At 33.5% G+C, this 72,089-nt stretch overlaps 1 protein-coding gene and 1 pseudogene across 1 annotated transcript; both read left to right on the top strand.

Moving 5' to 3' along the window:
- The first annotated feature begins 35,077 nt into the window (after window positions 1-35,077).
- Window positions 35,078-35,775, top strand: LOC149540499 (uncharacterized; annotated as a pseudogene).
- A 16,898-nt stretch (window positions 35,776-52,673) lies between these two features.
- Window positions 52,674-57,210, top strand: LOC149540498 (uncharacterized). Its single transcript, XM_089802692.1, has 5 exons — window positions 52,674-52,832; window positions 53,098-53,308; window positions 53,425-53,433; window positions 53,622-57,051; window positions 57,150-57,210. Exons 1-5 carry the CDS (start codon window positions 52,674-52,676, stop codon window positions 57,208-57,210), a joined length of 3,870 nt encoding a protein of 1,289 aa, XP_089658818.1.
- Window positions 57,211-72,089: the final 14,879 nt, after the last annotated feature.

Raw genomic sequence — 72,089 nt, 5'->3', positions numbered from 1 at the left:
TTGTTGGGTTGGGTATCTTTTGTGTTAGAGAAGATTTTGGGGAATCTTAACAACTTCGTGGTAGGGTGGTAAAGCACTCTTACAATATTCTCACCCTTATATTTCTTGAGCAGGTTTTGGAGCTCTTGACAATTTGGTCATCCTGTTAAAACCATCTTGATATTCTGGTAACTGGTATATGTATTTCTTTTAATTTTAGTGATAATTGAAAATTAATTTTGATTGGTCAATACTCAAATGGCTCGGATCATTGAATTTTTTGTATTTCATGGAGATTGTTGATGTGGCATTGGTCTTGGAGGGACAATATTTCCATATGGTATTAGAGCTTTTGATTCTAAACTAGGGCCTTGAGTTCACTATGCTTGACACACAACTGTATGTCATCTAGCTTAATTTATGTTGCATGAGTTGATGACATGGGTTGGATATTGTGTCTCTTAGTTATCTTTACTTTTGACATAGAAGGATAGGATGCTCCTTATGTATGTCATGATTTGCATTCTTTTAAAGATTGTCAAAATGGAAAATTTCTTGAATGACTGGTAATCTATGTTCCTTAAATGGTTATGATTATATTTTGACTAAAATTATGTGATTATATAATATTCATACTATTGAATTATACTTGAAGTACTTATTTCTTGCATGTGTGATGCAAGAAGGATGTTAATTTCTATTATCTATTGAGATAGTCAAATGATGGTTGACTTTTTAACTAGGTTATGAGTGCCCACAAATTCAAGACTTGGCTTGTGATAACAATGAAAATATCTTTTATTGTGTAAATGACATGTGATGCATATGTGGTGCAAGAATTTTGAAGCTAGATTTGTGAGATTCCTTGAATAATCTAGCAAGGTATGAAGGAAGAATAAGGATTTCTGTTTGTAAAGGTATTACTTGTTGTATTTTACATTTAGGAATGCATGAAATTTTAAAAGAAAATACATTATTAACAAGATGTAATTCAAGTGATGTATATTTTTGAAGTTTGGTCATGTTCTTAATGCTCCTTAGACACAAGATGCTATCTAAAATCTACTCCCTCTTGGTGACTAGTGAGAGTCACTGTGTTTTATGTGAATTGGTTTTCATTTGATTATGTGATCATTTAGTTTTTATGAAATTTGAAGTGATGAAGGGCTATCTTGAGAAATTTATATGTTCCTTGTGATCACCTAGCCACCTATTTTTCTCGATGGAGTCTCGTTTAGTTTTATATTTATTGATTTTGTACCTCCCTTTTTGGACTTTAATTTTGAGGATTGTGAATCTTGATTTCAAGACTTTTATGTTCTTGAGGTGGCTGTGGTGTGTGTATTTTTGTGATTCTAGTCCTATGATTTGAAAGTGATGTCATCTACCATGTTTAGTGTGGAACATTGATAGGATGTCTAAGAGAGTAGGTTGTGAAGAGCATGCCATTCTTCCTCTATTTTCCTTTTATCTATTAGATTAGAAAGCTTTCCTTTTGGTGTGGGTGTAATGTGGCAATTTGGGAAGGATAGAAATGGATATGGTGTGTTTCGTTTCTTTCTATCCCCCAATTTTGATTCAAATGTATACAATATGTTTTGTTTCTTCTATCAACTAAACTTGGCTCTTAAAGTGCTTTGGCCAAAGCTATTTTATAGTGCTGTATATTTGTAGATATGTTGTTATTCATTTTACTGCATATGAGTAGATATATTTTTATTTCATTTTACTACATATAAGTAAAAATGCTGTTATTTATTTTACTACATATGAGTAGATATGTAGTTATTTATTTCATTGCATATGTATAGATATGTTGTTGTATTATGTTTTCCTGGCACATTATGTGATTAGGCTACTTAGACATGTAGAAAGTAGTATATTTCATGGATGAACTAGATACCTTATGATTGGGCTACTTAAACATATGTGGAAAGGAGTATTTTTTAGGGTTGAGAATTCTAGTGTTAGGCAGGATCCCAAGGAAGTGTAAGGCTTCATAGTTGGGTAGAAAAACATTCCAATTATATTTTATGTGATGATTGAATGGCGAGAAGGTCATACATCACAAATTGTGTTTATATGTTGGTTAAGCACACTTACATAAAGGAAACTATGAATGCCTATTAATGTTAAGATACAACATATTCTATTTCCTTGAAATATTGTGGTGATGAGATAGGCTTGAGGGCCTAGATCATGGAAATGAGAAAAGTGAGGATCTACTCATCCTTATAGGTGTTTGGTGAGCATACCTAGATGTTTCCTTAAATTATATACATCACATGATATTGATATTGTACTTGAACTATGTACTTATTGATCCATGTTTGAGGTTTAGTTTGATATTTATACGATTCTCATTGATCAGATATGACACTTAAGATTTATATTTGATACAAACATATGATGAAATGAAGCTTGACATGTTAGTTGACTTCTTGAATATATTCATTTATGGCATATTCATGGATTGACATGTTGTGCTCAATAGTTTGGTCAATACTTGTCTTATGAAATACAATTATTATCGTACCTATCATTTTGACATGTAGGCCAAAAACCAAAATGAAGTTGCATAATTAATTAAAAGATATTTTATTTACATGTTGATTCAACTATGTGTAGTCAACTTTTGACCTTGACTTGACTTGAATTTTTAGCCTATGTGGCAAGTGTATGGAAATGTGGTCTTTCTTTGAGAATGCAAAAGGGTATGTATGTAGTGCCTACCCTCGTTCACATCTTTTTTGGACATATTATTGCTATTATTATCAGACTTTGATAGACTAGCTTTATGTTAATGGATTAGTGGTATTGTTTTGACACTATCAGACATTATGTTATGGATTTAGTTGTTATATGATGAGATCATTTGGACTTTACATTTCATGTATGTATGATGATCATTATATTGTTTTCAGTTATTTTTGATGATTAGTTAGATGGTTTATTATCTCATGTGTTTTATTATGGATACTTACCCCATACTTGCATGTGTATGGTGTGCGTGTTTTCTTATTGTATGGCATTTCTGATGTGGTTAAGGAAGGGAGTCATAGTCACCTACTTAGTCGGGATCTACATGATGCACCACTTCCTGCCATTGCCTTTTTAACTTAGCACTATATATATTGTATGTACATGCATGGTTTTTCTGCAGGTTGCAGGTGCCGGGTATCGACTTCTCTGAATTGCCAGGATGAGCATACCCTATTATACTATCTCAATGATAAGAGAGGGGAGATAAATTCTCAAGTCCAAATCCCAAACTCTAAAACCATTTGTCCTAGTGAGTTAGGACAAGTATCAGAGTTGAGTACCCACTGAATGTGTCGGATGACATATTTTGTGATTTTTAATCCTTTAGAATGATTTTGTATGAATTGTCCTATGATGGGTTTTCATATTTTATCTTGGAGGTCTATGGTGAATTTTCTATTAATTAAGTCTCAACAAATAGATTTAATTAATAAATTAATTATTTGAGAAAATTAAATATCATGATCTTTGATATTTTGATTATAATTAATTAAAGGAGAATTAATTGAGAGAAAAGAATTAAATAAAAGAAAATTAGAAATTAAAATAAATAATAATTATAAAATAATAATAAATTAATAAACAAATAATAATAATAAAATTATAAAAATTAAAATAAAAGTTATAAAAATTAAAATGGAAGTTATAAATATTTAAATAGAAATTATTTAAAAAGTAAATTGGAGTTATAAGCTTGCATGGGAATTAATGCATTTCTCTATTTCTCATGTGTCAACAACACGGGGGTTAGTGCATCAATTAAGCACATGGTGTCTACAACCCTATGGCTCATCAAAAAGGTTGGAAAAGACCCATGCTTAGTTGGTGACACCTTCCAGCTGTTTCTAGAAGCATTCTAGAGGTTTCCTGAGAGCTCTTTATATATTCAGACATTCCTAGAAGCTTAGACATAGCGTGGATAGCATGGAGAACAATTGGAGCATTGGAGGAATCGAGAATTCTGAAGTAGGGAGCTTGCTCTGCGGGTTTTCTGAGGAAGAGTGAATTAGCATCAGAATTCGGGTAGATTCTTGTGATTTTACTTATGCTATTTCCACATCATGCATTCCTGTCTTCTTCGTGTCTTCCATATGTCTTCTGAGGAATTTCATATTTTTATTGTATGCATTTTCAATTTGGGCAATTAAATTTATTTGAGAAGTTGATATGCATAGATAAACAAAAAAAAAAAAATGAGTCTAGGGTTTAAATTCATAGCGAAACCCATTAGATTATTTATTGAATAAATTTGAAGTTTATAAGAAACTTATAAAACTGTGTGTGTGTGTGTGTGTGTGTGTATATATATATATATATATATATATATATATAAAATCCAGACCTGCATTTTCGCGTATTAATATATACTATAATATAGTTCTCTATGTATATAAATATGTATATATATACATATATATATATATACACATATTAAAATTCGTAGTCGTAACTATAAAAATCCGAGTCGTGTTTTCAATTTGAAGAAAAGCGATTTTAAAAATGTTTTAGTAAAAATGTTTTATCGAAGCCGGTTTTTAAATATAAATAAAAATTCATATACTTTTGGGGAGGGACGAATTTCGTACCCCCCCGTCAGTCTGTGAGATTATTGCTGCAGGGTACTTGCGAATGCAACGTACCCGCGATCGACGGTGACTGCACCAGTCCGTCGCCTCCAGCTTGCGCAGGGTTGTGTGTACTGCAGGTACCGTGGCCAAAGTACGGTCTGCAACTCGCAGATGGCAGTATTCTTAAATATATGATGCGATTCATTTCATATTCAAAGTTCGATTTTATATTTCATTTTTTTATATAAAAAGAGATAATAATAAATATCAATGTTATTCGATTTTTTATAAAATGCGTTAATAATAAATATTTATACATTATATATGTATGTATACATATATTTAAATATAAATATATATATATATATATATATATATATATATATGTATATATGTAATATGTAAATATGTTATTAAAAAGATTTAAAATTATTTGATAAAAGACTTAAGAATTCATCTTTTATAATGATGAATAATTTTATAATTTTATAATTTAACTTTTAAGATTTAATTAATAGTTTTAAATTATAAAATATATTAAGTATATGAAATTTAATTAAGAGTTGGTGGGAAATGATTTCAATAAAATTGGAAATTGGATTTTAGACTTATAAAGGAAAACTTTTATCCATCCAAAAACAATACATGGAAAAACGTACAAATGTTCCTCCATTTATTCTTTTAACTTGGAAATGTAAACCAAGATTTTTGTATTTAAATTCAAATTTGAAAACTTAGCAAAACCAAAACATGTGTTTACATTGTGTATTCTTTATGCTAATGTTTTGAGTTTTGGGTTGACTAGTGTTGACCAGTATAGGATGTCTACCAGAGGCTTGGGGGTTATGTGATTGTGATGTCATGATGATGTTTTATCTCGATCTTTATAAACCCAACCATGATTATGTGATGGAATGCTCTATGTATTGGTTGTGATTATTGATTTTTAAAGTTGAGATTTTTATGTTTGAGACCCTTGACTTAACCATTATTTTTGGTCATCGATCAATTATCCTTGGTTATATTCTAGTCGCCATGATGGGACTGATATGTGGATTTATTCTTAATGATGTCATGATGTGACATGTTTGACTCAACCATTTTTGGAGTCTTCGATCAGTATGATTGAGACATATTTTGGTTATTGAGAACCAATGGATACATTGATTATCAGTGATACTTCAGTTGCCAATAGAGAGCTATTGTGGTCATGATTTTCTATGGATGTTGCTCATGGAGATTTGATGCTTTTATGCATATTTGATGATTTTATCATGGATATTTGATGATTCTTATTGTGGATATTTGATGATTTATGATACCATGAGCATTAGGGTAGGATATCTGCATGTAGTGTCGGGAAGTGGCTTGCAATGGGGGCCGGGGCCCTAAGAGGCTGCCAGGGTAACTCATTGTAAGTTGGATTAATAAGTGATAACATTCACACTTAATACTAACTGAATGAACCTAAAAAGATAAGAGTTTTGGTTCTCGCCCATGCCTTGAGTGCTTATATAGGCTAGGATGGGAGTAGTGAGAATGCATGGTTGCGACCTTGCATTCCATAGTATGCCTTGTCAGTATGAGAGGATACTAGTGGCCACATGAGATCTATATGGACCCGTGGAGTTTAGCTAACTGCCAAGGTAACTTGTACGAGATAAATGCGATGACACTTTCCCGCTTGCATAGTAGGTTCCTACATGTCATTGTGTGCCTCTGGGAAGTAGATGTCTGTTTTGTGGTTGGAACTTTTGAGTTAGTATACTTTTAGGATTCTTGGACTTTAGAGACTTGTGCTATGTGATTTTGATAGCCTGTTTGGGACTTGAGATTATCTCCTCAGCACGGTAAGAGTGGACCACTTAGGTACCACGCGGTCGGGTGGTAGTGTATTTTCCACTCTTATCATTTGAGATTCATTGAGACATCGTGGCTGAAGCATCCTACGTGATGGTGGATATGTATCCTTTCATTGATGATTAGCATATGTTAGATGATGTTATCTTATGCTTATATTTTCATGTTAGATTACTTTCTACATATGATGTTGTATTTATTAGGAGTGACATTCCTCCTATGTTAATACCGATGATCTCTTCAGTGATTTGGGATGTTACGCACGGAGGGATGGCTAGGGCCCACGATGGTCTAATAATGCTATTAACGGTTGGGAGGAATCATGCACTTAGTTTATTTTGTTTGATCTCTATGATGGATGTATCATGTGATTATCTTTACTTTGATGTGTCATGGATTAGAATAGGATGATGTACCTTATTCTACATATGTATATTCTTTTAAGCCTTCATACCCTGTGACATGTACAGTGGATGATTGAGCATTCTGTAATGTGATTTAGAAAGGACATTTGTACAATGGACTTATCATTATTATTTCATGTGGATGTTGTACTAGATGGATTCATGTATGTAATTCAACGTTAAGGGATCTTTAAAGAATGTAATCTATTAAGTATGTTATGTTTATTTTTAGATGGACATTGCTATTGCTTCCGTTATTGTGAACAAGTTATATGTGGCATTTAATTTCATGTAATTAAAAAAAAAAAATGTTACCAAATTTAGTGAATTTCTAGGTTAATTCTTTGGATCCCTTGGCGGGGCATTACATTTGGTATCAGAGCCCGAGTTTCTACATTGGGAGCTCTAGGTATTTTGGAACAACTAGAACTTGAACTATTAAGTGTATCTCTTCAACTAGAAACTTGGGGAACTAAAAACAGAACTTGAACTGTTACTTGTATATTTTGTCAAAACTAAAATTTTACTTAGACCTAAACATAGAACTGAACTTAGTCTATTACAAACATGTGTCTTTCAATTATAATAGCACTTTTTACTGTTGTAGGATGGTATCTGGGACTAGGTCTTCTGTTAGAGGCCGTGGTAGAGGCCATGGAAGAGGCCGTGGTCGTGGCAGAGCCGTCAGTGCCCATGAGTCTGCCCATGAGGGATCCGCTCGTATAGAGAGTAGGGAAGAGCACTCTAATAGGCAGTAGGAAGAGAGCCGTAGAGAGGACCAAGTTGAGTCTGAAGAGGTTGGTCTGAGATAGATGATGCAGACTATTCTAGAACGTCTACCTCCTATTCAAGAACAGCCTAAAGTGTATCAGACAGAACAAGAGCATAGACCCAGATCTAGAAGTCCTCGAAAGGATCGTCAGAGGACCATTGTGTCCACTCAGATGAAGGATCTTTCAAGATCCAAGTTTAAGCCTTTCAATGGGCAAGGTTCTGGTTATGTGGCTGAGCAGTGGCTTATTTCTCTCGATAGGATTTTTGCTATGCAGGACTTTGACAACAATGTTAAGGCAAGATTTGCGATCACCAATTTAGAGAATTTTGGGGCCACTCGGTGGACAATTGAGGAGAAGAAGCTGGGGATCGATATGAGCAGTGTCAGTTGGGAACTTTTCTTTGAGAGTTTTCATGAATGATTCCTACCAGATGAATGGAAACAACAAAGGGCAGATGAATTTCATAATCTCAAGCAGTACACTATGTCAGTGATCGAGTATGAGCGTAAGTTTTATGAGCTCATGTCTTTTTCAGGGTTCAGTGAAAATTTAGCTCAGTTGACACAACACATCATAAGAAAGGGGGAATATTTTCGGAGAGAGGTAGTCCAACTTTATAAAACTGTAGAATGGTAATGAAATTCACACACATACACACATAGAAAATGTTCTTGATATGATTACTTATACGTGTGCTTATTTTAAATGTCCATTAATGTGTTTACTTCAAATATGTCTTATCTTTGAAAAATATTGCTTCCCTAAGTGTGTGTATTAGGATGCACTCAAATGAAATATAGGTTCCTTTAAGGAAATGAAAGTCAATAATGTGATGGAATTGATTCAGTTGTATGCATTAATGATATGATTGTGATTTCTTACATATCTACACTAGGATGATGCCTTTTCTAAGTGGGGGGGAGAGGTGTGTCACAACCCACTTCATATGATGCCCAATAAATTGGAATTTTTTTGATACAAAGATTTATTTCCTTAACATGTTGGATTATTTAATTATATATTAATTAAAAACAATTGTAAACTTACTTCTTCTTATCTTAATGGTTTACTTATGAATTGGAGAAAAATAACTATCTGCCATTTTTAGTATTGGGGGATTGTGTCAGTTACCATTAAATAGGTAGTTAAAAGAGTTGAACAATGTTCTTGGGAGGGTGTGTGGACAAAAGAGGGCACTTGCAACTAGAAGGAGGAAAAGATCTTTGGGAAGCAACTTAGGAAGAGATTTGACAACATCAAATTTTACAAGTTTCTTATTATTGATACATCATTAGACCATTCCTCTAATTAATTGAATTGATTAACATTGTGTCTTGTATACTTCTGTATTGTTTTGAAGCATTGTGCTAATGCATTGAAATTTATCAAATTATATCTTCTTATCAGGAAGAAGATGGTGTTGACATTAACATCAATTTGTGTATCAGTGACTTAACACTTAGTCAAATGGCTACATTGCTACCAAGCTCTATAGTTGATACCGTGCCCATCATTCAATTTGTAGTGTTAAAAAGGTGATTAAGTTATTCCTAAGCCAAGTGGTTAGAATACTATATCTACTGAGAAGTTGAGTCAATTTGCAATGTTTTCGAGCTACACAATATTTACCGAGCTTCATAAATAATGTACAATGTGAACTGAGTATAGTAGAGGCTACCAAGCTATTCAGTGGAAGTAAAGAAGATCATAGTGCTTACCAAGCTATGGTATGTTAAACAAGTTATAAAGTATCTACCAAGCTCATAGCGTTAACAACTATGGCATGTTAACCAAGTTATACAGTATCTATCGAGCTCACAGTGTTAACAATTGAATCTAGTGTTGACCAAGTCATGCAATGTCAACTAAGTGATTGAACAACTATCGAGTTTCTTAGTCTTCACCGAGTCACATATTGATGACTGAGTTCGAGCAACTTGAAAGTGATTAGTATGAACTGAGCTTCAAGTTCAACTAAGTGCCAAAGATTATCGAGGGTGGATCATATTTTCTAAGTATTCAAACATCACTGAGTTTGTCTTCAGGACTCAAGTTACAATACTTGGGACAACTTTGTGAATTATGATGAAATTGGTATTGTAACTGACTCAATAACTTGTGATTTGGATTGGTATAAATGTAATGCATTATATCATAATCCAAGTAAGAGTGTGAAGAAGAATATGATGAGAAGGAGTGTGAATTGAAGAAGGCTACAAGTAGTATAAGGGACAACAAAGATTTATCTATCACAGTTAGGTGATCATTGTAATTCAAGTAATCTCATTTACCAAATCAGAGTTGCAAATTAGAGATCAACCACTGGTTCATCCTAACAGGTGCATTAGTCAAATCCTTTAATAGGGTAGACTTAATAGTATTTTGCTAAATCTCTTAACCAAGTGCATGCTTCATTGTATGTTTGTAAATCCTTTAACAAGGTGGACCTCATAGTCCTTACTTCTTCTAATAGAGAAGATCACCAGAAGTGGTCAATTGTAAGCCTTAACATGTTAACTTTATACTGCAAGACTAAAGCTTGTGGGTATCATCCCCACCCCAATTTTACTTTATATTTGGAAGGTTTCTAGGTCAATATATCTTGTGCCAAAGTGTTATGAATATTTTATTGCTTTTATTCTTTCATGCATGTAATTAGATCAGAATATTATATGATAGATTAATTGGTGAAGTAAGATAAAAGTTTGATTAGTACCTGATTCACCCCTCCCCTCTTAGTAACCTTGCCCGCCTTATATTTGCAATAATTGGTATTAGAACTCTTTTTTAGTTCTCACATTAGAAGTTTAACAAATTGAGAAAAGATCAAAGGCAATGGAGGTATACAAGCTAGATAAGGCTATTGGCAATGAAAAGTTGGATATGAAATTGGCCATTGGACAACTCAAGAAAGAAAAGGAGAAACTCTCTCAGTCATTGAAAACAAGGAAAGATCTTGTAGTACAAATGAATGACAATCTCTACATTGAAGAAATAATTGAAGATATATGTCCATAAATAAATTCAGAAGAAGTTGATGAAGCAATCAAATACTGATTAGAGAAGAATTCCAATCTTCAAGAAAAAGTTAGAAAGTAGAAAAGAGAGCAAGAAATCCAATCAGTCATAATATGTGAAATCATGGAAGAAAAAGACAAAGCCAAAGAGGAGATAGAAGAAAAGAGCAATGGAATTCAATAACTATCCCTTCAACAAGAATAATTTATTGATCAACTCACTAATGCAAATGAAGAGCTTATGAATCTAAGATAAAAGAATGAAAGACTTTAGAGTGAACTCAATATTGAAAAGAAAACCTATGAAAGAATGATGAAATATCATGAAAGCATGAATCAATTGAATGAGCAAAGTCACTATAGACACAAAGGCAAAGCTGTAATAAAAGACCTACTTGCAATCATTGTGGTAACATAGGTCATACATCAAATAAATATTGGAGTAATGGTAAGAAAAATTAAATGGAAAGTGTTATAGTTGCATAAGCATGGTCATAGAGAAAGTGAATGTAAAGAGAAACCAAAATTTGAAGTTAAATGCCACAATTTCAAGAAACAAAGACACAAATCTTCAAAGTGCAAAACCAAGAAGTGGAATCCAGTAGAACAAATTGTGAAAGCAATATTTGGATGGGATTATAGCACATGGTGTAGATGTCACTACTATGGTGGATTTGGACACATTGGAGAAAGCTATGTGAAACATCATATGAGGAAAAGAGATACTACAAAAAGATGTTTTATTTGTACAGAACTTGGACACTTTTCCAAGAACTATATGAACATAGGTAGAATTGAAGATGAAAAGAATGTTAAAGCTGAAAATATCATAAAGAAAATGAGGTAGTAATGGATACCTCAATCTCCAAAGAATGAAAATAAAATTCATGAAGTAGATGACACCCAAGTCAATGAGTTGGGTGGCTCAATCATTTCAACTTAGTTTCCTATGGAGGTCACTGGAACTATGATTCAGAAGAAGTCATCTAACACCAGTTCCAACTAGAAAATAGAAGGATCTAAATCAAAATTCAAGATGCACAAGGATCATTAACAAATGATGAAAAATCAAGACCTTATTGGGCTAGGTCAGGTCACAAGACCTTACCGAGCAAGGTTGGAATACTCCAAAAGCATTGGATGCAAATACTGAGTGATGATGACTCTATTGAGCTATAAATATCTCTTGAGCATTAAAAGTGAAACTAACTAGAGGATAGTTTGTCATTGAGCATATTTGATAATGTAGCATTAATGGTGATTAGAGAGAGGAAATTCATTAAAAAGAAGAAATCAAATGCATTATTTCTCAGCAAATATCCATAGCTATTTGTGAAGAGAACATAGAGCCCACCAAGTGATTTGACCATTTATTGTTGAAGATTTATCATATTTTCACAAACCCTACTAAGCGTGGCAACTTTTAGTAGCAAAACAAAGAAAGGTTTTGAAATGTTGGTCCGTGGAGTCGATTGCAAGACACCTAATTTCAAGTTGAGCCTAGCAATTGTAGAGATGAACCCAACTGGTGCACAGTCTCAAGTTTTGCCTAAGGTGTTACTCATACACAATATTTGTTCATTTTACCAGTGTTCTACTCAAGAACTTGGAACCCTAGAGATGAATGAGGAATTGAAGGAATTATGTGCGGATGGTGTACAAAAACTTGAGCATCAACATTTGGAAATCAAGGGTTTGACGCATATTATGCATATGCCAAGGGATTTTCAAGTCAAATGGATAAGACTTATTCTTAGCTATATAGACAATGGGAAATTATGGTTGGATCAACCCATTCAGATTACAAATAAAATGATTCACAGAATCACTGGGCTACCAATGCTAAACAAATCCAAGACAACCAAAACCCTAGGTCAGGTAAAACTAACCAAGAAGACTCTTTCTTACTTGGGTGGAAGAGGCATAAATATTAATGGAATAATAAACATGAAGTTGAAGTTTAGCATACATGTAATTACACACAAAATCTACAACTCTAGTTGGTTAAACAACATGTCTTGTGAAGCTCTCAATCTTGCATAAAAGGTAATGAAGAATAATCTATCCTTTGACCTTGCTAAGTTGTTGTTGAATTAGTTCAAAAGAAGATGTAGATCATCAGAGGATCAAAGAATAACCCCATACATTCAGATTTCTTTTGACATGTTTATTCTTCTTTGTTTAGGTTGAGTTTTCATTTTGCACAATGCTTAATGGCAGGAATCCTTTCAAACTCCTCTCTTGAAAAGTTGATCTAGGATCTACTCCAAGGTTCCAGGTGATCTTGTGACCTACTAGAATCTACTCAGTTGGAGATAAATGTGTTTGTTCATAGGGAGGCCTTTTCTAGTTCTAAAAAATTTAGATAAGATTTTGAATCTGCTTACTATCTCAAAAGAATAACCACACAAAAAGGAAATATATTTGTGTATTTTTGTATTTTTTAATGAATGCAATCTAACAATGTAAATATATGAATTCCTAATTTAACCAAGGGATTAGTAAAGAAAATTAAAAAAATATGGGTAAGAATAAATTTAAACAAATAACATGAAAAGTAAAGTCCTAATGAACATAAGCCACAGAAACAACATGTATGTGAGTTAGGCCTTTGAAAAGATTAGTAGGTAACCAATGAAAATAAGAGTAGTGCTTCTTTAATTCCACTAATGAAATTTTTGATGGGAATTTAGTAATTGTAAGATGTTTCACTTTTCATCAAATCGCAAGGCCATGGAAAGTGCACTCATGTGAGACGAGAAGCTATGCAAGAACAATATGGTGATCTCTTCTTGAACTAAGTATGTCAGTAGAATTTGTAGACCCATAGAAAACATTAGAATTAAAAGATCGCATGACCAAAATAAAACAATAAAACTATCAAGGCTCAATTACATTCCATGATCATACATTCACAAAATATAACACACTTAGGCAAGAATCACTACACTCCAAATGCGAGCATCAAAAGCCTATATTATTGTATCAAAATAATGATGGCCTTAACTATATATCACTTTCTCAAATTTATAAGAAATCTTCTCCTCAATTTGTGTTGAGAGTGAGATATATCTTTATGCAAACATATGATTCTAAACTAATAAAACAAATCTATTTATGTACAAACTAACTCTCTCACTCATGCCTAGTAGGACTCCATCCATATTTATATCATTAAATGGATGCATGAGCCTTTACATGTCTTAAATAAAAGAAAGCATGAGAAAATAAGAAGAAGAAGGCCTTTAGATGATGTAGGAGTGTCTAAAAGTGCCAAAAATAGAAGCTCCATGTTCACTAGATGTCTATATGAGTTAAATTATCGTCATAATGTTTTTCTGATGCATGGGAAGCTCTAAACTTAGAACTGGAAATTAACTATCAACACACCTCTAAATTCTTCAAAACTTTTAGCACACCTCTAAAAAATTGCACCTGCACACTTGGCGCACCTGCACACCTCAGAAGTAGGTTCAAAAAATGTAAAATTTCACCAAGTGTCAAAATTGAAATTCTAGCTTCTTGGTTTTGTTCCCCTTTATACTAGAGCTATGTCTGGGTATTTGACCTTGAATTTTTCAATAATCTTGGTGACTTGAGCTACATCTGGAAAATCTAAGGCTTCACATTTTTCCTTCACTTTCTGCCTATAAGTTCCCAATTCAATGTGAGTCTCCACAAAATCTCCTAGTTTCACATCCAAGTCTAGGAATTCTTCTTCAGTTCTGAATGCTTACCTAATATCATCATCATAAGAAGCTTCTTTGAAAGTTTTCCCAGAATTTCTCAACTACTACCTCTATAGGTATTGATTTGTCCCTTGAATCATCTTCAAAAATGTCTAAACACACATCACTATAATGTTTCTCTACCTCCAAAATTTACTCTCAGGTTTGATCCTTGAGCTTATGAATCTCCCCATGTAATGTTTCCATTACTTTATTTCCATCTACAATCTTCTCTATCCAATCATCAATCTTATCTAACTCTTCTAATATATACCTCCATTAATATTTGATACCTTTGACCCTTAATCAATTGTAGTGCTTGCAAGTCCTTGCCCCAGGTACATACTTCATCCATCAAACCAAATTAATGATTCAAAATGACTATTAACTTATTCAAATTATCCTACATATGATGCAGCAGCTTAATATTTCCCTATATAATCTACACACCTTTCTCTTCAACACTTTCTCGCCATTATTGACAAGCTTTCAAAAATAGGTCTAGATGTATTGTCCCCTTATCCCTTCTCTCTAGTGCTACATTCAAAGTTTCCTCAGGATTTGCAAGATCTAAAGGACCAACAACTTCATTCAGATATCCTTTAAGGATCTCATTCTATTTTTGAAGTGTTATCAATTTTGCCCCATCTTATTCTAAGTGCCTAAACACTTCTTTAATCCTTGTTGTCACCATCAATTTAGCTATGTCCAACGTAGGTTTCCCAAGCATGACCTCCTTAATCTGATAATCTCTTGGAGTCAATTCTTCAACATCTGCATGTTGAGGAGGGATAGCCACATGGACAAATAAGTCTTGGTTCTGATCACTCATAATGAAGGCTATGCCTGTGCATCCTTTGGTGGTGACTTAGATTTCCTAAGAACTTCAATCAATTCCATCCTATCCTCTTGCTCAATAATGAATTGCTGCCTTTTGTTTCTAATGACTTCTTTCCTCAACCATCTTAGAACATGCTCCATTAGAGAATTTCCTTTTAAAGATGAAGGAGTTTTCTTTGCTATGCTCTTCCCCTTATCACTCATCTCTAGATTCTTCTCCTTCTATGAGAGATCCACACCAGGAGTCTCTATATCTGTGGAGTCCACAGTTCTCACCTCTTTGTCTTGGAAAGTTTGCTGAGGATATTCACTTATTTCCCCTTCCTCTAAAACTTCATTGGTGGATACCTGTTGTGGTTTTTCCTCTTGTTCTTCTTCATTGTTTAGAGGAAGTGGAGTAGTTGATCCTTTATCTACACAAAATGTGACTTGAAGGGGTGAAGGTAGAGCTACTTTGAGTTCTTGTGGCTTAGGTCGTAACTAACTCCAATCCTCCTTTTGAGGTTGGTTAGTTGGAGTATCTCTTATTTTTCTCCCACTAATTTAGTGCCAACTTGCATGAAATCAAAATCTGACATCTCGAAGACATCAATCCCCTCAACATCTTTCTCATCAATCCATTGTTGTAGTTCATCTTATGATGTAGTGGACTAAATAGATTGATTAGGAATGGATAGTAGTGTAATTGTAGAGCTTCTTCTCCATTGAAACTCTGTGGCTCTTTTGAGATGAGTCCTCCAATTCAAAGGAAGGTTATCCTCTTCATCCTCATCATCCTCTTCTTTTTCCTCTTTTGGGATAACTTTAGAGACTGATGGGAAAGGAATATCTTGTCTCCAGACCACATTGAATGGTCCTATAGTAATAGGCCACACCCAAGTTATTTTATGTTGCTTCCATACTCTATTGTATGTAGGCAAGAGTTGTCGAGCGATCTCCAGTAGTATAAGTTTGTTAGTTAGATACCTAGGGAGCTTCTTGGGATTAAGAGTGGTACCCACTACCCTTAAACAGGTGTATGTTCAATACTGGATGGAAAACTCCAACTTCTAAAATCTTAGCTGCTACTTCCTCTAACATTCTCTTTGTATAGTCCCCTTCAATGAACCGGATTATTACAAATATAAATGCATCATTTATTATCCTATATTGCTTACTGTGCTCTAGAAACCTTTATTTCACCAACTAGGGATAAACTAAATATGGCCAAGTGTTTACATCTTGCATACTGCCCTTTTTAAAGAGTCCCAGATAATATATTGCCCTTGTAGCTAACAAGTATACCAAATATGATGTCATGTAAAACTTATGGTTATTCTTAACCACCGCCAGTTTCTCATCCTAGTTATCACTAAGAATCAAAGCCTAATCAATTGGCATCTTCACTATCTTGATAGTCTCAATGAAATGCACCATCCATATATTGAGATGTCCCAATGCTGGAAACTCCATGACTCTACTCAAGAGTATTATAGAATATCCAATATCTTCTTTCATGTAGCCTCTTGTCATGTCCACTTTACTTTCTTTACACCCTAGAGGACTCTTCTCAATGAGGTACAAGGACTGGATAATTTTAGATGCTTCCTCTACATGTTCCTTGTACCATCTTTTCGCTTGGTGATAGGTCAATTTGATGAATTGATTTGCTCTTGGAAGATGGAACACCTTCTCTATGTTCTTAGGTTAGAGATCTAGGATGATTTCTCTAGTTATACTCTTCACAACCCTTTCTTTAGAAACATAGTTTTCTACCAGTGCCATGATCAATTCTAAAGATTACACTAATACTGGATGTGATGCCATATTAACAAGTCTTGATCAGATTAGAGTAGATATCATCAGAGATCTTTTAGTGGGTTTGTTGCACAATGCCAAGAATGTGCTCAAATCTATATGACCCAATTTAGTGTCCTGGATCTCTGAATAAGTGTCTTGAAAGGGTGACTTGGCCGGAACACCTTAAAACTTGAACACCACAGGTTTTGGGACCATCTTTTTAGAAAGGGAGGATGATGAAGAAGCCATTGAATCTACACAAAAGCAACATTTATTAGCCAGGATTCAAAGAAAAATCAATAAAAACTAACCCTAAGATTGACACGAATGGAACCCAAAAACCCTAAGTGGCAAAAATACCTAAAAACCTAACTTTTTAATCCCTTATGTGCAAAAAAGGGCACACTTGTGGCACCTCAGAGGTGTGCTAGATTTTCCTATCCTTAGACAACTTTAATACATGAGGGTTTGCACCAGTGCACGTCATGGGGTGTGCTTGGTGTGTACCTCATGTATAATTTTTAATGCACTTAGGAGTATATGAAGGTGTATAGCTATGAACCTAAATAGGTGAATAACTACACACCTTGACTTTAGGTATTTTAATTTTGCTTGTCTTTGTGTGTAGGTGAAGGCAAGGAGTGGAGTTATGCACTTGATGAGGTGCGGTGGTGCAGAAGATGAGCTCAACGAGGAGACAATGAAGTGAAGGGGGTGGGGGGTTCCAGGTTTTTATAGAGCCGGGGACCCATCACACCCCTTGGTACTATGTAGTTACACTACTACACATCACCAAGGATAAATGCTTCCTTTGGATGTTTTTAGTGCACTAGTGCACTTGAGGAGGTGTGCTAGGTGTACATTTTCTTTGCAAAAAAAAACTTTTTCCCTTTGCATACTGCTTCTAGAATTTGGGTTTTCAAACCAAGACCTAGATCTGACCAAAAACACTAGACAAAACCTTAGAAAAGACTCAAACCCTAGACTATGGATCTAAAAGCTAAAAAATAAAGTAGGGGGTCCCCATTTCTATGAAAAATGGGGTGTGCATTGTGAAAACACAACAAATAGCCCCAACAAAAGGAAGAAATGACAAAGGCATTTCTTCATCAGAAAACATTCCTCTAATATGTATGAAACACCAACTAAATCCCAAACACTCCAAGCATATCTTAAGTCACTTTTCAGTCAAAAATCTTAGAATCTTGAATCTCCAAGTTCAGTGTGTGTTCAGTGTATTCATTTTCTTCGATATCTCTAAATGTAGTCTTTCAAAAATTTCCAACAACTTGGAAACAATCTTCCACCCTTTCCACTCCATTCGTTGGGAATCTTCACGAAAGTTGTCTATCAATCTTTCATTTGACTAGATAATAGAATCAGTTATGTAGGCGCTTAATGGGTTGTCACTTTCATTTAAAGTCCTAGGTTATCTTTGGAATACTTTTTTTACGTAGCTCATAATGTCACCATTTGATTCTTTGATCAAGAAATGGTTTTGATACTGGATAGCTTATTTAGAGTGCATATCCCTATAATCGAATCACCTTTCTTAGACTTTTTAGAATCCTTCATTCTTAACACCTTTCTTTCTTTTTTACCTTCTTTCTATATCTTGACCATGCTTAGATTGTGTGGCCAAGACATTGGTGTCATTTCTCAAATTCAATTTTTTGTGAACATCCCTTGTATTCCTCTTTTAAGAAATTTTTAGAAACTCTGATGCCATACAATGATCTTAGAAATTCCTTCGAGAAGACCCTTCCATTTGAACTAGTGGGGTTTGGACTATCCCTTGATATCTTCAACCTTGGTTCAAAAACGACTACGATAATTGATCTTTAAATTTGCAAAGTTTTGAGAAATTGTTGATCTGCAATCCTAGATCCAAGATTGAAAGTCCCCCATTACTGCAAGTAACATCCATTCCTCAGTTGGTATAAGAAACAAAATCATAAAAAATATTTTGACAAAGAAATAAATCTTCCCAAAAATCAGAACCAAAAGAATGGTTAGTAAGATACATCAAGATAAAATCTTGAGTGCACCTACCCCCTAGGTTGACGCAACTTTGAAAACAAACACACGACCAAAAACAAACATAGAACTAAAAAGAAACACACTTGCAGAAATGATTTTTTTAAAAAACTATTTATCTTTTAGGCTTCAAAGTAATACTTTAGAAATTTCCCATTGACTAGCAATGAAACCAATTCCCTTTGTAAGGAACTTAGCCTAAAAGTGTTTTCTCCCAGAATTTTTGTGATTTGATAAGGACCAATCTACAAGCATTGAAACTTAGTGTGGCTGCCCAACTTTTCTTTTGCCTTGTTCGAGAGTAGAACAAGGTTAGATATTCTGAAAGACTTTATTATGGCCCTCTTGACAAACCACCTCTTGATGATAGCTTGATGTTTTTCCATATGCTCCAAAGTAGTTGTTCACTTTTCATCCATCTCTAAAAGATTCATCAATCTGATTTGTACTCTATCAACATCTTTAGCATACCCACTCATGAATTTCAAAATAGGAACCCTAAGGTTAAGTGGGAATACTAGCTCTTGTCCATAGACAAGTAGACATGGAGATGTCCCTAAAGCATTCTTGACCCTGACTCGGTCTGTCCATAGCACATATTTGAGTTGTGTATGCTAATCTTTAGGATTCTCCTTCAACAAATGTCTTATTACCATGATCAAGTTCTTATTGGTAGATTTAGCTACATCATTTCCTTGTGGATAATAATTTGAAGAAAATTTGATAATAATTTGACTTTCCAGTGTCCATTGAGTTAGGAATATCGATGCAAAAGATGATCCATTATTGCACACTAGGGAGAGTGGCATCCTAAATCTAGTAACAATGTGTTCTTCCAAGAAATTTGTAACCACGTTAGTAGTGTAATTTTTGAATGTCTCTACTTCTTTATAGCACATATAGTAATCAATAGCTATGAGAATAAAAGTGTGCCCAGTTGACAATGGTGGATTGACTAGACCGATGAAATCTAGCTCCCACTTTGCAAAGGGGCATATCTAAAACACTAGTTTTAATGGCATTACAGGATGTCTTTCTCTATTAGCATTGGTTTGAAAAATATGACAATACACACATGCTCAAAAGCACATTTGAATATTGTGGGCTAGAAATAACTCGATCTTAAAATCATATGAGTAGTTGCTTCTACCAAACAATGCCCTATACCATACTTATCATGAAACTATCCCAAAACCTTTTTTACTTCCTTACGTCCCAAATAATTTAAGTAAATTCCTTCATAGTTCCTTTTGTATAATTTTCTATCATACAACTTGTAGGATTCACACTTCATTTTGAGTCCCCTACACTATGAATTGTTCATCCAATTGGGGTACTAATTTTGTAAAAGATAGTAAACAATATCCTGGTACTAGACATCTAGTATTATACCCTGGTCAATATCAACTTGAGATACTACAATATTTTTATGATTTTCTACATTTGTTTCATCGTCAAGTTTGAACTTCTTTTCATCCTCAATTTGGTTATCTGCTATCATTTTTGATAATCCTTGGCCTCTTACTAACTTCATGGGTTGAATTTCTAAATCAAATTCTTTAAGGATTGCCATCCACTTCCCTCATCTTTCACCAAGTTCATTTTGCATCAAAAATGTCTTAACCATTGGATCAGGCATAATGGCATATACCTTGCTTCTCAGTATATAATAGTGGATTTTCTTTATCGCCTTGATTAAAGAAAAAGATTGTTTGTAGAGGTTAGAATAGTTTAACTCAGGATTCTTCTGAGGGAAACTCATAAAGGTAATGTGCCTTTCATCTTCTTTTTCCTTCTTCTGCGTAAGAATCCCAACACATGAATGTTCCAAAGAAAAAGAGCATATTTTGAAAGGTAGTCCATAGTCTGGACTCACTAGTATTGGGGCTATAGAAAAGGCCACTTTGATATCCTCAAACAATTTCTTAATCTTCCGAACCCATTTTGTTTTTGCTCCCTTTTTGAGTAAATCATTAAGAGGATGAACTATCTCTACAAAGCCACTTATGAATTTTTGCACATATTTTATCTTCCCAAAGAAAGACTTAAGTTCTTTTCGGCTATGAGGAGATGATAACTTTAGAATAGCTTCAATTCTACCAAGATCAATGGATATTCTAGCATTAGAGATGATATGACCTAGGAGCTTTCCTTTAGTAACCCCAAACAAACATTTCTTGGGATTGAGGGATATGTCATATTTATGACATCTATTGAATACCTATCTTAAATCAGCAATATGAGTGCTTCAATCCTTTGGAAAGATAGTTAAATCATCCATGTAGATGACTATACACTTGTTTATCAATCCTTTAAAAGCTTTATCCATGGCTCGTTGAAATGTAGCTCCTGCATAATCAACTCAAAAGGCATTCTTTTGTAAGAAAAAGTTCCCCATTTAGTCGTGAAGGCCGTTTTAAATCCATCCTCTTCATCAACTATTACTTGACCATATCTTGAATATCCATCCAAGAAAGGCATTCTTTGAACCATTAAAATTTTGTAGAACTTCATCCATTGAGGGAAAAGGGTAATTGTCCTTTTGAGATGCAAGGTTCAAATTATGAAAATGTATGCAAAGATGAATCTCTCTAGCCTTTTTTCATACAGGAACCAAGTTAGCCACCCACATAGAATGGTGAATGAGGAAGATGATCTTGGCATCAAGAAACTTCTTAACTTCCTTCATTATCAGTGGTTCAATGATAGGATTGACATGCCTTTGCCTTTGACAAAAAGGTTTTGCATCTGGTTTCAATGGAATGTCATGTGTAATAATCTTGGGATCATATGTTTTCAGCTCTTCATAGCTCCAAGCAATGCCATCCTTATACTCTGTAAGTAATTTGAGCATATCTTCCATTTCTTGTACATTTTACGCCTTTCTAATCCTTACAATTCTAGGATCTTCATCAATACCCAAATTATACAAATCACATTCCTCGATCCCTTTTTCTTTGACCGTTCTTTTGTTAAGTGTTGATTCATCATGATAAAAAATGGGCTCCAACTCAACCATTCCCTTAGGAATAGTGTTGGTTTTCAAGTTCAAGATCCCATCTTCATCTTCAAGTTTTTATTCTTGAGTGTCATCAATCTCCTACCTTTTAAATGACCATTGCAAATGATAAATTCAAGTATTTGTTGATCATCCTAAAAAAATTGGAAGTTTGTAATATTGTCTGGGATAGATGGGGCAACAACCAATTCTACTAAAAATCTTTTAGATTTTTTTCTCTCAACTGGTTGTAATGCACTAGGTAAAATAGTGAGAGTATTTTCTACCATAATTTTTCTCCTCAGAATTGACTTTATATTCAAAGCTTCAAAATCATCCATTAAATCCCATACTCTTTTCCTGTAAGCAAGAAACCTTTTACCATTGTAAGAATATATTGATTTTACTTGTCTTATAACCAATTGAGAATCTCCCTTGACTATGAGAGTTGTGATTCCTTTCTCCAATGCAAAAAGAAGTCCTCAGATCAATGCTTCGTACTCTGCAACATTATTAGTACACCTAAACTATAATTGATATGCTGCATAGAAATACTTACCTTTTGGGTTGACTAACTCAATACCTATGCCAACTCCTAATATGCATTTGGATCCATGAAAGTGGTGTGTCCAAATTGAATCTTCTTTGGGATTTCTAACCTTATGTTGATTCATCCTTAGCTTCTATTTCACTTGAGCCTGAAAGGATTATTTCTTGGGGATCCATTGTAATCTTTTGTGGGGTGGACTTGGTGATTTTCCACTATTACTCCTTGATACTAGAATTGTATTTTTTTCATATTTTTCCTAAATTTCCCCTATCAATTCTATAATTTCATCTACTTTGGGTTTAGGATGGATGACTATTGAAGTCCATCCTTGAACTTTTATGTAATGTCTCCTTCTCTGAACTTTGATCATTCCTAGTGGAGGAGAAGAAAAACCTCCACTTTCTAAAGAGGTACCACTATATGATGCATTTAGATCTGCAATCTCCTCTTCAACTTTTTCCATAGAGTCAGATATGTTTATAGGATTTTGATTTTCTACGGGTTCATCTTTTGGAATGTTATCACTCTTCACTTCCATCATCTAAGTCAACACCTTAGCAACTAGTTCTTGGCAAGATGAACATTCAAACCCTGAATGGCTAACTTTGTGTAATCATCAAAATCCTAGGAGAAGGAGGATACTAGGGTCATCTTCTTCTCTTAAAGATTATAAGTTAACCACCATGTTGTCTATGAACTATGTTATGATCTCATCCTTTAGGATTGAAATCCTAAATTATTCATCTTGATCATATGATATTTTGGTTGAAGTTGTATCAAAAGTCATCACTTTGTAAGATCCCAAATCTATTTGTAAGAATGTCATCTCATTCAAAGCATTATTCTATAATCATTATTTTTAGTTTTGACTCTGTGTCTATCTTGATTTGATTGTTCAAACCTTTCCGCAGTAACCATAACTAAGTGGCATTTTGTCCATTCTTTTCTTAGTAGTAGTCTGTATGTTTCCAAAATATCAACCATCAATGATGTCTAGAATTTGAGGATCATCTGTCAATTGTATCTGAACATCTTTCAATACACCAATGACTTTTAGCTTTGTTTTATCCAATTGTACCACTATTTGGTTGGAGGGATGAGGAGTGACTCCTAACCTTTGTGTTGTCAATAGTGAAATAATATTACAAGAGGATCTTGAATCAATTAGGTAATTATGAATATTCTTCCCAAATATCCTAATGCTAAGTAGAAATGGGGGCACCTCAACCTTGTCTTTAAGCATAGTTGAAATTGCCTCCAAAGAATTGACTTGTTGAGATATTGTCTTTTGAGGAACAATACTCATATTATGGGGTGCCTTTGTATGATCAAGAATTTTCATTAGTGCCTCTTTTTGATGGGGAAAATTCTGCAACATGTCAAACATAGACATATTGGCCCTTGTTCACTTTAAATCTTCCACTGTAATATACTTTTTAGTAGACCAAGCAAGATTTGTCAAGCTTTTTGATACATTTCTTTGATTTTGATTGTTTTGTCCTCTGTATGGTGGCCTAATTGGTACCAGGTTGTTACTCACTCTTAGTTCAGGAGGAGTTGGTTGTAATGCTGGGGGTATTCCATCTATAATAGGTTCTTTTCTACTTCGCAGATTGTAAGTATTTCAATTTTCATTGTGAAAAGTAAGCATTTCTTTAGGCTGAATGTCTGGTTCCTGACTAAATGGAAAAGATAATTCTTTATTGGCTAGTTATTCTACTTGTGTGTTTTGTGCAGAATCATAAGATTCTAGTAGCATAGCATTAAATTGCACATGAGGGACATTGTCATTCGCTTGTAAATTCTATTTTATGTCTTGATTTCCATTGTAGTATGAACCATCATTGTTGGGTGCATTTTGATCGTCATCATATTGATTGGTGTCTGCATAATGAACATTATTGTTATTGTTATCTGCAGGAATTCTTCCATTATTCAAACAAGTGTTCCATTGTCTATTTAGTCTTTGGAAGTCATTGTTATGACTAGGAGGATTGAAATTGTTTCCTCCATTATTATTTCCAGTATTGTTGTTTCCACTAAAATTCTATTGTAATTTTGACCATAGTTGTTGTTGTTGTAAGTACCAGCGTTGTTTATTTGGGAAATTTTATTCTATCCTTGTGACAACCTTAAGCGAGTCAACTCATTGTTCATTTGTGACATGGTCTTCTTCATTTGACCAAACTCAGAGGAAAAACTGTTGTTTTCTTCAATGGAAGTTGTTGCCTTTTTCTCAAATAAAGAAGCTTTTGGAGTTTCATACCCTAGATATGTTAAAGAGGGGTTTTGTAGAGTAGGTGCCTATTTTAATGGAACTAGATTCATAGGTATGAATTGGCTAGGCATCATAGGTACTCCAACATGATATGTTGGCATTGTTGTAATAGCTTGAGGTGAAAGCATCAATCCTTCTCCATTAGGATTGGCTTGCTTAGTCAAGGTAATCACTACTACAAAGACTTTATCCAATGTGTTGATATTTTCTACAGGAAGTCTTCTTAGAAAAATGGCCATAAGATGGTCTATAACATTTAGATAAATCTGAATAGTAGCTTCAACTAGTATAGTGTATGGTTGTGGTATGCCAAATGAAATTGATGGTTAAAGCACGAAACTATCTCAGTAGGGTCCCTTTTGATTGACATGAATTGTTGATCTATCACAGTTAGGTTGATGAAGGTTTTGAATTGTTCCAAGAATTTTTTTTTGAAAGTATTATAGTCTCCAATACATATAGGTGGAAAATTAACATACCAAGTAAAGGAAACTTCCCTCAAAGAGTAGAGAAATAAATAAAGAACCAGAGTCTCATTAGCAATCTACTTTCAGTTGTAAACTTCCTTGAATACCTTGATGCGATCTTCAGCAGTTCATGTCTCTCCATAGATGAACCTTGGGCAAAACTTCTATGGATTCTTAGGAAGATCATTGAGTACACCTATCAAATTAATTGCTGAGTCTACAACATTTGCAAAAAAGGCCATAGGAGGATTAGGTGGACTGATGGGTGGCTATTGTGGTAGTGGAATTGTAAAAGGATTTGGTGGAACATTGGGTGGTTGTTGTGGAGGCGAAACTAAAGAAGATGAAGAAATGTTAAATGGAAGTGGTAGAATTCAGGGGATTCCTTTGTCACTGTGAGGCTTATGAAAATGGCTAAGCTTGAGGAGCTTATGAGGATCTTAAAGTTCACTAAAATGGGGAATCTGATCGGGATCTTCAAGTTTGTATCAATTCTAGAAAAAGCTCACCTCTACAGAGTACACTTCCTAAAAAATAAGGTGCACCTTGGAAGTTAGTGCACCTGCGTACCTTGCACACCTATGCAACTTTGAAGCTTGAAAAAAAAATTGTACTTGTTAAAAATGTAGAATTTTGAAATTGCAAGTTTTTTTTTCTTTCTATTATGAATGTTAAGGCCCTCCTTCTAGTGCCTCATCTGTTGAGCTGTTATTTTGCATGATGCTTAATGACAAGAATCCTTTTGAATTCCTCTCTTGAAGAACTGATCTGGTATAAACTCCAAGCTTTTGGGTGATCTTGTGACCTACTAGAATCTTATTAGTTGAAGGTAAATGTATTTGTTCACAGGAGGCCTTTTCTAGTTTTGAACAATTCAGATAACATTTTTAATATGCTTGCTATCTTAGAAGAATAACCACACAAAAAAGAAATATATTTTTGTATTTTTGTATTTTTCTATTTTTTAATGAATGCAATCTAACAATGCAACGACACCTCCCTTATAGGTTTTGCTAACTGACATCAACTATAGCTCATTGGCCTCTTTAAGTCTATTTCTAAGTGATTGAGATTGTTAGCCTAAAATCAATTAGATAACATTCAAATGTAGACTATCATTACTATTAGTGGGCCTATAGACTAACCATTGGCTGTATGAATCACTTGCCTAGAAGATTACACTACATGTGAAGTTGTTTGATGCTTAATTTGTGCATTGGATTATGAAGACAACCTGGGACAATGGAACTAGAATATAGCTTCAATACAAACAAAATCTGGACCTAATGATATACCTTCATGATGTAAAATAAAAATATACACTGACATCTAATTCCCAAAACAAAACAGATCACTATATTTGGTGGTGGGTATTCTTTCAAAAATGATGTGTTTGAGGTTAGTCTAGGTCAATTTTGGGCAATGGTTTATATGTTGTTGGGTTTTCTTCTCTGCAAACTTATAGAGTAGGACAAAGATCTCTATGGCTCAAACCAATATTTAAAGCATTGCAAGCTTTAAGAATGACAGAGACTGAATTTAAGAAAATGTAATAGATGCTTATCAAATTCTTTGCCTCTACAAAATTGAACATGCACACCCTTGAGCTAGTGTGATGAATATATATATATATATATATATATATCATTCCTTCTTAGCCATTGTATAAAAGTAAAGAGTTCATGAATGACCAGGTAGTAGTTCCAGTTTGGACAAATGATATTTTGGAAAAGGAAAAAAGGTGCAAATATCCCCATATTCCATATTGTGGCTATTGTGTTGATCAATTAAGAACAACTTGTGAGATTGGTTACTTCATAACTTGTGCAGTTGTGATGTAATGCCCCGCCAAGGGATCCAAAGAATTAACCTATAATTTCACTAAGTTTAGTAGCATTTTCTTTTTTTTTTGAAAATAAATACCATATATATAACTCATGCACAATAACGGAAGCAATAGCAATGACCATCTGAAAATTAAACATAACATACATAACAAATTACATTCTTTAAGATCCCTTAACGTTGAATTACATACATGAATCCATCTAGTACAACATCCACATGAAATAATAATGATAAGTCCAATGTTTATACATTACATTTCAAATGCTCATTCATCCACTGTACATGTCACAGGGTATGACAAGATCAAAAAATATACATACATAGAATAAGGTACATCATCCTATTCTAATCCATGATACAACATCATAGGGAACACATACATCCATCATAAAGATCAAACATGATAAACTAACTGCACGGTTCATCCCAACCATCAATAGCATCATTAGACCATCGTGGATCCTAGCCATACCTTCGTGCATAACATTCCAAATCACCAAAGAGATCATCAGTATTACTTAGTAGGAATGTCACTCCTAATAAATACAACGTCATATATAGAAGTAATCTAACATGCAAATAAAAGCATAAGATAACATCATCTAACATATGCTAATCATCAATGAAAAAGGATACATATCCACCATCATGAAGGACGCATCAACCACGATGTCTCAATGAATCTCAAAATGATAAGAGTGGAAAATACACTACCACCCGACCGTGTGGTACCTAAGTGGTCCACTCTCACCATGCTAAGGAGATAATCTCAAGTCCCAAATAGGCTATCAAAATCACAGAGCACATATCTCTATAAGTCCAGAAATCCTAAAAGTATACTAACTCAAAGGTTCCAAACACAAAATTTGACATCTAATCCCAGAGGCACACAATGACATGTAGGAACCTACTATGCAAGTGGGAAAGTGTCATCGCAATTATCACATACAAGTTACCCTGGCAGTTAGGTAAACTCCACGGGCCCATACTGATTTCATGTGGCCACTAGTATCCTCTCATATTGACGAGGCATACTACGGAATGCAAGGTCACAACCATGCGTCTCACTACTCCCATCCTAGTCTGTACAAGCACTCAAGGCATGGGCGAGAACAAAACACTTATCTTTTTAGGTTCATTCAGTTAGTATTAGGTGTGAATGTTATCACTTATTAATCCAACTTACAATGAGTTACCCTGGCAGCCTCTTAGGGCCTCGACCCCCATTGCAAGCCACTTCCAATCACTACATGCAGATATCCTACCCTAATGCTCATGGACTCAAAAATCTCAAAATCACAAAAGATGATCCATAAAATCATCAAATATGCATAAAAGCATCAAATCTCCATGAGCTAACATCCATAGAAAATCATGAACACAATAGCTCTCTATTGGCAACTGAAGTATCACTGATAATCAAATATCCAATGGTTCTCAATAACCAAAAAATATATATCTCAATCATACTGATCGAAGACTCCAAAAATGGTTGAGTCAAACATGTCACAACATGAAATCATCAAAATAAATCCACATTACAGTCCCATCATGGCGACTAGAAAATAAACCAAGGATAACTGATCGATGACCAAAAATAATGGTTAAGTCAAGTGTCTCATACATAAGAATCTCAACTATAACAATTAATAATCACAACCAATACATAGAGCATTCCATCACATAACCATGGTTGGGTTTATAAAGATCGAGATTAGAACATCATCATGTCACCACAATCACATAACCCCCAAGCCTCTGGTAGACGTCCTATACTGGTCAACACTAGTCAACCCAAAATCCAAAACAATAGCATAAAGAATACACAATGCAAACACATGTTTTGATTTTACAACTTGAATTTAAATGTAGAGATCTCAGTTTAAGTTTCCAAATCTGAAGAATGAATGGAGGAACACATATATTGTTTTTGGATAAAAGTTTTCCTTATTAGAACTAAAAATCCATTTTCCAATTAATAACATTTGTTTGATACATCCCCCACTCAACTATCAATTCCTTATTTAATAATTTAAAACATTTAAATTATTAAATAGTTGAAAGTTATTAAAGAGTCACCTTATGAAAATAAACCTTCAATATAAATCATTTATCAAATAATAATAACTTAAATTTATAAATAGCATATTTACATATTACATATATACATATATATATATTTAAATATATATATACATACATACATATGTAAATATATTAATACATTTTCATAAAATCGATTTAACAATTTCGATTGACTTCATATTATATAGCAATGAGAAATCGATTGTATATAAACGTTTTAACATAAACATTTTTTCCTTGCGTCACATTAACATTAATAACCCCCAAAACACTTGCTGCAGTACGCAGTACCTGCGGTCGCAGGCATTGCGCCAACAGCGGGTACGTAGTACCCTTGTCACCGCAGACCTGCGACGGCAGGTCTCTGCCTTCCGTCGGCGCAGGGTACGAATCGTGCCCATGGCATATAATATATATACTTGTTTCATGCGATATGAATTGCGATGCGATTTAATAAATTTTCCATTGCGATTTTATCAATCGCTCAATTCGGTCCATTATATACATAGGTATATATATATATATATATATATATATATATATATATATATATATATATATATATATATATATATATATATATATATATATATGTATATCAGTATGTATATATATATATATATGTATGTATGTATGTATGTATGTATGTATGTATGTATGTATGTATATAAATTCAAATTTTATAATTGATTCATGATAAATGTATACATATGCATAGATATAAATATATATGTATATATATGTATATGTATGCAGATTTGAACATATAACCATGTATGTCTTTTTTTTTTTTTTTCACAAAGATTGTATCTACAATTAAGAATAAAATATTGCATATAAAATTCTCCAATAAAATTAATCTACGCATATTGAGAATGCATATAAATATGAAACTTCTTAGAAGACATATGGAAGACACGAAGAAGACAGGGAATGCATGATGCGAAAATAGCATAAGTAAAATCACAAGAATCTACCCGAATTCTGATGCTAAATCGCTCTTCCTCAGAAAATCCGCAGAGCAAGCTCCTCCCTTCTTCAGAATTCTTGAGTCCTCCAATGCTCCAATTGCTCTCCCAACGCTATGTTTAATCTTCTATGAATGCCTGAATATAAAGAGCTTTCAAGAAACATCTAGAATGCTTCTAGAAACAACTGGAAGGTGTCACCAACTAAGCATGGGTCTTTTCCAACCTTCAAGATGAGCCATAGGGTTGTAGACACCATGTGCTTAATTGATGCACTAACCCCCGTGTTGTTTACACTTGAGAAATAGAGAAGTGCACTAACTCCCATGCAAACTTATAACTCCAATTCACTTTTTATATAATTTCTATTTAAATATTTATAACTTTCATTTTAACTTTTATAACTTCTATTATTATTATTTATTTATTACTTTATTATTATTTTATTATTATTATTAATTTTAATTTCTAATTTTCTTTTATTTAATTCATTTTCCTCAATAATTCACATTTAATTAATTACAATCAAAATATCAAATAACATGATATTTTATATTAATTTTCTCAAATAATTAATTTATTAATTAAATCTATTTATTAAGACTTAATTAATAGAAAATTCACCATAGACCTCCAAGATAAAATATGAAAACCCATCATAGAGAAAATCACTCAAAATTAGTCTAAAGGGTTAAAAATCATGAATTATTTCATCTGACACATTCGGTGGGTAAAATATCTAGATACTTGTCCTACCTCACTAGGACAATTGGCTTAAAGGTTTGGGATTTGGACTTGAGAATTTATCTCCCTCCTTTTATCATTGAGATAGTATAATAGGGTACGCTCATCCTGACAATTCAGGGAAGTCGATACCCGGCACCTGCAACCTGTAGAAAAATCATGCATGTACATACAATATATATAATGCTAAGCTAAACGGACAATGGCAGGAAGTGGTGCATCGTGTAGATCTTGACTAAGCAGTGACTACGACTCCCTCCCTTAACCACATCAGAAATGCCATACAATAAAAAGATACGCACACCATACACATGCAAGTATGGGGTAAGTATCCATAATAAAACACATAAAATAATAAACCATCCATCTAATCATCAATAATAACTGAAAACAGTATAATGATCATCATGTATGCATGAAATGTAAAATCTAAATGATCTCATCATATAACCACTGAATACATAACATAATGTCTGATAGTGTCAAAACAATACCACTAATCCATCAACATAAAACTAGTCTATCATAGTCTGATAATAATAAAAATGTCCAGAAAAGATGTGAACGAGGGTAGGCACTACATGTGAACTGTTAGAACTTAGCTAAATAAACTATTTGAGAGAGAGAGAGAGAGAGGGAGAGAGGGAGCATGGATTCATGCATGTCTGACATGATGTGTTAGATTGCTTTTAATCTATAGGTTAAAGTGAGAAGGGTGATTGATGATTCTTGATGAAATATTGTTGTAATGTAGGAAGGTTATGCGAGATCAACATTTTATATCATCTTCTATTTTTTTAAGTATGGATGTATATCTTTTCCCTTCTATAGTTGTAATGGGTACTAAAGTATAATGAATAGAATGAATTAAAAATCATTATGTTGTATCTCTATTGAGAATAGGAAAGAAACTACATTTAGAGATGATTGCTTAGATAAGGATAGTGGTAAAAGTTTTCTCTACTTGTTAGAAATGGAAAAAGAAATATGTAAATAAGCAATACCAGGAAAGAATCTAAGCGAGTTAATGCATGAAAAGATATTACCATAAGATAGGAGAGAGAAAGCTTCAAGCTCCAACACCATGAGACAAGATATTTGAAAAGGGGAAAGCAAAGAAAACCCCTTGTGACATTATGAATGAGGCATGAAAAACCTAGAGCGAGAGAGAGAGAGAGAGAGAGAGAGAGAGAGAGAGAGAGCAATCGCTCATACAATAATTGAGAAGAGGAAGAGACCTCATTAGAAATGAGAGAGGAGGGTCATCTCTTAAATATAGATGAGAGAGAGGAGTTAGAATGTAACTCCCATGTCTATGAATGCCACCATTCATAAGTGTGTGAGGCCAAGTGTGAGATTCCTCTTAAGGAGGAATAATCTAAAATACAAATTACAATAAATATTTGTCCTCACATATTCCACTAGAGGACAAAATAAGATGTAGTGGAAAAAAACCAAAAAGAAATATATTAGGATACCTTGGCTTATATCCTCATATATTATAACAATAAATAAATGAGATCTAACCTTGGTTTATAAACACACCAAGGAAAGATTACAACTTCTAACATCGTCCTTTAATCTTTACTTGGGGTAATTATATCAAGGGGTATTAAACCCAAATTTTACAATGAAATAGCAGCAACTTGATCTTTTAGAGTGTCTTCAATTGTGCAAAGGTCTCTTGTGAGTGTATGTAAATCTTCATAGAGCCAAGAGAGAAGTGGATAGGTCATCTGAATGTACACCAAATAATATTGTCTTGTATGTGCCTGGATGGATTACCTAAAAAAACATAGACACAAGAAACAAGACAACTATCCACAAGGAGTATTTCATCTTAAATTCAAATTAGAAATCTTATATTCATAGTGAAATAGAGAGGAAAATAAACATGTTACCACAAAGCAATGGAGATAACCTGATATCAAGATAAATTATATACTCAAAAAATTGTCAATAAGGACAAATTGAGTAAAAAGCTTGATCAATGCTCTCATGAAAAGAATATTATACTAATGCACAAATGACCACAGACAAGGCCAACTAATGATACTTGCATCAATATTTCATCAATCACGTGGATATAGATAGTCCACTTAATGAATCATCTCACTGCAAGTTAATGGGCTGCAACACCATAACTTACATGACTCATGATCTAAGCAACAAAGTATGTAGATCATTATCACATTAATATATGAAAATAAAGTAAAAGGAGAGACATGTGATCTAATCAATATTATCATGGTTTTTGTTAGGATACTAAAGGAATGGATTATGAGGATTTAACAACATATTGCCTTCAAAATTAGATCAAATCATCTGAATTTGGAGGGAAAACTCCAATAATAACATCCTCTTCATTGAGAAACAAGATGGAACAACATGGAGGGAAACTCCATAAATATCAATCTTTCAAAGTGGAACCAATAGATCGTGGGTCAAAACAACTTTCTCAAATAGAGTCTCCAATATTGGAGTGCTCCAAGATATGGTAGCCTCGTCACCTATACACTAAAAAAATGAGCAAGGTGTAGGAAGTCATACCATGAATAAATCACAACTAGGAGCATACACCAAGGAGACAAGGAGATTGGAATGGGAAATCCCCATAAAATATCATCCTCACTTTGAGGAACAAAATGGAACAACGTGGAGGGAAACTCCATAAATATCAACCTTTCAAAGTAGAACATATAGAATCAAATGGAGGGAAACTCCATATAAATATCATCTTTTCAAAGTGGAACAAGTAGAACCAAATGGAGGGAAACCCCATATAAAGTAAGTGCACACCATTATAGGATGGATGGATACTCCATGGGCCAGATAAGGAAACTATGTATCAATTATATTGAGGGGACCTTCATAGTTAACCTTGAAAAAATTGGTTCCCTATGCAACTTACAAAAAAAAGAATAACTTCATATAAATCAATGGTATAAAACCATAAAGTGCCAACATGGGCATAGAACGATGCTATCAAAGCATCAAAATATCACAATAAAGTTGAAGGAAAATGTCTAAGATAACTCATAATCCAAATAAAATTGAGGTATATGTAGAGATCTAAGGAAGATCAATGAGAAATAAATAGTATATAGATATCAGGTAGAAAACTCCATTGAGGGTAAATGTGTGACACATAATTAAACAAGAATATACCCATATAATTTACTAATCAGTGTAGTCAAGATAGCTTGTATATTTATTTAGGCATATATGCGGGCCCCCATATATACTTGAATAAATATACCTAAAAGGAAAAGGAAGCAAGGTAGATATATTATCTCTTACTTATATTAATATCGAGTAAATCAATGACCATCCCAAAATTTACTTAAAGGATTACATATTGTTGAATACGTCACTCATGTTAACATTTCATCATTCCAATATAAAGATAGCAATTAATTCCAACAAATTTGCAATTCAAATAATTGGAAATCACATAAATAAGTTTATTAAATTAATGACTTCTAACTAATCAACCATGTTAATGTAATAGAGGAAATAATTCTTCTCATAGCTTATTTCAAATAAAATTTTATGTAAACTTACCCACTTTATTAGTAAAAAACTTGATTATAAAAACTTCAAAAAACATAATGATATTAAGAACTTTCTAATAATTTTGAAGTTTCTAAAAAGCTTAAAAAATACTTTTGAAATTTTAAAATTTTCTCTAAAAATCTATTTTTAAAATGAATCGTGCCTTGCCCTAAAAAAGAAATATATTAGGATACCTTGGCTTATATCCTAATATATTATAATAATAAAGAAAGGAGATCTAACCTTGATTTATAAACACACCAAGGAAATATTACAACTTCTAACACCCCCTTTAATCTTTACTTGGGGTAATTATATCAAGGGGTATTAAACCCATGAAGTGGAAGCATTGAAGTTATTTTACATGAAGTGGAAGCATTGAAGTTATTTTACATGAGATGTAGTATTGATTTAGGATACGGGTTGGTTTGATAAATTTTAATTGACTTGGGAGGCATGGTAAAAGGTTTTTCTAGTGAAGAGCATGGAGGTAAACAGGCTTCTCTTCCCAGATATTGAATCTTAAGAGAGGGAGGGAGAATTCTCGAGCAGGCATGGACAGAGAGTGGGGTTTGAAACCAGGGAGTGGAGGTGCTGCTTCTACACAGGATGAAGCTATAGATAGAAGGGAACGTCTCAGGCGTCTCACCCTTGAGACCATCGATCTCACAAAAGATCCATACTTTATGCGAAATCATCTCGGCAGTTATGAATGCAAACTATGTTTGACCCTACACAATAATGAAGGCAATTATTTGGCACATACTCAAGGAAAGAGACATCAAACAAATTTAGCAAAGGTGCAGCTCGTGAATCAAAAGATACTCCAGCGCAACCACAACCAAATAGAAGGAAAGATGCCCCAAAGAAATTAGTTAAAATTGGTAGGCCTGGTTACAGGGTTACTAAGCAATTTGACCCAGAGACAAAGCAGCGCTCACTTCTTTTCCAGGTTGAATATCCAGAAATAGAGGAAGGCTCTAAACCAAGGCACCATTTTATGTCTTCATTTGAGCAGAGGATTCAATCATGGGATAAACGATACCAATATCTTCTATTTGCAGCAGAGCCATATGAGATTATTGCGTTCAAGGTTTTGAGTATAGAGATAGAAAAGGCAACTTCTAAATTCTTTTCTCGCTGGGATCCAGACACAAAAATGTTTACGTTACAACTATACTTCAAAGTCAAGACGATGGAATCTAACAAGGGTGTTGCACCTTCAAGTACTAATGGTTATTTGAAGCGCTAGTTGCTTGTGGGGTCAACGTGAATGGCGTCAGCTAGAGATTAATTACATAATTTTAAACCAAAATGCAAACGTGATTGATGGTATTGGAAGCATTTAGCATAGGGGTTAGGACGAGAAGTTGTCCCACAGTCTCAGATGCCGATCGCAGAGTGCCATGTATGACAGTTAATTATACGAATACTACTATTTTCAGGTAATCCCCTGCTCAATTCGGCCCATAAATTCAATGGTACTTCTGCTCATATCTCCAGAGCGTGCTCCTTGGGGGCATAATGGGCCACAAAGGCATATTTAGAAATACCACTAATTGGCCCACTAACTATATATCCCTCTGTAGGATGAAGATTACTGCTACTGGGGTTAACTCTTAGTGACTACGTAGAATAACCCGTGGTTTTCCAGGCAGAGAGTGCAAGACTGTCGAAAGGAAGATTTGTCGAGCAGTTTTGTAGCAGAGCCCATGGGCAAACATGCCAGCTGAGCTTCTGAGAGATGTGATAATGAGGATCGAGGAGAGCGAGGGCACTTGGCTTGCCAGAAAGCATGTCATCGCCTGCGCTGGGGTTTGTCGAAGCTTGCGCCTCATTGCCAAGGACATTGATAAGATGCCTCAGCTCTGCGGGAAGCTCACTTTTCCTCTTTCTCTAAAGCATCCCGCTATATAAAGCAAAATAGGGCTATATGTACTTATCATTTATATTTGGGCTTGACTCCAACTCTTGCCGAGAACGGAAAATTTCTTCTTGCTGCTCATAAATTCAGACGTGCTGCCAGTGCAGATTATGTTATATCCCTCGACGCGGAAGACATGTCAAGGGGAAGTAATACATACATAGGAAAAAAGATTTTTTTAAAAAAGTTATAATTTCAAACCCTACATCTAAATAGATTAGATTCAGAAAATTTGTAAGAAAAAACTTGCAAATAACAATGTTAGATCAATGAAAGGTAGAGAAAATTTTCTCTTTGTTTTGGCGGCAAGCCTTCCAAAACAAGAGAAAAAAAATTGTTCGATGATAAACTAAGTTACTCTTTGGTGGCTAGCCTTCCAAAGAGGGTTACAAAAAACAAAAAACAAAAAAAACTATAACACAGAAAAAAAATAGGAATGAAGCTTTGCATCTCTTCTCCTTTCAACAAATCATCTCCAAAAAAATTGTAACATTCACACAAACTCAAAACAAGGATTAGTATCTATGCTCTGATACCATGTTAAAAATGGAAAAAGAAATATGTAAATAAGCAATACCAGGAAAGAATCTAAGCGAATTAATGCATGAAAAGATATAACCATAAGATAGGAGAGAGAAAGCTTCAAGCTCCAACACCATGAGACAAGATATTTGAAAAGGGAAAAGCAAAGAAAACCCCTTGTGACATTATGAATAAGGCATGAAAAACCGAGAGAGAGAGAGAGAGAGAGAGAGAGAGCAATCGCTCATACAATAATTGAGAAGAGGAAGAGACCTCATTAGAAATGAGAGAGGAGGGTCATCTCTTAAATAGAGATGAGAGAGAGGAGTTAGAATGTAACTCCCATGTCTATGAATGCCACCATTCATAAGTGTGTGAGGCCAAGTGTGAGATTCCTCTTAAGGAGGAATAATCTAAAATACAAATTACAATAATTATTTGTTCTCACATATTCCACTAGAGGACAAAATAAGATGTAGTGGAAAAAAGACAAAAAAGAAATATATTAGGATACCTTGGCTTATATCCTAATATATTATAACAATAAAGAAAGGAGATCTAACCTTGGTTTATAAACACACCAAGGAAAGATTACAACTTCTAACACTGCTAAGTGATTGAATAGAATATTTCATTCATGATTGGCATAATGAGACAAGATTACTTTTTTTTAAATTCCTTTCCCTTTTGCTATGATAAAAGAGTTCTTTTTGTTGGTAATAAAAAGTGATGCCACTGAAAGTATACTTGAAATGGAAGTATGTAGTTTATGTTGAACATTGAATGCTATTATTTGAATCATGTACACTAAAGGATGTATGATGTGTAGGTCTACAGCATTGGATACATGTCATATTTTTACATTCATTTTTGGATTAATTACTATTAACCTTTAATTATGGTGTTCAATTCCTCAATGGTTGAATAGTCAACTAGGGTCCATGTGTATTTTCCGCATTTTATGTTCTAATGGTGATGTGAAAATGCTTAATTGGATTGAGACATTAAATATTATGTTCGTTAATGTTCCATTATGACCCTATTGTTGGTAAGGTTTTCTCAAAACAAATAATAATGATGGATGTTTCATCTCAACTTTCATTTTGATTTATGGTGGTTGATGTGTTGTTTGCCTTATATAAGTTACAATATGATTTTTGACATACTTTTGGAAAATTGGAAGAATGTTTCTTACATTACTCAAAATGCACCTTGTGTAATGGTATCTTATGAGATAATCGTAGGATATGATAATATACTTGGAATACTACTTAGAGGAGAATGAATTTCATTTATACTAGAGAGATGATATTTCATACTTATTGCACATAATTCCATTACTGCTCATAGTTTTGATTATTTAGACTATCTCATTGTTGGGTTGGGATCTTTTGTGTCAGGAAAGATTTCAAGGAAGCTTAACAACTTCATGGTAGGGTGGTAAAGCACTCCTACAATATTCTCGCCCTTATGTTTCCTAAGTAGGTTCTAGAGCTCTTGATAGTTTGGTCATCTTATTTAAACCATCTTAGTATTCTGGTACCTGGCATATATTTTTCTTTTAAATTTACTGATAATTAAAAATTAACGTTGACTAGTCAATAATCAAATGGTTCTGACTCTCATTGAATTTTTTGTATTTCATGGATATTACTGATGTGGCATTGGTTTTGTAGACACTTAAAATCATCCCAAACACTATATTAATTTATTTAATATTTCCTTTGACATTATAATTAATTAATTATATTTTTCATATTCTTCTCCTTATTTAATTAAATTTATTTAATTAAATAGATTCATTTTTCCAATGTATTTAAATTTAATTTAAATACATCTCCTCTAATGTATTAAATTTATTTAATGCATGGTGCTCCATAAAATCCCCTTTAAATAAATTCTAATTTATTTAAGTCCCTCCACTTTATTAAATTCTTTAATCCTATGATTAAGTTAATCCTATTTAATTTAATCCTAATCCCATCCTAAAACGTAGTCTACACCTAACACAATCATCCATCTAAGCCTACCCATTAATTAATCCCACTTAATTAATCCTAAACATCTTTCTAAACACATCTTAGTCCCTAAGTATTTGCTTACACGTGTGAGCAACTCAAGAGCCAAGAAAGCTTCCATTTTATTAATTTAGTCAAAACCTCTTACAACTCTTACACACTTGTCCCCCTTTCCTTTCTCCAAGGTTTCTCACACATGTGTGAGCAAACCTTGAGCCATCCCTTTCACTAAAAAGGCTTATGTTGACCTTTGCATGGCTTGTCTTCTTATCCCATGTGTCTCCCTTGTGGCACCTATGTGGATGCCACATTGATGTCACCTCCCCAAGGCCTTTCTCAAGCCTATAAATAGAGCTCTTGTCTCAAGCATTTCTCATCTCCTCCATATGCATTGTTATCATGCTAGTTTAGGCTTAGAGCTTTCTAGTGAATTTAGAGATTTTCATGCTGTATTACTAACCCTTTGGTAGATGTTAGATTTCTTGCATTTGTGCTTGCATGTTCATGATAGAATTGTGCTCTTAGTTTTATTTCTTGCATCCATTTTCATTATCCATTGAGTTCACTTAAGAATGGTTGCTCCCATAGCCATCTCTTGAAGCATTCTTCATCATTTAGCTTAGTTGCATATTTATCATTGCATATCATTTATCAAATCATGGGATTCCATAGTTTTTTTTTGAGAAGAGTACATCCACATCCCTCCAACTAGAGCACACTAGCAAGGTCTCTTGTTGAGCTACTGCGAGGTTGTGTGGGGAGTCTTTTCTTTTAGTTGTATTAGTGTAGTAAAACACAAGGATAGTTAGTAGTTCTTTGTTTGATTTAAATCTTGCTAAATGCACATGCTACTAACAATTTCTTATTTGCACGTGCTCCTAATAGATTAGGTTTTCACATATACAACTTTTTCAGGGACAGTCTACAAAATTGTCCTTCTATGCACTAATGAGGAGATTAGATAGATTACAAATTCCAAAGAGATGTCAATATGTCTAAAGAGTGAAACTGAACCTATTCACAATGGATGCACTAAAACTTGATCATTTAAAGTAATCCCCAATTGGATACATGGAATATTATTGTCATCTAAAGAATTTCTATGAAATCTAGTCCTTGCAAAGTAAGCATTACACAAACATGACATTAAGGGCAAGTTGGAACATCTCGAATATAGTAGTTGGAAAATGGTTGGCTTTGGCTCTATCAACACCAATGAATCATTTGTAACAAGCCCAAGTACACTTGACCCCCATGCTACACCAAGAAATGCCACCTATTTGGTTGAACCTACATGTCACTCCGAATGGATTTTGATCTTGATGTTTATTAGGGTGTTGGGTAGTGGAAGTAAAAGGAATGCCAATTTGATTCACCAAGCTTGAGCATGAATACATGGATTGAAATTGACTCCTTCATTATTGGGGAATGAAAAGAGAAGTTCAATAATGTACAATTAAGCATTATGACTGAAGTATAGGAGAAGAGACACTTAAGTATTCCAAAAAGACACCTAGCCATCATTTTTCAGGCTTTCAATTTCCATGAACTAGTTATTAAAACTGAAAAATGTCATCAAGAGGCAGGAGAAGATAAAAGGATAAAAAACACTCAAAGTAGGGGTTCTTCTTTTTCCTAGTGGTCATGTGGCTATAGGAGGGGGGGAAAATGCATTTTTATTGTCAGTTACAAAGATGATAAGGAAATGCATATATTTTACTACATCTTTTGGGTAATCTACAACATAGAGAAAAATAAAATCGCATGGCTATTATGTTTGTGTTTAAAATAATGAATACTTGATAATAATTTGATTATGAGGTCGAAGTATTAGGTTTCTTGGATTGTAACTAATCCTATTTTGAACACTTCTCTATGTATGTTAGGTGATTATATCTATCAATTTATGTACTCATATTTTGTGGATCAAAGCATTCATCTTCTTTTCATTTCTCTATCATAGAGAAGAGCTAGTGGATAATCATGTGGTTGTTTATTGATCTTCCTCTTAATCACTCATATTTGTAAACACATTCATTTTATATTGATGAAATGAATGCTAATACACCTTTGTGTCTTAAGGTTAAATACATAACCATTGTTTAATTCATTGCATATCTTTCAAAAGGGAGTTGAGCCTTCATATCAAAACTTAGAGAGCACTTGTACATAACCATTGCAAGTGACTCAATTGTTAGTCATAGATTGTACCTTGTATTTGAGCTATCTTGAGTCATTTCTTGAACATTTTTTGAAGGAAAAATTTCTTTACTAATATATTATTATTGTGTGGCATGCTACTTAAACTCTCAAAATTCTAGTGAATAGCTTCAAGAAATTAGTAGAAGATGACTTTCACTAGTTTTTAAAGAGGACATAAAAAATGTTGACTTTCAACCAAATGACTTGAAAACAAATCAATAGATTACTCACAATTGCAATAAGGGCTAAAACTACCAGAAGAGATGAGATCAAGCAATTAGATATATGCAAGGACCTTACTAAAATCTTGACAACTTGTGTTAGAAAAGAAACTCCTCTTCTATAGGAGTTATCCCAAAAAGAGATTTTTTCTAATCAAGTAAAAGCATCCCAAAATGAAGTTAAACATTAGGATCAGCAATAAACTAAAGGGGAATAAGAAGACAACAAGAAGGATGATGATAATGAGTAGTTTAAACTTCTCATACATGACATTTTGATGTAAACATTGCTATATTTATAAATTTACTTATATTGAATTGCAATATAGAATCAATATTGATTTCGTTTTGATAGACAAATATGCATTCCTAAACTAGATATTATAATGTGATGAACTAGATCACTCTTACATTATAATGTATGTTTCATAATAAATGTACGATTCAAAAAAAAATTTGTTAATTTATTAAATTCAACCACAATCTCCACTATATTAATTAATAATAATTATTGAAAAAAAATTATGTTACCATTTCAATTTAAAAATGCATTAACTCCCAAATTCTCCATGTGCCTTTTCCCTTTACACATGCTTCAGATAATCCTCCAATAATTCTCCATCTAACCATTCATAAATTCACTTAAGACATGACTATGCATAGAGATGTTGAGTTTTTAGGATCACTGCAAATGTAATGCCACTATATATGTTTTATGTGTCTTCTAAGTGCATATCCAAATGCATATAAATAGGAGTAGAATAGACATGTCTCTATGTTAATCAATATTATTTATTGTAAGTTGATTTCTATTAGACATTATTAACAATAATCTATCTATTTATCTATGTAATACATCAAATGCAATAATGTTTAACCAATAACCATAAGGGATAAACTCTAGATCAATTTAATCTTATTGAAGCTACAACATTAACACCCCCTCTTAGCTAGGGAGGATTGTTATATAACACATTATTCTCTCAAGCATATATAGATATATCATCTCAATACAATGTTCTTGAAAATACATATTTAAGGATATCAACATATATCCATCAAAATAGATGTTACCTTTGAGTATCATCTTAAGTATGATTCAACGAAGAATATCAACCATATGATATGTTGATGTTTCATAGATTTTCTCAAATAAACAAACACACACACACACACACACACACACACACACACACACACACACACACACTTATATGAGATATAATTGAGATATAAATATATGAGAAAGTAATATAATATATATGATTAAATATATTATTATATTAATTATATGATTGAAAAATAGACATGTACAATGAAGGGACATGTCTGTTCATAGCTTATAATCAATATAAATGTAAGTGTTTATTGCATTTGGAAAACACATACCAAATGGCAACTCTTAGTATATTTGCAACACTCCAACATGATACTAGGGCAAGATGCAAAAGTAAGGTGTGGTAGATATTCAACAAAGTGACAAAGAGTATAAGGAAGGATAAATTTGTATTTCTTGAAAGAATTTTTTTTAATCACAGTGAATTTTAATTGAATGGATTATTAGGTGATTGTGGTTGTAGTTTCCCTAGTTGTTGGGGCTATATACCTTGCAAGATTTTAGTGTTGAAAGCAATCAATTCCTTGTTCAAATACTTAGTAATCTAAGGGCTTCCCTAGATTTCCCATGACTATAGCACCATCATGATATGAGTTGGATCTCTGGCTTTATTTAGATGTCTACAAATTTTATGGAAAATTGATGAGTACTCTAGATGTAGTTGAGAAAACTAAGTATCTATTGCTTAATGCCACTGAATTGGTGATCAAGAATGAATCTATGTGGTTGTGTGCAAGGATACAAAAAAGATGATTTAATAATTGTAGGTCACTTGAGAGAGTTAAGATTTTTCCATTCCTGTGATGAAAGCCAAGCTTTTAAACATATCATTTGATGAAATCATGAGAATACATGAGATTAAGTTTGCAATGAACCAAATAAACATGCAGCTCTGTGGGTCATATAAAGGACTTGATATGATTTTGAATTGAAACTACAATATGGAAGCAAAGGAGACATCTAAAAATACCACCAACATGACCACATTGGGAATATCAATTTGGCTCATTTTCCAAAGAAAGCAGAAAGCATTGATGTGCAATGCTCATCTATCACACGTAGTTGATGTCGATTGTTTTTCTCTTGAAAATGAATGATGACATAGATCGTGATACCAAATAAAGAAATGTGGTGTTTTTCTTAGCTATTTTGAAGGAAAATAAGATTATACTTTCTTAAAACCTATTCAAATTATGAAGTATTTTAAAAAGGCTGACGACCATGTGGTCATCAGGCCCAATGAAGATATTTGGATAAGGTATGGTTAGCCTACATGTTGAATAAAAATGTTTCACTATTTTGTGACAATTGTTCTCCAAATGATTATATGTAGAGGGTATCAGGATAGGGAATGTGAGAGGTGTCAATTTGAATTGCCAATGGGAAACCAACTTTAAAGTCTTAGACACTTCATGCCATAGGATGCCATGACATCTCAATTTATTCAGCTACAACCATGATTTGTCCACCTCTTGGTCCTTCTCAACCCAATGCTATACTTGATCAAAATTTAGTAGGCCTTATTAGAACTATACTCATCGAGCACACACACATTTCAAACCAAAAGTAAGGGAAATATGGAATGAACACCAATATATTTGGCCATGCATATAAAATACAAAACTATGGTAAGTTTTTTAGTGTTCTGGCATTTATAATGTGAAGAAGAATGAGATCAATGGATGACCAATCTTATACAGACATGCTAATCTCCATCCAAAATGCACTAAAGATAAAACAAAGTCAATTTTTAATTTTTATTTTTTCAGATTTATGAAAATGTAGTGATTTTTCTCCATTTTTTCAACTACAAACTATGTAGATCATGAAGATCAAATGCTGAAATTCTCAGAAAAATACATAATGTTTTTAATTTTTTAAAAATTGGTCAACTATACAATTTGGATGGAGGATAACCACATCCAATCTTATAAGGTATGAAATTTTTATTATTATTTTAGTTGTTTTAATTTATTAATTAAAAATATTAAAGTATAATTTTTTTGTGAAAGATGGATTCTACAACAAAGTAAGAATCAATATATTAAACAAGTATTATTAAGAGTCTCTAATATTTTTGTTATGAATAATGAATCAAAATGTCATCTTGAATAGAGTAATTATGTTATTCTAAAGGAATAATATTACACTGTCCTTAAGTATTATTGTAGTCAAGCTCTTATTTTTTTATTTTTTCAATACATACTATAAGAGCTATGTGCCTTGGTCTTTTGCTCTGAGAATTTTATTGCAGTAAAATGAAGATTGATATCAAATTAAGAGCGAGTCTTACACATTCATTTGTAGAAGAAAATATAGGATATTTTCTAGTTGATCTTTGAAGATCTTGATTATATAAGATTCAAAGGGAGTATGACAATTCATCAAAGGAAACTTTGGATGAGGAGCTCAAATGATTGATTTTTAAAGGGAGTTCAAAAGTTCATGTGTGACTGTTGATTTTAATGAGCCTACTCCCCTGTGTACATCATGAGGAAGTGACGACTCTGAAATGATGTCACTTGTAGAAGTTGATGTAAGATGACAATCTTACAATAATTTGTATTATGAGATCAAATAAATTGAGTATATGGTGAATGTTTTGCATCTCAACATTCTGGAAGGTCACTACTCAAATAGTATTTGGTGAATATCATTGATATTCTAGGAGGTCAATACTCTTGATATCAGATGTGATATCAAACCTTATTTTGAGTTTTTGATGAATATCATTGATATTTTGGGAGGCCAATACTCTTGATATCAGATGTGATATCAAACCTTATTTTAAGTATTTGGTGAATATCATTGATATTCTAGGAGGCCAATACTCTTGATATCAAATGTGCTATCAAACCTTATTTTGAGTACTTGGTGAATATCACTGATATTCTGGAAGACCAATACTCTTGATATCATATGTGATATCAAAACCTTTTGAATATTTGGTGAATATCATATGTTGATATTTTGGGAGACAAATGCTCTTGATATCAAATGTGATATCAAAATGATGGATATCTTTTGATCAAATATATCATTAATCTTGCTAACTTGTTATTACTTTGAGGTACTATGTGTGTTTATCCTCCCTAGCTAAGAGGGAGTGTTGTTGTTTGATAGCTTTTGTTGAATAAACATATATATAATTATATGAGAAATTAATATAATATATAAATGATTAAATATATTGTTATATTAATTATCCGATTGATGAATAAGCATGTCCCATAAAGGGGCATGTCTATTCATGGCTTATACTCAATATAAATGTGTTTTTTGGATTTATGAAATACATAACAAATATCATGGCAATGCTTAGTACATTTGTAGCAATCTAAGAAAATCAATATAATATTCATCATACTTATATTCTCTTGGTATGTGCACTAGCATCATGTCCATGATTCTTATCAAGAGAATATGTTATATCCTAAAAGGATATGTGTTAATTGATCTCTGACACACTTCAGGACAACAATTAAATGTAGTCTATTAGATAATAATCATGATCCCAAGGAAATCAACTTAATATAGTCCCTCATAATGTATTCTTTATCATGATCTCTAGGATAACAAATTAACGTAGTCCATCATGATAACATGTCAAATAGTTGTTAAGATAATCACCTTACAATAGCAACCTCACAAACAAATCAATGAAAGATGGTCTCCTTTTATGATATTATCCACATGTAAAACAGTAACTCATATGATATTCACCATGAACTGGGTCAAAGGGTGGATCCAACATAGCTACTCCTAGAGGGTGGAACAAAGTCTTTCACCTCAAATTCATTTCTCATAGAGAATAATGCATTACAAGGAATTTCACCTCAAGCTTCTTCCTCATTAACCAGATCTTAATCTATTGACTATTATGTCCAAAGTTTCTTATTAGACTCCCTTTGAAAAAAAGTGTCAAAGGTCCTCCAATGTCAACTAAAGTAGATCCTCTAGTTAGTCACTCTTGAAGTACTATCATAAGATCATTTGAATGACCAATCTTGATCTTAAAACAAAATTCCATCACGGTCTGCTCACTATCAATGAAAGAGCTCCTTGTCTTATCCTTATTTCATAGTCCCATATGTTATCACTAAACAATATTCATAATGCACCATTCTTTTTTTCTTGAAAGAATATCCCCATAGACCAATGAATGGAACAAGAGTACATCAAGAAAAATGGATATTATTATTCAAATAAGAAAGAGACTAAAATAAGAAAGTAATTATAATACTAAAAAATAATAAATACTTATTTGCACATCAACATCCTTAATACAAGTTGATCCAATGAAGACTCATGTGCATCAAATCAAAATATGATTTAGATTTGAAACTCTGATGATGTTCCTTCCCTTACATATCCCTTCTAAAGATGGTTCAAGTAGGAATGGAATATTGGTTATTATTATTATGCAGGAGCATCTAGCATCCAAATAAATAAATAAAAGGGGGCATGATTTATTATTTTTAAAAAAATTATGGAGGAGAAAGAAAGTGACGAAAATAGAAAGAAAAAAAGGAAAAAAAAAGAGAAAATATTTCTTTCACCAAGGTGCATGGGTGGCATAAAAGGAAAAATACAAAAAATAGTTGTCGTTCCATTTCTCAAGGTGTGTAGGTGACATTTTAAAAGTTTGTGTAAAGTTTCTTAAATCATGCATTTAATATTTGTTGTGATCCACAAAGGCAATGTAATTTTCTAATTGGGATGCATGGTTGTGCTTAGTTGTACTTGGGTGGGAATTTAATATTTTTTGTAAGGTAGTTGTATTTTCCTTTTATCCCACATTGGTTGTGCTTGTAATATCTTGGGTGGTAAGTGCCTATATAAGAGATGCTTATGAGCATTTGTAATCAAGCTCTCATGGTGTAATCTCTTGTAAGAAAGATTTGGAGGTTAAGGATCTTAGTTGGTAAGTTCTTCTTGATGAATCTCTTGGTGTGAAGACTCTTCTTGTGGAAGCTCTTATTTGGGAGTTCTCTAGTGTTGAAGCATTTGTAAATTTCTTTTGGAAGAAGTCATAGTTATGATATCATCTTGTTGATGTTGCAAGGATTTTCAAGTATAATAAAAGTATGCTTTGTGAAGCATTTTATCTTCTCTTTGGCTTTGTATTGTTGTTTTTATGATTATGAGTTGATAAGGGTGGTGTGGTTCCTTCATGAGTGGTATTAGAGCACCCTTCATCAGTGGTATCAAAGCAGGAGTTCCTAAGTGTGTGGAGAGATCGCCAAATGTGAAGCAGTTTTCTTGAAGTCCTTGGATTGAATAAAATTTGTCAAGAATGAGTTCTTGATTGTACAAATAAATCACCAACTATGAGGTAGTTTGCATGAGGATCATGATTCAAGCTAAGTGTGTAAATAGATCATTGACTATGAGGTATTTTGCACAAGGTGCTTGTGTTGCACAAGATTTATCTTATGAAGACTTGATTATGGAGATGAGAAGTAAGAAGATGACTTTTGTGTTTGGATGGATTTCGAGGCTCATAGACTTGAGAAAATTTGATCAAGAAATCAAGAGGCATTATGAGTTGCATTATTTGATTCACAGAAGCAAGTGAATAAATTAGATGCAGAGTTGTGAAAGAGAAGAGTGCATCACTAGAAAAGAGATGATGATAATTCTTTGGATGCAAAAAAGAAAAAAGATCTAGTGGAGTATCATGTATGCAATATCAAAGAAGAAGAAGAACATGAAGATGATGAAAATAATTATGAAACTGAAGTTGAAGAAGAGGAAGAAAATGAATATAAAAAGATTCGTGAACTTGAAGCATATGAAGATGATTTGAATACTACAACGCTAGAGGAAGAGTACAATGCCTGTGTTGGAGATCAAGCAATTGAAGCGATTACATGCCTTGTTGAAGATATAAAAGAAAAAAAAAGAGATGATGGTGTGGAAGAGATAATTTTTTAATGAATTGTGACATGCTGAATTTGAAAGATGATGATGGTTTACATAAGGATCTTGTTAGTGATGTGTGGTATGCAAAGGAAGATTGGCATGGTGTTGCTGAATTTATTATAGGTCTATGAAATCCTACAAGATTTAAGGAGGATGATAGTTATACTTGGATAGAGTTAATTGCAGAGGAGTATTATCAACAATAGATACTTGTTCTAGCTAGATGTTCGAAAAGAAGAAAGAAAGAAATATATCAGCAGTGGATACTTGTTCCAACATGGTGTTAAAAGAGAAGAAAAAAAGAAATATATCGACAAAGGCCACTTCATTTGTGAATCCATAATCACAAAATGTTTCCTACCAGGGGTCTTTGATGCAGGAACATCTTGCATAAGGGGGGGGGGGCATGATTTATTATTAAAAAAGAAAATCGTAGAGGAGAGAGAAAGTGACAAAAATAGAAAGAAAATTTTTTAAAATAGAAAATGGAAAAAAAGAGAAAAAGATATTTCTTTTACCAAGGAGCATGGGTGGCATAAAAAGAAAAATAAGAAAAATAGTTGTCATTCCATTTTTTGAGGTGTGTAGATGACATTTTAGAAGTTTGTGGAAAGTTTCTTAAATCATGCATTTAATATTTTTTGTGATCCATAAAGGAAATGCAATTTTCTAATTGGGCCACATGGTTGTGCTTAGTTGTACTTGGGTGGGAATTTAATATTTGTTGTAAGGTAGTTGTATTTACATTTTATCCTACATTGGTTGTGCTTGTAATATCTGTATATGCTATATTAGTATGTTAGAAACACTAAATTAAGAAATCAAAAGCATTTACAAACTAAAATACCATAACATAAATGAGAGACTAAAGAGGAAACCCCAATTTGAAATATGAGCCAAATGAATGGACTCTCCCAATAGGATTTAGCTCTTTGCTTGGTAGATGAGTCTAAGGATTGGGATGTATGCTCAAGATGCTCAAACTATGCTTCAATGGTGGGGATGAGTAAATGGCAAATTGGTAGCTTTGTGAGCTCTCAATTTGGCATTATAAGGGTATAGTTGATGGCTTTTGGTTCTCAAACTAGCATATAACTTTGGCTTAAAAGTTGTGATGAAATGGCTTGAGAGGGGATTCAATTTATATGCTACGGGCTTGAGGGATGGAGGGTTAAGATGGAAGGAAAGGAAAAAGCTTAAGGAGGGCTAGGATGCACTCAAAGGAGAGCACATGGATTGTGCTTGTTTAGCACCAATCAGGGAGTGACACATGTCACAGGGTGAGTGGATGGAGGAAAGGGGAAGGATGAGTCAACAAAGGAGGCTCAAGGGATAATATTTTCATAAAGACCCTTCATTATGGCTTGTAAGAGCTTGTAAGAGTCTTTATTGCCTTTGTAAGAGCATTCGTTGTTGGGTGGTTGGGATATTTTGGAGGGAGTTGAGATTGTTGACTTTCCTTGGCTTAGGAAAGTCTTAAGCTTGCTTAGGGAATGTGACAACATTAGGGGGTGGATTAGGCTTGGGTTTAGGATTAGATTAGGGATGTTAGAGATTTGCAAGTGGATGGCATTCATGAGGGTGGGTGAGTTAGTAGCTAAGCTTGGTTAGTATGGGTGGATGGGGTGGATTAGGCTAAAAAGGGGGTTTAGGCATAAGTTAGGGGCTTATTAGATTTGAGGGTTTTATTTATCAAACAGATTTATTTGATAAATGGAGATTTTGGAATTAGATAGAAGAAAATGATTTAATTGATAAATAATAGGTTATTTGATTTTTCAATTAGGACTATAGATGATTAATTAAATTAATCAGCTAGGGGATGGCCAAGGATTAATTAAATATGAATTTAATTAATGATGCCTTTAGAGATAACTAAATAGGATTACCAAAGTGTTGTAATCAAATTTAGGTGTCTACAATATCTTGGGTGGTAAGCGCCTATGTAAGCAAGGCTTATGAGCATTTGTAATCAAGTTCTTATGGTGTAATCTCATGTAAGCAAGATTTGGAGGTGAAGGATCTTAGTGTATAAGATCTTAGTTGGGAATTTTTTCTTGGTGAAGCTCTTGGTGTGAAGACTCTTCTTGTGGAAGCTCTTATTTGGTAGTTCTCTTATGTTGAAGCATTTCTAAACTTCTTTTGGAAGAAGTCATAGTTATGATATCATCTTGTAGATGTTGTAAGAATTTTCAACTATAATAATAGCATGTTTTGTGAAGCATTTTATCTTCTCTTTGTCTTTGTATTGTTGTGTTTATGATTATGAGTTGGTAAGGGTGGTGTGGGCCATTCATCAGTGGTATTAGAGCACCCTTCATCATATCCCAACATTTTTACAAACAGTCGGCCTTTGCCTTTTAAATCATCATTGATAAAATGAATCACTCAATTCTTTCCAACATAAATGCCATGTTGTGAGTAGGCAATCCCCATGCGAAAGGTGTAAATATGATTGCTATTGTTATATTGAATCTATTAGTCATTGCCTCATCATCGTATTCACCTCTACTAAATAAACGCATTGCCATCATCCTACAAATACCTTTGTCACGTAGTTTGTTTGGACACTGTGAAGTATTGGTGTTGCAATTAGGCTTTCTTCCAACATTGGTTACATGCCTTGATGACATGGGTTCATTGGCAATTATCTACTCCTCTTTTGTGCTTGAGGTTAGATTGATTACAAATCATTGTGTTGAGATGCTTTCCTACCACTTTGAAAATTTCAAACATTCTAAAATATTTGTGTGCACAACACTATGAAACATGTGGCAATTGTCATATGCTCTTAGTTTAATATTTTATGTATGACCTAGATGTTACGTTCATTTTTTCTTTGTTACATTTGCACTTGGTTATAATACCATGTTGAGTTTTCAAGATCAGTGCAAATGTAATGACACTATATATGTTTTATGTGTTTTCCAAGTAGAGATCTGAATGTATACATATAGGAGTAGAAGAGACATATCTCTATGTTAATCAATAGTGGTTATTGTAAGTTAATTTCTATTAGACATTATTAACACACACCACACACACACACACACACATACATATATATACATAGATACATATATACATACATATATTTATGTGTATATATATACATACATGTATTGTATGTATGTATGTATGTATGTATGTATGTCAAATGCAATAGTGTTTAATCAATAATCATAGGGGATTAACTCTAGATCAATTCAATCTGATTGAAATCACAACATTAACAAGATAGACCATCCCAATAAATATTATTTTAAAATTCCCACCTCCTTTTGAAGTAGGCAAAGTTTAAACAAATATTCTCTTGTGATATTGCTATCACGATTTAAACTATAGTTTTCGGGTATATATATATATATATGATTAATCAAATGCAATAATGTTTAATCAATAATCATAGGGGATTAACTCTAGATCAATTCAATTCACTGAAACTACAACATTAAAAAGAGAGACTTCAAAAATTGCCACCTCCTTTTGAAGTAGGCAAAGTTTAAACATTCTCTTCTGATATTGTTTTCAAGATTTAAATATGTAGTTTTTGAGTCAAACTCATTGACACATATTTCAAATATGAACAGTAGTTCATAAGTAATAGGAAATATTGAAATATTCTCATGTCATCCAACCAGAATATCCCTTTTCATTTTACAATCTCATTAGCTGCCATTCACAACGTCTTGTGACACTCGTCCATTTTCTCTTCCTTGATAGACCGCTTCTAATCTGAGCCATTGATTTTATGGCAATATCGTAAATCTACATTTCTCACATCTCAAGTCTATATATAGAAATCTTGCGCCCTTAATTTTCATCGAGCCTTCTGTGATCAAATGCATGTTGCTATTTTGCTCTCCCGGTGTCTCCATCATACTAAGATTACAGTGATTTTGCCATCGAACCATCGATATACATAGATAAGCAAACAAGGAGCAAACCTAGTGGAACTAAGATGCAGTCCAATTCTATCTGACGAAAACGGCGGAACAAGAAAAAATGATCCTTATTTAACTTTTTCCCTTTTCTTGTCTGAAGCTGTATATTCGTCTTTATATAAACTAATTAGCTGGGTTCACTAGGATTTCGAATTCTTAACTAAATTAGGTGCCCAGTTGCCCAATTTGTTGGTTGTTTTGAATATACTTTGAATCCTGCAGTAATATATTCATCTAATTTGTATTTAACAGGTCTTTGAATTCTGCACTTATAACAATGGCGACTCCCCGTGAGCATATTGAAGAGATAAGAAGAAAGAAGTTTTTCGTAGGTGGAGAAGAAAACCCACTTACAGAAGATCTTCATCATGCTGTTAGAAATATCTCGGCGGAACTCTACACTAAGGATGTCCATTTTCTCATGGAACTCATTCAGGTAGCTTTTGGGTGATATGATTCAAATTGTTTATGTTTCTAACTGACATTGCCCTTTTGTTTCAGGTGTGATATAATCAATTTGTTTTTGTTTTCAATTGGCATTGCCTCTTTCTTTGTCTGTAGAATTGATTCTTTGTTTCTGTCTTTTAATTGGCATTGCCTTTTTGTTTTTATGGTGATATAATAAAACTGTTTATGTTTTCAATTGACATTTCATCTTTTTTTGTCCGTAAAGTTAATGTTTGGGTAGTTCTGATTTGCAGAATGCAGAGGACAATGAGTATGAAGCAGATGTTAAACCATCATTGGAATTTGTGGTAACGAGCAGAGATGTGACTGGTGTGGGTGCCCCTGCTACTCTCTTGGTCTTCAACAATGAGAAGGGCTTCACTCCTCCAAACATTGAATCCCTCTGCAGTGTTGGAAGATCCACTAAAAAGGGTAAAAGACAGGGAGGTTACATTGGAGAGAAAGGTATCTGCTATTGCCCTTAAAATCCATTATTTAGAGTTCGTAAAACTTGTCTTGCTGTAGTCATGTTTTCGTAAATGAATTATGGAGATCATGCTTGAGAATGATTTTTTGTGCAGACTATGTAGGTATGCAGTTCTTGCTCTATTATGCTAGTTCAAGTAATCATTTAGACTATAAACTTACAGAAACTAGCTGTTTATATGGTTCCAAATGATTGCATCATTACATCTTGGTTTTCTTAAATGAATGGCAAAGTTTAGATTTCTTTTTTAATTCTTCTGAAAGGGCATATCACATTTCCTTTAAATTTCAGGAATTGGGTTCAAGAGTGTTTTCTTGGTCACAAAGCAACCTCATATTTTCAGCAATGGATATAATATTCGATTCAATGAAATCCCTCCATGTGGGGACAAAATTGGATATATAGTTCCAGAGTGGATTGACGCGCCAAATATTGATGAACTCAGAAGAATATATAGTAGCCAACGCCAAGGTATGCTTCCCAATACTGTCATAGTTCTCCCTTTACGCCGAGAGAAGGTGGAAGCAGTGAAGAACCAGCTTGCTAACATTCATCCACAAGTCATCTTGTGTATGTCCAAAATTAAAAGACTCTCTGTTCGTGAAGATGGCCAAAACCAAAATTCCCGGGTGAATGCAGTCTCCGTGTCTCAAGAAATATCTTGTCAGAATGTGAAGAATGATGGATGTGAATCATTTATTCTCCATCTATCAACAGAAGATAATTGGAAATCCAATGGAGAATGCAGTTATTACATGTGGAGGCAACACTTTCCGGTGAAATCAAAGAACAGGGTAGAGGAGAGAAGAGAGATTGACAGTTGGGTGATAACACTTGCTTTTCCATGCGAAGGTCGAGTTACCACAGGCAACAGGATAGGTGCTGGTATTTATGCCTTTCTTCCCACAGAAATAGTCACTGGATTACCCTTCATAATTCAAGCAGATTTTTTGCTGGCATCCTCAAGGGAAAGTATTCTTTGGGACAACAAGTGGAATCAAGGGATTCTTGACTGCATTCCCAGAGCATTTTGTAAAGCTTTTCTATCTCTTATGAAGAGTGTGAGTGGGGTTCCTCCCTCTGCCAGATCATATTTCTTCAGGTACCTCCCCATTAATATTCCTTCTTGTTTGCAGTTAAGACGAATTCAGAAAGAAATCCAAGCCAAGCTGAGGTTAGAAGAAGTCATGTTATGTGAATGTGAAAATGACTATTGCACGCCCATTCAAGCTCGCAGAATACATCCAGAGTTTAGAAGCATATTGGAAAAAGCAACCGAAGAAGGCCAAGAAAAGCCCAGGGGTCTGTGGTCTGATAGAATATTCATTATACATTCGTGCCTTGAAAACTCACCTGCTTTGGGGTTCTTGGGAGTGAGCTATGTGCCTGATCGCTGGTACGCCACATGCATACGAAATAGTCGTCGTTGGCTTTTCAATCTCTCCGAGGGTTTATATGCACAACTCCTTTGCTTTATATCTGAACGTTGGACTACCAAAATACCAAGCTCTCTCATGTCTTGTCCTCTTTTTAAGTTTGACAATGGCTCCAATGGTGTGGAGTGGGCAAGGTCATCAGATATATCTTCTAAGAGAAGCAAAATATACATTTCCAGGGATGCTACTCCTTGGTTGAAGAGGTGGAGTACAGAGCTGGGAATTGCTGCAGATTACAAATTTATGCCAAACACAACACTGATGGCCATGCTGAGTTTGGGATCTTGTAAAGAATTAAGACTCCGGACATGGCTAGATAAATGTGCTAAGATCACTGAATTTTCTGTTTCAAGTTTTAGCAAGCAGCTTTTGGAAGAAGCTAAGGCATCTAGAAGTAATGAATTCGTAGTTAATGTGGCTCATTTTTTTCATTTTTCATCTGTCACTGGTTATATGAATTCAATGCAGATGCACACATTGTCTAAGGAATTGCCTATTGTTAGTGATTCGGGGTCCATAATAAGTAGTTACAAAGCCAAACTTGTGCCTCCATCTATGGGAAAATGGCACAAGCTAATAGGATACAATCCATGGGCTTCAGAAGGGATTGTTGTGCTGTCACCAGCTTACTTGAAACCAAATGTCAGTGGACTTGAGAAAGGAGATTATCTTGAGGAGTTTATGAGCCATGGGCTTGGAGGAGTGGACATTCCCAGTCTAAAACCTCCTAATGCTCCATTGCCTACAGTTTCCTCTCCCATTAGTAAAGATCAAGTTTTTCTGCTTTTAGAGTGGATTCACTATTTGACTGTTTCTGGTGAGTCCCTGCCCAACAAATTCCAACATAGTATCATGCAAGGAAAATGGCTAAGTACCCACCGCGGCTATGAATCTCCAAACAAATCTTTTCTGTACAATACTGAATGGTCATCGGCTGGTGTAAAGTTAAATGACCTACCTTTTGTAGATTGTAGTTTCTACAGCAACAACATGAATAATTTCAAGAGTGAGCTCCAACGGATTGGGGTGGTGGTTGAGTTTGGAATGGGATGTGCAGAAGTTGGTAGGATAGTCCAAACACATAGAGATTTTGAAGTCATAGTAAGGCTTTACAAATATATTCACCGTTTCCATTGGCGGCCTTGTAACATTAGCTCTCTCAAAATTTGGATTCCAAATACATACAGTGGTGGGTTTGCAGGTGAGTGGATGGATCCAAAAATATGTGTAGTACATGATGACAATGGTCTCTTCTATAGTAGGTTACAAATCCTCGAAAGGGTTTATGAAGACACTCTACTTCCCTTTTTTTCCGACAGTCTTGGTGTGTCTCTTCATCCCAACATTGACAACTACTACGATTTATGGCTGGACTGGATAATGAGTAATCATGTAGTAACTGAGCCCGAATGTTGTTCAGTTTGGAGGAACATTCTGAAGCACTGGAGCCAATCTCCTTCAGCTATAAATAGAATGTTAGAAAAACAAGATCTAAAGTTTCCTGCTCACACAAGCAGTGGACATACTCAAATTTGTGCACCTAATGAAACCTTCATTCCTGATGACCTCTCATTGAAAGAGTTATTCAAGAAAGCTTCTACAAAGATCAAATTCACTTGGCATCCAAACCCATCAGATCCCACAATACCATTGGACTTATTGTTCTCAATGTACGAGTTTCTTGGAGCTCAAAAGCTATCACAGGCAGTAGAGAAAGAGCAGGTGTCTTATTCAAGCGACATCCATTTGCAAAGGCTTCAAACAGGGGAGGGTTTGTTCAGAGAAGGTCTGTATATGATTATCCTTGGATATCTTGCATATCCACACTTCAACTTGTCAGCAGATAAGAGGCATGAAATTGTGAGAGCTCTTTTGGAGTCTTCAGCTTATGAAACAGATAAACCCTTTGCAGTTATGTACACTTTGACAATAATAACGGAAGATGACGAGACAGAGCACATTACAGTCGCTACAAGCTCCAGTGTGCGTTGGGAAAAATACATCAAGAGGATTTTGATACATAAATCTGATCCGCACAACCAAAAGGGAAAGATGTCCTTGGCAACTGAATTCGCTGATGTAGTTTCAAAAGGTCTATTATCAGAATATCCAGATCTTGTTGCAGGCTTATGTGAGATGTTGAAGCTTGGGTGCCTTGTAGGATTTGATACTGATACAATCAATGATATGCTCCTGCATAAGAACCTCCAAATTTTTAAAGAAGATGAGAGTTTCCTTTCAAGATTTTTCCCAATTGAAGACCATCCGGGATCAGGTAGGAAAAGGTCTGAAAGGGTTTAGGGTTTAACAAGCGAGAAACTTCCCTCTTCTTTTGGTGATGGTGTTGATGATTGTGATTTTGAGTTGCTCACGGCCATTGCAGGAGCAGCCGCTTTGAAGGCCACAACCTAAATTCACTGGCACTGTCTCCATGTAAGACATAACGCTATTTTGAAGAACTGGAAAGGGAGATTGCTCATGTTAAGCTTCGAATTATACCAGCTGATATCAACCGATGAATTAAACATGGATCATAGCCATGCAATGGGTTAAATTAATATAATAGAAAATTTGTTTCAATTGATTTTTTTAGAGTATTAATGAGCGTGGAGTATAAGTAGCACATAAATTTATGTGTAGTAATTTCAAATGCATTAAAATAAAGTTTAAGATAACAAAATAGTTGTTAATAGATTTTTTCATTCTTCAATACAAGCTGAAATATATATCCTTATAAGTATATAATGCTTATAGGACATTGACCAAGTTCAACAACTTACAAATTAAACAAGAACTTTGGAGAGCTTTAGTCCCGCCTTCTAAATAAATGGTAGAATGATTTTATGTTTTGTGATAATTGTAAGTATTAAATAGCCAAAACTTTGTAGTAATTTAGAGCTAAATTAGAAATGAAGAGAAACTAAGCAAATTATATACAACATCTATAAGAATAGTAATCTAATATCAAAACAAAATACTTTAAAAATTTGTGAAATTTTGAAATCTAATAGTACTATGCATGATATGTATATATGTGTGTGTGTGTGCTTTTCTTTGATTTATTTATATATTTTTTAAACCACTATGAATATAACTTATTTTTTATTATTTTATTATGTTCAAAATGAAAAAAAGAAACCTTTAATTTTGAAATATTAACTATAAAATAATGAAATATGATAAGATAAGATGTATAGAATTGTATATTTATAATATTTATATGATATTTTCAATTTCTTTATTTATTATTTATTTTATATAGAAAACAATTTTAAAATTATTTTTAAAAAGTCAATTATTAAAAATCTCTAAATTTAATTTCTTCAAAATATCATACAATATTATATATACTCTTTTAAGAAAAATATAAATATAAATATAAATCACAAATATATTCTACACTTTAGGCAATGTTTGACACTACACGCTAACTTAACCTAATACTTTATTTTATTCATTTCATATTGTACTTATTTTTCCAACACAATGATTTTTCTAAACAATAAATAAAAGTTATTGACATTAAAAGTTGGAGTGCATCGTTAGTGCTAGGTAGCAAAAATTAGCAAAAGCAAAAAAAATTGAGCAATTGTGTTGATTAATTGCTTTTTCATCATGTAAAATTTGGACGCATCTCAATTTTCTTTTTCAAATGATCTATTCACAACATTTTATTTATGGAATAGGGATAATAATGTCTAGAAGTTTCTTTAAATACACCATGAAAATATCTATTCACAATTTGTTTTTTTAATTTTGAATAGAGAAAATAATAAAACCTTTACAAAATTAAAGAGAACCAATCAAAAAATTGAAATATTCATAAAGAATTGAAAATAAAAAGAAAAGATGACTAAAACATTAAGATTTGTATGGGAAAAAAAAATTATGAGGGAGAAACTAATGCAAATGTGTTCACCGAAAATATAAGTTCCCACCTATAAATAGGCCGAACTAATAGGAGATTTAAACTTCAAACAATTACCAATCAAAAAAATAAAAACCTATTTAAATAAAATAAAATAATATATTAAATAAAATTAATTTTAATTCCTAAAATAACTATAAATAGGCCGAACTAATAGGAGATTTAAACTTCAAACAATTACCAATCAAAAAATAAAAACCTATTTAAATAAAAATAAAATAATATATTAAATAAAATTAATTTTAATTCCTAAAATAATTTATGTAGTGCAGTTCTAACAAATATTAAGATCTAAAAACTTTGCATAAAATACTTTAAATAATTTAATAATTAAATATTAAATAATTTAATTAAGATCTTTTAGTTATCGGTTGAAGTAGGCTCAATTTAAAGTCTTCCTAATCCTGTAAGGTTTGTTGATTAGATAATTCAAATATAATTGTATAGTTATATATTTTAGATTTTGAGATACTATTAAGGGAAAGCATTTAAATTTTGCATGCATTAAAACTCCAATTAATTCTAGGTTAGAATGACAAATTTCAAATCAAAATGATGCATAATCTTAGCCATAAAAAAGTAGTATAGAAAATAATTTTGTATTTGATTATCAATTTGATATGAATCCATTCTTGATAACTCTTTAAATTTCAATCTTAACTTGTTAAAAAATGCAAACAAACATATAATAACTCTATTACATTAATAATATTGTAGAAAATAAAGCAAAGAATACATATTTCAAATTTAATAAATTTAAAATATTATTACAAAAAATTAAACTTATTAGTTTTCTCTTCCACTACATCATGATAACTCATTTAAACAATGTATCATAAATAATAGTAAAATTTTTATTGATCTTTATATTATATTCTTAATACAAAATAAAATATATATTTTTAAAATAAACTAAAAATATAACTTTATTTTATATTCAAATCAGAAAAATTAAAACATTAATCTCGTAAGCACCATTATAAAAAATTAATTAATATACTTTTTATTTAACTTCTATACTGTTAACTAAACATATTAGAAGTGTAAAACTAGATTCCTAATCCTCTTTCTCTAACCCTATCCAATGTATTTGATTAAATTATAAAAAAGTAAAAAATGTGATATAAGAAGTAGCCAGTAATCACATCTACCCCCAAAACAAACTTCCTAGACAAGATAAAAATAAATCACCGTTTCTGCAAGACATTGTACTCCCTAGCTTTAAATCCTCTGAAACTCCACTTTTGACCCATCAAAATTCCCCACAGACAAAACGCTCAAAAATGGCGGACGAAAAAAAAACTGTGGCAATGTGTGCATTCATAACTAAAGCTGCGCAGATGGTGAGAATGACTAAGACGTTGACGACAGATGGTGAGCATCAACATAATCTCATCCCATGATCCACATTATTTCTGACGGACGCAGAAATATGTGATTAAAAAAATTCTCAATTCTTGAATGAGAAAATTAAATAAAACTCCAGCAAAAATATGAATAACCAATCAGAAAATAGAAACAATCTTCAAATAATTTGAATAAAAAATAAAAACATCATTAGAAATAATTCAAAGTATTTTATATTGCACAATTTTCTAACGAACTAATGCAAAATATTTCAACTGAAAACAATAGTTACTGTCTATATATACAGGACTAACAATCATTTATTTCTAGAATAACTATTTTTAAAAATTTTAAATTAATTAATACTAAATAGACTTAGATTGTAGTTCTTATTTTAAAAAGATGAAAGTAATATCTATTTAAAAAGTTTAAATTAATTAGGAAAAATGATGGTATGCATCTTGGTTGGCAAGCATATTTTACATCACATTACAACAAAATTGTGTTTAAGATATCTTTTGTTATATAATTTGGACTTAGCTTTTAAACTATAATGTTGTATTTTGGGTGTTTGTATGTGTGAAAATGGTGATTGTCAATGGATTTAATTAGTTGTATTTTATATAACTATGGAATTAACATTTCAAATATTATTTCATTGACATTCATGAATAAATTTTACTTGATAAAATTTGTGTGAGGGATGTCCATTAATTTGATAGTTGCCAAGGTGTTAGATGACACAAATTCTATAATTTTGTTTTGTAAAAAGAGTACACTACTAGTCCAGCTCCACAACTGTTTAATGCATGTTGAGTCAAAGTTTAAAATTCAACTACGGGTAAGTACCCTATATAACATAAAAATTGAGAATGTGTGAAAGTGTAACATAAAGATTGTGGTTTTACAAGATCATGTGGATTAATTGCCCAATTTTTTTTAGATGTTACATTAGAGAAAGTGAAAGGAGGACCCTTAAGCATAACCCTTCAAAGGATTTAAACTAAATCAACACAACCATAGGAAGATGTGAGGGGTGCCAATGTCAAATCTAATACCTATTTCAAGATACATACTCAAGGACAGCTTTCTATAGAACTTTTTCATCCCTTGATTGAGATGATATAGATTGATTTGATTAAGTGATTGTTAAATGCAAGCAAATTGTGACTAACTGAGATGCAAACAATGAATAATCTTGTATGCTAGCTAAAAACATGAAAGGATCAACTATGAGACATAAAGATAGATGAAATAAGATGACACATGAAGCATAAAACTTACCTTGGTAGTCAATGAGGATGATTAGCTTAGATATGAAAAACTATCGTAAAAACTATCAAAATTGGAAACTATTCTAGATCCAAGATCTAGAAACCGATATCTTTGGATTTTATGAATTTGAAGGCCATTAGATAGGGATGACCTAGAGGTTAGGGACAACCTAGGTAAGGGACAAGGTTGTCCCTCACTTGATTTGTACAAAATTCTATGATCTGGGGCTCCACCTATAAGTTGGAACCCTAGTTTTGAGATCTGAGTTCGTTGCTTCAAAAAATCACAAATCTACACCTGCAAATAAGGGGAAAAAAAAAAAATTGTGGGGGAAGAGGATTTTCTTGGTCAAGAAGTCAAGCCTCAATTGAGGAATAAACCTTAAAATGATAAAGCATGTTAAAAAAATATAGAATATAAATATTTGCCTTGCTTGTTAAACCTCTGCGGAAGGATTCAAATTCATTATCCATAAAGATGATACTTGAATGATGAGGTAGGATGTCTCCACAAGTGAAGTAGATCCACTAATACCAAATCATAGATCCATGAATGTAGACATGGTCTAGAATGTTTGAAGGATTAAACTCTTGAAAGCTTGTTTAAATGGATGATGCTTGGAATGAATCTTGCTCTCAAGTAAATGCTTGTGGATAATAGTAGATGGCCATAGATATATTGTGTTTGAATAATCTTATAATATATGGAAAAATTAAGATAGAAGGCCTTCTTCTCTATCAATTTTGGAACAAAAATTGAGAAGGACTGACTAAAAAAAGTGAGAAACAAATTGAGATCCCTGAAATGAGCCCATGGTTTGAGGCAAAACACCTCACCTAATGAATGAACTTGTCCCTTACCAGGGGTTAGGGATGATGCCATCCATAACTTAGGGATTAGGGACCACCTTGGCCCTTGACTCGAGGATTTTGGACCTTAGGATGCACATTGGGATCTCAAGGATGCAAAAAGGACTATAAAAAATGGGTGGAAATATATGAATAAGGAGCAAAAAGAGCATAAGTGCATTCATGAACCTAGGAGATCGTAAAAAGGGGGGCTAAAAGGTCTGACAAGGCCTTTGCTTCCATTTTAAGATGGCATATGTAGCTCCCACTTTAGCAAGAGTATAAACCAAGTTCAAACTTGCAATAAAGTAGGCCAAAAGCATAAGACAATCTTATCAAGACTAAAAAGACAAGAAAACAATGAAGCCCCTAATATACTTGAGTCCTTATTGAGTCTAAATAAAGACAAGAGATATTTTTATGACAAAACAAAAACCAAAAAGAGTGTGATCAAGTCACCCAATACAATTTGTGTCCCTCACTATGAATCATACAAAAAGGCAAATTGCAATAGAAGATATAATTAATAGTCTAGAAAGTGTGTGTTGCATGCTAGTCAATCCATGAAAGATATACCCTCAAAGACTCATGTTTCCAAAATGGAAATCCAACAAAGATGATCTGGGCATAAGGATGTGTGAGTCTTTAAGGGATTAAAAAATGTTGATGCCAGATCAAGCCTCAAGGATTGTAGTAATCCAAAGAGGAATCCAAGAATACAAGGATCGAGCCTTACAAACTATTAGTAGTCTAATAAGGGATCCAAATTCGTGGGGATCAGATGTTATAAACTACTAGTAGTCCAATAAGGGATTAAAAAATGCAAAAGATCATTGTGTATGTGTGTGTGTGCATGCACGTAATATGTAAGTGGGGTATATTCGCCCATGTTAAAGTGATTGCTAATGCCTCAACAAGAGCAAAGGATTTAACAAAATCCTACATACATCTAATAGAGATGATTGTACTGTGAAATACCCCCAAGAAAGGACACATAAAGGGAAATAGACACATGATGAAAAGAGTGTAGGAATCTTCAATTCAACTTCGTACAAAGATAACCTATCACTTAGAAGACTACAATAACAAAGCAAGGGTTCAGGTTCTAAAAATATGAAAGATTATATTATCATATCAAATGAATGAATAAAGTATACAATGATCAATCCTAATATAGGAGATGTAGTAACCTAAACTATGAAACCCTAAAAAATTGATCATTTAATAATAATTATAATCATTAAATGTCACTAATGCATAAAGTGATATCTTAAGAGAGAAGCAAAAATAACTTAGTAAGTCAAGATGAATTAATAATTTATTTATTTCTTTGTTCTAACACTCCCCCAACATGAGCAACAATGCAGCTATAAATAATGCAAAAAAAAAAAAAAAAACTATAATGTTGAAAGCAAACTTGGGTCTTGACAACATGGCCTAATGAGGTACCCAATCACAACCAAATCTTTGTAAAGTGAAGAAATAGAGAAAACTAAATGGGAAAAAATCATTCCAAAAAGAGATGGAAAGAATGTTGAAAAAATAAATGAAGGCCTCATTTAAACCTCCCAAGGATAACTTCCTTCACCCCAAACATAGAACACAGCTAAAATAGCGCAGAGATGCCAAAGGTTTAGCAAAGAATTCTGCAACCTGAACCCCTATAGGTATGTACTCCAAGATGAGAGAACCATTGAAGTGCACATGGATCTCACTACTCTTATTCCATTGATGCTCTACTAGGTTGCAAGAATTGTCAATGGAACTATGACTCTCACACAAAAGAATAGTGGGACTATCAAAAGGAAACCTAAACTTTATCATCAATTGTCAAATCCATAGAATCTCCTGAATAGCAAAAATTGATACATAATACTCAAACTTTATAGATGATAATATAATAACAATCTACTTCTTGCAAGGACACGTGATAGGACCAAAACTGAGACAAAGTATGAAGCCAAAAGTAGACTTTTGAATATCAACATCACCAACCCAATTCAAGTTAGTAAAGCCAACAATTTAGGGGGATCCAAATGTATAGTGAATTACATAACGTGTAGTGCAATGAATGTATATCAAACTATGTTGCGCTTCTTCCCAATGAATCTCATGAGTATCATGCAAGAATCTAGAGATAATGCCAACTGCAAATGAAAGATAAAAATGAGTATGTGTCGGGTATAATAAAATACCAACCAACTATTTGTATAATGTGGGATCTACCAAAGGAGTAGTGAATGTGGTAGACAAAATAATGCTTGGCTGAAATGGTGTAGGGGAAGGATTGAAATCAAACATTCTAGAGTGTTGAAGCATTACCAAGAACCTACTTTTACTAGAGTATGGAAATCCCATCTGAAGAATGAATAACCTATAAGCCCAAAAAATAGTGCAAAAGATCAAGATCTGTCATCTCAAACTACTCCATTGAAGCTCTCTAAACACTCTAAATAATAGAGGATGAGATACATGTAATAATGAGATCATCAACATGTAGTACAAGTACCAAAATATCAACCCCGTGATGTTGACTATATATTGTATGATTGGAATGATAGTGTTGGAAGTTTAAAGCAAGTAGAAGGGAGTCCATCTTCTCATACCAAGATTGGGGCACCTATTTGAGACCATATAATGACCACTGAAGTCTACAAACTAGAAATGCATCCAACACAAAAACCTGAGGCTTCTCCATATAGATCTCTTCATGTAGGTCTTCATGTGCACTCTTCACATCCATGTGAAACACTGTCCATCCCTAAGAAGGTGCAAGGGAGAGTACAAGATGAATAAAGTTCATCTTGGTGATAAGAGAAAGGTCTCAAAGCAATCAACACTCTTCACTTGTGAGAACACCTTTACAACAAGACGTTCCTTGCATCTACCAACCAAACTATCTACAACATACTTGGCATGGTACACCCACTTGTACCAAACTAAATCTCTTCATTTTGAAAGAGAAAAAATCCCAATTTTTATTCTTCATTAAAGAAGAATACTTCTCATCGATGGCCCTATCCCACTCAAGGTGACTCGCCACCTCTAACAACTTATGAGGAACATACAAAATGGATTGATTGAGAAGACTAGTACCAAATGTTTGAGCACGAGTGTGATGAGTGCCTAAATGATCACATTCCTACCATCTTTCTCAATAATAAAAGATGCTCACTTGGAGAAATGTGGAGTATCTGGTGTGTTGGAAATGTAATACAACCTAGGTGATTGAGAGGTGAGGGGGTGAATCAGGAACCACTTAAACTTCTTCAATTGAACCACTTTGTTATATTTGTCTAATCTACTTAAATGTATGAAACATTAAAGCATGAAAGTAACAACACCATAACACAATATTTGGTAACCTAGAAACCCTTCAAGTAGAAGGTAAAACGATCGTGGGGATGACACCCATAATGCATCACTATTGTAGTAATAAAGTTGATCGATTAAGGCTTACAAATGATCACTTCTGGTGATATTACCCTATTAGGAGTAATTAGGATTGTTAGGTCCACCTTCTAAAAGGATTTATACAATACAGTTAAGTATGTACTCTATTAGGAGTTTTTGCAAAGGACTAATAGGTCCACCTGGTTAAACGATTTGGGACTAATGCACCTATTAGGATGAATCAATGGATGATCTCTAAAATACAATTGTGATTTTTGATGAAGATCCTTTTAAGTAAAATGATCGCCTAACTATGATAGATGAGTCCCTTCCTTTCCTTGGAATGTTTTTAGCCTTCTAGACAATCTTCCCTTCCATATTTGCTAATACTTGAATGATGATACAATGAATAATGCTACTACTACACTTTGGATAAAAGGAATATATCATACTTATATCCATCCAAATAGTTGTTACATAGGTCAGCTACAATAGGAATAGTTCTAAAAATAATCACCAAGTCAGCTCAGTGCAATAACTCAGGTCAATGTCATACTCAGGCAATACTTGAAACACTCGATCACTACTGTCTCCTTGGCTAGCTCTGGCACTTGGTAGATGTTGGGTGCATGGTTCACACTGATCACTTTTTAGACACTTCTAACTTGGATTGTATTGTTCTTCCATCTTGATTATTACCTTGGAACAAGACTGCTTTACTAACTAGGTTCACATTGGACCTTGGTAGACACAATCAACTTGGTTGACACTAGAGCTTAGTGTGAATTGTCAACTTGGTTTCCACTACAACTCAATGGACATTACAACTTTCTACAAGGTTAACTTGATTATTTGGATCCACTATGAGCTCAGTCAACACTACATACTAGTGACTCAGTTGCAACTATCTTTTCATTATGACTAAGCATTTTGACGTGCTAATTTATAATATATCTTGCATGCGATTAACAATCTCCCCCTTTGGCATTAGTGAGAAAAACACTTATCATACACACCATCTAAAAAAATATTTAGTCAAACTCCCCCTCTGAATATGCTTGATCTGATAGCTCAGTTTACATTGAAGACTTTGCAACTTGGTTAGAAGTAAAAAAAATATTTTTCATTTTTCAAAATTGTTTTACATATCTTTCATACTTTTGTACATATTTTCTCCTTACATATATAGAAATAAATATGTCATATACTTTCTCTATATGTCTTCCCCCTTTGTACACTTTCTTTCCCCCTTGTTTTTGTTACAAATGTCAAAGTATTTACAAGGTTATGTTAAAATGAGAAAGAAAATTATGGTGTACCTTCAAAACTATGGACAAAGTCTTATCCCAGTTATCTTGCAGAACCTTTAAAACATGTAGATCAATATGAATCTCTATTGATAACTCATACATGTGATCTGCAACTGACATATTTGTGTCTTTGACTAATGTCCTTGGATTATCCATCCTTTTCTACATAATGTCCATATGGGGAAGTATCATACCTTGAATGTCAATCAATGTTGCCCTTATTTTGACCTCTCCCCTTAGCAATTCTGCCCATAGATCTATCAAGGATCTAGATTTTGCAAAATGATTGAAACAAGGGCTTGGATTAAGTGCCAACTGATTTGCATTCTCCTACAAGCTTGTTAATCTTGCCCAATTTTTCTTTTATTTCATTAGTAAAGTTAGTGGAATCAATCAACTTTACAAATAAAGATACAACATTATTTACAACATTTTCTAATGAAGATATCAAAGTAGATAGTTCTACTTGATCAATTGCTATCTTTTGTGCTATATTTTCTAGCACTTTATTCTCAAACTTTCTCTCAGCTTCCATGAGAATTCTGTCCTGCCCATTATTATCCTCATTGAACTTGTGTACAATATCAATAAATTGATCAATGATGGGAACTTTTTCATTTATCTCTATAGATAGAGCATCTATGAATATTTCTTTGATGTCTTCTACTTAGTTCCTATCTATTTTAGCTCTTAGCATTCTTTTCTTTACCCTTTTCTTCCATTTCTCTCCCAAAATGTCCATTTCCTTAGTTGATAGATTTCATTGGTCCCAATTCAGGATTGCAATCTGCTCATCAATATCAATGCCATCAACTATGTTATTTTTACCCTTGCTTTTGGTTGTGGAAGAAGGAATGATAGTTTTTCCATTGTCAACCAAATCCTTCTGCTATTCTTGCTATTGCTTCTTGATCGAGATAGAGAGAGCCTGATGCTTGGTCGAGATTGATGGAGCCTATTGCTTGGTTGAGACTGTTGGGACCTATTGTTTAGTTTCCTTTGTGATAGAACTTAGTGAAAGTGTGATAGTCTTCACTTCACTACTAGGTTGAATTGGGTTCAACTTAATTGATTGTTGTACAATTGTTGCCTTAAGTGGAGTAGAGGGAAGTGATTAAAGGATTTGAGAAAATACACAAATCAAATCCACGAAGCCCTCAAATACCTACATGTAGAAAACCTATCACAGAGAAGAAAAAAGACAAGAGGAGGCAAGGGTTTGCTCTGGAAACATGCAAATTGTATTCTTAGATAAAGAAAAGATGTTAAAATTATAAAGAGATCAATCCTTATAAAAGGAGATCAAAACTTGAAAGGTGTAACTTAAAAAAGGAAAATTTATTTAATAATTACTAATTAACTATTAAATAGAAAATTAAAAAAGTGCATAAAGTGAAATCCTAAGGGAGAAAAGGTAATTTAATGAATGAAATTAAATTAACCTTTTTCTCCAACACCCCCACCCCTCCTTAAGATGAGCAACAATGTAGTTACAAACAATGCAGAAAGAGCAAGGAAACTACAATACAATGTTGAAAGCAAACTTCGGTCCTAGCAACAAGGCCCAATGAGGTACCCAATCACGAAAAAATCTCTATGAAATAGAGAAATAGAGAAAACCTAGTGGGGAAACTCTGCTACAAAAAGAGATAGCTGAAAGCCTAATGAAGGACTACAAAAGCCTCCATCTAGAGGAATGTTCCAAAAAATAGGAATAAATAATGATTATGAAGAAAACCATTGAAGTGTGTAGAAGTTGTAAACTCTATCAAAAAGAAACTATTGATCTATAGAACCTCCTCTGAAATAGAACCTGGTCACGTAGAGAAGATTGTAATCTGCATCAAATCAAGAGGCAAACAAAGCGAAATAATTGAATTCAAAAATACAGATGGCATAAAACACCAAAGCTTGAAGAGCTGATCAATCAAACCAAGGAAGGTTGCAACCAAAGTATGAATGAAAAGAAGAGTGTCTATATGGTAAATGATCCATCTCACTAAAATGCATAGGTATCCAATCACTACCATCGCGTAGTACATAGGATCAAATACTGAATACATAGTTCACTCCATCAAACCAAGGAAGCATGAGAAACAATAGAAGAACCCCCCCTAATGCAAACAAGGGTAGGGTGACCGGCAATTGAGAAAGTGGGCCAATATCTCCTACAAAATAGAAAGGACCAAGAATATCGAGAGTGAGGAAGAGGTACATACAACTATAAAGGTACATGTCATTGACACAACATGGGGCTAATGTCATGGAAGAGACACTCACTTGACAAAGGAAGAGAGCATTAAAAGGCAAACAACTATCCCTACATGGCACTTTATAATGTAGTGCGAGTACAATAAGTCACAATGATGAAAAAGATCCCAAAAATGCAAGGAGTGGCACTTTATCTCAGTGTGTTTGCATAAATATGCTTACAAATTATATCAACAATGATCAGAAAGGGAAAAGAGTTGATATAATAGATAGTACAACCCAAAAGAAGAGATCCCATGCCACGAAAATAATCCCTAGAATTGAAACATCCAAGATGTCCACCATAGTGCAATAAAGAAAAAAACATGATAGAAAGAGAATGGAGTAGAATCTTGAAGAAAAACCAACATTTCTAAAAAGAGGCCTGAACCAACTTTCCAAAAATATAATGCTTTTAAAAAATGTGGTTGGGATGTTCGAGATATGCCCTCTGGAGTGAAAAATAGAACACCCAGCTTTGACTGCCCAAACAGGAAACCAAATTGCATCAAAACCAAAAAACTCCTACACCACTATCTTCATCTCAAAACCAACTTTTCGATGCTTCTTTCAGATTGAAAATACATCTGTATGCTCAATGGAAAAAGAACCAATAGGGCCCCTAGAAATGGACTAAAAAATAAAAATAAAAACCTTTTAAAAAATCCAGCCACTAGTGAGAGGTACTTTGGGTGGTAATGGTGGGAGGGAGGTTCGCTATAGAGTAGAGCTGCAGTGGCGGGCGGGAGGCACCACTGGTGGTGATGACCCATTGAGCAGTGGTAGTCGCTAGGGGCCATTGAGGTCAGCGTGACCGCCAACGGCTTACTGCAGGTGGTTACCGCCAACTGCTAGCAGTCTCGGTGATCACTGGCAGTATTTTAAATCGTAGTGGTAAAAAATGTTGCAATTTTGTTTTTTTTGTTTTTTTGTGATTTTTTACAAGAAATATGCCTCAGAGTGCATACAGAGGTCATACGACCCTACCAAGAAAAACAATTTTGCCTCTCGAATCAACGTTGTTCAAAATAGATGAACTTTATATGGAAACAAGGGTTTTGACACCTTTTGATTCCATTTGTGAGGTCTATTTGACCTCAAGCTGCTCCAAAAATTAGTGACCCCCTTATTTTTTAGGAAATACTTGAGAAGCTCTAGATCTGATCTGAGAAACCCTCATTCTCCCTTTTTCTCCAAATATTGAACAATCTACAACAGATCTGGCTCCGATACCATGAAGGATTTGAGAAAATACGCAAATCAAATCCACAAAGCCCTTGAGTACTTACATGTAGAAAACTTGTCACAGAGAAGAAAAAGACAAGAGGAGGCAAGGGTTTGCTTTAGAAACATGCAAATTGTATTCTTAGATAAAGAAAAGATGTTAAAATTACAAAGAGATCAATCTTAATAAAAGGGGATCGAAACCTAAAAGGGGTAACCTAAAAAGGAAAAGCTATTTAATAATTACTAATTAATTATTAAATAGAGAATGCAAAAAGCATATAAAGTGAAATCTTACGAAGGGAGAAAAGGTAATTTAATTAATGAAATTAAATTAACCTTTTTCCCTAACAATGATGTCATGACTTCTACTGTAATCTTCTCAACATTAGGGTCCTCAATTGTTTGAATCTCAGGAAGATCTCCTTCTTCCTTGATGTTAAAGATGTTCTTCCATGTCTTTTTTGTGGACTGCACAACATCTTCTATTTTATTTGAAAAGAATTGGAAAGATTTAAATCTAAGAGTGTGTTTATCTACATATTTAGACATTGCCTCCTTGATTTCTCTGTTAGAGAGATTAGGCATGAGATTTCTTAAAGTCTTCTCTCTAATATCCTTCTCTATTTTTACTGCATTATCCCAATGGTGTGAAACAACCTTCAATAGATTTTCAGGAGCATGGACCTTAAGCTCAAAAGGGTCATATTTCCACTTTTCCATTTTCACAACTAATGAATCTTCAATCTATTTCTTCTCCTCTTTTCTTCTAGAGTCTTATTTAAAGTATTTAAAACCTGCCATACCACTTCCTTCCCTTATACTTTCCAAAAAATATTCAAAGGTAGGGGTGCCTTCTTCAAGGATATGATTGAGGGATTGTCTTCATCTTCATCTTCTTCGTCCTCATCTTGATGTTTTAGTTGCTTTCTTGCCTTCCTTTGCTTGGTAGTTATAATCATAGGTGTTGATCTTATTGCTCTCTTGAGTGGCTTGGATGGGATCTTTGCCTTCTTCTTGTGAGGTTCCTCTTCTTCATCACTTTCCTCTACCTCTTCATCTTCTTCTTCCTCTTCTACATCATTACCCTTTCCTTTAGTGATCATAAGAGATGTGTTTGATTTGGAAAGTTTCTTCCCAATGGTTCCAACCTCTTTTTCCTCTCTTCATAATTTAAGGGTTTTGAAGCTCAAGAGAAATTCTTGTCTTTTCTTCTTCATAAGTTTCAAAGTAAGTAGATTCGGGATCTATTGGCTAATTGATGAGAGCCTCAATAATGTCCTTTGTTTCATCAATATTCACCTCATATGCTAGAGGTTTAACCCATGTTATCCTAGGCCTAACTGACTGAATTTGGACTCTATCATAGTCAACTAGGAAAGATATATCTTGTTCATAGTCTTTCACAAGCTACTCAGGGATCTGTTGAGGTGTCATTTTACATGATGCTAAATGGAAGGAATATTCCTTTCTTGAATAGCCAATCTTGTGAATCAACTCCAAGGTTCTGGGTTGCCTTACGACGCATTGAAATCCACTCAATTGAAAATAAATGTGATTGTTCACGATGAGGCCTTTGCTGGTTCATTCCAACTTCAGATAAATGAAGAATTTGCATGCTGTTTCAAAAATAACACTAAAAGAACTATGTTTTTGTATTTTGTATTTTTTTTAATGCAATCTAACTGTGCAACTAGTATGAAATCCTATTCTAACAAGGGGGTTAATAAATCAAATAACAAGAACTA

This window comes from Cupressus sempervirens, chromosome 9 (genome assembly GCF_028749045.1).
Source record: "Cupressus sempervirens isolate cs-2001-9-10 chromosome 9, ASM2874904v1, whole genome shotgun sequence".
Taxonomy (NCBI): Eukaryota; Viridiplantae; Streptophyta; class Pinopsida; order Cupressales; family Cupressaceae; genus Cupressus; species Cupressus sempervirens.
Note: the sequence above shows the minus strand (reverse complement) of the source record. Positions and strands in the feature narration are given on the sequence as shown.

Excerpts from the sequence above, each read along its gene's own strand:
- LOC149540498 (XM_089802692.1), top strand. The coding sequence starts at position 52,674 with ATGGCGACTCCCCGTGAGCATATTGAAGAGATAAGAAGAAAGAAGTTT. Across the intron at positions 52,833-53,097 it reads TTCTCATGGAACTCATTCAG|AATGCAGAGGACAATGAGTA; the intron begins GTAGCTTTTGGG and ends TCTGATTTGCAG. Across the intron at positions 57,052-57,149 it reads CCGGGATCAGGTAGGAAAAG|GAGCAGCCGCTTTGAAGGCC; the intron begins GTCTGAAAGGGT and ends CGGCCATTGCAG.